Below are 72,089 nucleotides of genomic sequence, written 5' to 3'. Positions count from 1 at the left end.
CAACCAGGGTCCTTGTATTTTGGGGCAATCTGTTGTTGAATAAGAGATGAGGCTTGTGCCGCCATCACAGCTTGCCTAGGAATACTGGTTTTTCTTTTCGCCGTGGTTAGGTCTTTTAAGAATTTTGTATAGGAGGGGATCTGTCTGATGGCATCTAGGAAGGGTAAATTTATTTGAACATTTTTAAAGACTTCCATGATTTCATCGTACTGAGATTTTTTCTTTGAGTCTTGTAGTCTACTAGGAAAGGGAGCCTTAGGTGTGTAAGTTTCTATTGGTTTCTCCTCTATTCCTTGTGTTCCCTATTCTTGTGCCTTTTTCTGGGTGGGGTTTGGGTCATGTTTTTCTTCTTTTTCTTGCACAGGAAGTTGGACTTTGTTGTCCACTTGCTTGCCAGACCGTAAAGTGGTAATTGCCTGGACTTCATGGGTAGGGTTTCCATTAGAATCAATCTGAAACTGGCCTCTCGGCCCTTGATTCTGTTGCCTACCAGGGTTAGGTACTGGCTGACTTGGCAATTCACCTCTCTTCCTATCCCCTAAAGAGTTAGCTATTTGGCTCAGACTAACCTCAAGTTTTGCAATCGCTTGCGCATGGAATTGATTAGTCTGGGTTTGAGCTATGTTGGTCTGTTGTTGCTGTTGGATGAAGTCTTGTTGCTGCTTCATCATCTGAGCCATCATGGCTTCTAATGATGTAGTTTGCTGAGGGATAGGGGCACTATAAGTAGGAATAGGTGGAGCCAATGATTGGTTTATTTGTGATGGACCTATCTTGGAAAAAATCTTCTGAAAACCTGGTGGACCACCTTGATGCTGAATAGGTTCATTTTGCTTGTATGAAAATTTTGGGTGGAACCTATTATCAGGGTGGTAGACTGGGCTGAATGAATTGGGAGTGGGCTTCTTGAAGGCACTATATGAGTTAAGAGCATTTGCCTGTTCAGCCTTAATGTTGGGTAAACTAGGACAACACTCCACTAGATGCTCAGAACTATTACACAAGATACATAAACTATGTGACTCGTGATCCACTTTTATGATGTGATTTAACTCTTTATATGAACTGGAACTAGTGGAAAAAGTGAAAGCATCAAACTTTTTGCTTAAGTTGTTCATGCCAGTCACCAGATTGGACATGACATTTTTGAGTTCTGGGTCTACTTTCATTTCATAATTACCCGGTTTTCTACACCCGAACTCATCTCTATTTACTTCCTCACCATAGCTACTCCAATTTTGGGCGTTCTCGGCTAAGTCAACAAGAAATTCATAGGCTTGATCTGGGGTTTGGTCCATGAACCTACCTTTGTGCATGGACTCGATCATGTTTCTATGTGCCGGAGGTAGTCCTTTGTAAAAGAAATGTACTAGATCAGCCTTGTCAAGCCCATGGTGGGGGCACTTGACCAAAAGATCATGGAATCTTTCCCATAGTTGGGAAAATTCCTCCTCAGATTTTCCTCTAAAAGTTCTGATTGCATCCTTAATTTTTTCAATTTTTACCATGGGATAGAACTTAGCCATGAACTTCCTGGATAGTTGTTCCCATGATGTGATGGAATTTGAAGCTAGGGAATACAGCCATGCAGCAGCACGATCCTCTAAAGTCATGAGAAATAACCTTAATTTAATACCCTCTTCATCTAAATTTTGATTTCTAAATGTTTGACAGATTGTCAAAAATTTGTTTAGATGAATGTAGGGTTGTTCACTCTCGAACCCATGAAACTTGAGTAACATGTTTATTGTTGCAGCCCGAATCTCGAATTGGGCTGCATTATTAATTGGTAATACTATGCAAGTAGGGGGACTAGCGGATGCGGGTGCAAATAATTCATTTAGGGTTCTAATATGTTCACCCATTGTAGAGATCGACGGTTGGTTTATAGTTCGTAGGTTGTGATGAAAAATTCTTTCAATCTCAGGATCAAATGGGGTTAACTTATCCCTTAATGACCTTCTACCATGCATACATTTTCCACAACTTAATTAGATTCGACTCCTATAATGAACGAAATCCTAAAAGAAGAGAAGGGCTAGACACAGATGACCACAACCAACACCACACAATAAATTGACCCTATTAGTCTTAGAACTAAGTGAGGTTTAGTAGCTTCTTACATCTAGTTGCACAGAGATGTATCAGGTTAAAAAGTTCCTGAAATTCTCTCCTAGATTAGACAGCTCCTAATCTCCCTTTCAGATTAAGCTTGAGCTTACCAGTTAAGCAATCCAGTAATCAGTGACCAGAAAAGTCCCGGGGTGTGTGGTGGTGCCAGAAGGGATACACCGATACCACAATACCCGTAACAGTTCTCACTGTTGTAAAACTTTCCTAGACATCACCAATTACTAAATTCTCACTGGAGTGGCTTTCAGCCGCTTCTTTCCAAGAGCCTAATTGAGCTCGAAAACCTTAAGGCCAATGTCTAATTTGATTTTAATTTAATTTGGCTTAGGATAAGTATGCAAGGTGGTGATTTTTGGGCTAAGGACAGGTAATGACTTTCCGACCTTATCTTTTTAATGGGTTTTGCCCTTAATTACTTTATGCAAATGCTTAATACTAAATGCAGCAAATAATCAATATTTTTTTTTTTAAGGTTTATGCAATGACATTAGGTTGTATTGATTAAATGAGCAATCAATAAAAAAATTTTATATTTTTATTTTTTTATATAATTTTTTATTTTTATATATATATATAGCAATAAGTTGAATATAAACTAAACACAATTCTTATGCATTAGTCAATCTCTGAATGCCCGTTGAATAAGCTCTGGAGATTACTCCATGAGGAGTCCCAATATAGGTATGATAACCTCGGAGGATTGCACCCTATCAATTACTAGCAAAAATAATAATAATTTATATATATATATATATATATTTTTGTATTTTATATTTTTTTCTTTTTAAACTTCAAATTTCGAATCTCAAAATTCAAATCTTGAATTTAAAAAAAAATTTGAATTTTTGAAATTTTTTTTAATTTTAATTTTTTTTTTTGAATTTTAAATTTCAAATTTCAAATTTCAGAATTTAATAACTACGAAATTATTAACTAGAAATTATCAAAATAAGAAAAATTAATAAAAATAAAAATAAAAACTTACTACCGGAGTACGTTCACTCCGTGCATCCAAAATTTGATTTGATCTTCGTGATCGTTCTTGCTTCTCGATTTGCCTCCCCGGCAACGGCGCCAAAATTTTGTTCGTCCTTTTTCTGTCTAACTAAAAATATGCTAGACCGATCGTTGTTAGAACCGACGAACAAAAGTTAAATTTAATTCTACTCTTACCTGTTCTACTCGAAGAATAGCGGTTGTAAGAGGTCGATCCACAGGGAGGCGATTGGAGTTGCATAAAAATTAGAACATTCACTCGGATTCAAAATCGACTTTTGAATGATGGAAGAAAAAAACATTATGTCGGGGATATTGACTGATTTCCTGGTCTACCAGAGAATTATTTTTTATTGAAATCAACTAGAGGACATATACTTAGATTTAAAAAAATATTTATATATTTAATAAAAAAAAGAAAACTCTGAACTAAAATGGATGAAAACAGTGCTAGGAATATTGAAGACTAGAACATCGATTTCATGAAAGAAATTTTAATGTATTAAAGAAAGATTACAGAATCTGAGGAACGGAAATTAAAAACAACATAAATTAAAAACTTTAGCATAAATAAAACTCTTTATTAAACTAAATCTAAAAACCCCAAAACAACATGTTTCAAAACAAAACTCTTACTAAAAAATTAAAACATTGCTCTCAATTAAACTAAAGAAATAGGAACAACATAATACCCAAAATCACTAATACACAAATTAAAAACATAACTTCTAAAAAATAAACAACAAAAACAATAATTAAAAAAACTAAGGAAGCGTGATGCTCTGTTTTCAAATCTGAAAACAGAGCATTACTCTTCCCCTCTTTCTTCTCTCACAAACAGAAGGTTCCGTTCCCTTGTTTCTTCTTCTCCCTTGGACCAGCCGGCCACCCCCCTTCAGCCGAGAGCTTTGGCCCAACCGAGCTCTTCCTCCTTCTCTAGTTCTTGGCCTCAACCCCCAACCGAGCACACCCACCTTCCCTCTTCCTCCTTCTCCTCTTATAGCCGTGGACGGACTCCTGATGCAGAAGGGAGATGGCAGACGCAGTGAGGACGCGGGGAGGAGTCGATCACGGACGAGATCCGGGCGCTGGGAGCAGGCTGGATCGCTGATCACGGGCGGAAGCTTCGTGGACGGCTGCTGGGAGGAGCTGGATGCGGTGAGATGGACGGCTGCGAGGTGGAGGAGGAGCGATCTTGGCGTGATCCGTGGAGGAGATTGACCACAGATGCAGTGGATGCTGATTCGGGAAGCGGTGAGATGCAGTTCCTTGATCACAAACGGAAGGAGATGCGATGAAGACGCGGTGGGGGATCGTCGGGATTGGAAGCGGAAGAGGAAAGATGCTAGGAGCTGAAACGGAAGGTGGGAACGCGGTGTGGGATCGCCGGAGATTGGATCACGGCTGGGGCTTCCTTCTTCGGGTGCTGGGATTTCGGGATGATGGGATTCCGGGCGTTGCTGGCACGGTGGCTGGCACGCGGAAGGACTTCCTTCTTTGGTTGCTGGGAAGGAGCGGAAGGTGTGGCTGGCTGGCGGGCTGAGGCGTTGAAGATGGGAGAGGAAAATGGATGCGTGATGCTGGGGATCTAACGGGAGCTAGCACGCAGAATCAAGATGCGCGTGATTGGGAGCTGGAATCAAAGTTGGGCTGAGACAACGGTGGGTGGCAGCCGGTAGTGACTCGACTCCATCAGGGTGATGCCCGTGGGAATTAAGACAAGTCAGATGCAGTTGGGCTCGGTTGAACCTGGACATGGAATGTGGGATGCTTGCACAAATAAAACATTAGTTAGTTAATTTTATTTTAAATGATTAGCTAAAATACTAATTAGAATGGCCTGACGATTGCACTTTTGTGCTCTCATCATCATCAACATAGATGGAAGGAATATGTGGTCCATTGATTATGATGTTCCAAAGATTATAATCTTGGGCTTGGATGAATATTCTCATTCTAGCCTTCCAATAGGTATAATTAGTTCCATTAAACAATGGAGGCCTATGAGTAGATTGCCCCTCACTATAGAAAGATCCAAAACGGGTTGTCATTTTGATCTTTTGACTCTATTTAAAGATTGGAACACCAATCGATATGAGAGAACCTGCTCTGATACCACTTGTTGCCCAAGGAGACAACCCAAGAGGGGGGTGATTGGGTTTGGATTAATTATTGACAAATTAAAACTTGATTAGTAAATAATTAAATCTAATGCAAGCAGGTTAATTAAGCTACTTGATGAGGAGATTGGAAGAGACATATAGCCAATGCAAACACAAGGAAATTTTATAGTGGTTCGGAGCCAACCTTTGCTCCTATGTCCACTCCCCAAGCTTCACTTGGGAGTTCACTATAATCCCTTGGATTACAGCCGGTTGTTTTACCAGATCACAACCCAACTTGTTGTTTTCGCAAGATCACAACGAACTCGGTCGGTTTTCACAGGCTCACCGACTAGAACCACCCGATTATTTTTCCGGGATTACAATCAAACCCTTACACCGTTGGTTTTTCCTTTGGCTCACCAACAAACCTTACAACCCTTGATTCAATCCTCTGATTGAATCAAGTAAGAAAAATAGTTTGAAAAAAGATACAAGAAAAGCTTCAATAAAAGCAAATATGAATCAATATGAATAGAGTAAAGTTAGAAGCCCTCAAACAGATTTTGAAAGAGGAAGAAAGGGCTTCTCGAACTCTGAGTCTCCTCTTTGAGTGCACTGAAGATTTGATGTCAGAAGAAGAGCCTTGAATGCGAAGGAAAAACTTCTAGGAATGAATTGAATGCGTTTCTTTCTTCTTTTGCTTGTCTTTTCTCTCAATGGACTCTTGGTAGTTGGAAATGCCTTAATGCACAGATGGAGTAACTCTCTTGTTGTCTACTATTGTTTACTCTGGCTATTTAAATAGTCCCTTTTGAAAAATAGCCGTTGACACTGATTTGTAGCCGTTCTGCACAGTCTGCACCTCCTGACAATGTATCCGTTGGGGTCGGAGTCGACTCGTTCGATCTGGAGTCGACTCGACTGTTGCTGGAGTCGACTCATGCTTTACTGGAGATGACTCGCCACTGTTCAGGATTTGAATTAAAGTGCTGTCCCGATCTAGAGTCGACTCGGTCCAATCCTGGAGTCGACTCGCCAAGATCTGGAGATGACTCGGCATTTTGGAGACGGCTCGTTCTCAGGATTCCAGAGATCTATTTTTCTGCATTTCTCTCTCGAGTCGACTCGAATTCTCTTGGAATCGACTCGGCTCTCAGAGCCCAAAAAACCGATCCACTGTCTGTTGATCTGAGCTGCCTCGGAGTCGACTCGCACTTTGTTGGGGTCGACTCGGCTGACTTGGGGTCGACTCTGGAATTCTCGGAGTCGACTTGTTCACAGGGTCACTGAGTTTGGTTCTCTGCCTTTCAGTCCGCTTTCCTCTGAGAGTCGACTCTGGCATGATTAGGAGTCGACTCGCCAAACGTTGGAGTTGACTCGCATCCTTCTGGAGTCGACTCGATAACAAGATCTAGAAAACACCTCTCTGTCTTTCTGTCTGTTACTCCTTGGAGTCGACTCGGATCTGTAGAGAGTCGATTTGTCAAGCATCGGAGTCGACTCGAAGCCTTCCAGAGTTGACTCGCTGACAGGGTCTGAAAACCATCTTTCTGTCTTTCTTTCTGTTCTCAGTCGAAGTCGACTCGTAGAGTATCAGAGTCGACTCGAGCTGGTGCCAGAAACTCTGAACCATTTGGAGTCGACTCATAATCTTCCAGAGTCGACTCGAGAATCAGCCCTTGGTTCAAATAGGGTTCAATACTTGTCCAACTTATTTTGAACCAAAGCTTGAGGCACTTAATTGAAAATATACAAATATATGCCTGAAATACTAGATTGAATTTATTAGTATAACATAAGATATACTCAAATGCTTTGAGCTCATCAAAATTAAATAGATTTTTAATCAATCACTCCACAGATTCCATCTAGATGCATCCATACTCATACAATGAACCTACTGCAGCCAATCTGCACCATAGGAACCCAAATGGATAGGGCCCATGTTTATGTGCTCGTCAAACTACAGCAACTTCATTGTGAATAGCCGAGGCATCACAGGTCAAAGGACCAGTCATACAACTGCAGCATCAAGTATGTTATTGATGAGTGGATAGACATCCAAGTGACTACTTGCTATGGTCACGCTCAGTACCCTTGTTCTCTAACAAGCACTTGCACAATTGCTCCAATGTCGCCACATAGTGGACTCAAGACTCGTCCATCAAAGAAAGCAATCTGTGCACTAATCTCAGCGGATCGATCACCGTCCTCGTGACGATCCATCGATCAGAAGCAATTCAGGAATTAATCACTAATGACACATGCCTCAAATTCTCAACTCTTGAGAATATGCGTCATCATCTTATTAATTCTTTGGGTGATTCATGGACACATAAGAACATGAATGATAAGAATGCCAAACTTAATAAATTTATAATTAGGTCAAGTACAAATTTATGTCCCAGAACAAAATAATGTGTCAGCCAAATTGGCTTCTAGGGCATACTTTTAACAATCTACCAATTGCACTAAAGCCAATCAGCCATAAATCTATGCCCCATCTTCTCAAGATGTGCTTCAATTTTCTGCTGACTTAGCTGCTTAGTGAATGGGTCTACCACGTTGCCTGTGGAGTCTACTCTTTGTTCCTCTACTCATATCTTTTCGAGGTAGTCGCGTATCAGGTTAAACCTTCGCTCTACGTGCTTAAACTTCTAGTGAGACCTTGGCTCCTTATGGTGCCATTGTTATTGCAGTAGAGTGTTATGGCATCTAATGACATCACACCTAACTTTGCAATAAACATCTTGAACCAGAAGGTTTCCACTGCACCCTTAGAGGCGGCAATACATTCAGCTTCCAAGGTAGAATCTATAATGGTCAGTTGTTTGGAACTTTTCAAATTTACTGAAACATCATTGCACATATTCTGATGTAGACTTTCTATCATCAATATGTGTGTATCCTTCTACCTTTAACTCTGATCTTCCCCTAAAGACCAAGAACATGTCCTTAGTTCTTCTCAAGTACTTAAGACTGTTCTTCACAGCTATCTAGTACTCCTTGCCTGGATTTGACTGATATATGCTCGTGATACTCACAGCATGTGCTATATCAGGTCGTATACATAGCATGGTATACATGAGGCTCCCTATAACCGAAGCATAAGGGATCTTGCTCATCCATCAAATCTCTTCAGATGTGTTGGGGCACATCTTCTTGAAGAGATTTATTTCATGCCTAAGGGGTAATAATCTCCTTTTAGAGGCTTCCATGCTGAACCTCTTTAGCACTTCCTCTATGTACGTATTCTGTGACAGGACAAGCATCCTTTTAGATCTATCTCTATAGACCTTAATTTCCAAAATATAGGATGCTTTTCCAAGGACTTTCATGAAGAATTCCTTAGACAACCATACCTTGACCTAAGTTAGTATGGGAACATCATTCCCAATTGGAAGGATATCATCCACGTACAATACGAGGAATACAATAGCCCTCCCACTAACTTTTTTATAAACATATGGTTTCTCTTCGTTCTTGATGAAATTAAACGATTTGATTACATCGTTGAAACGAGTGTTCCAACTCTGAGATGCTTGCTTTAGTCTGTAGATGGACCTTTGCAACTTGCAGACCTTGTGATCTCCATCATTGGAAGTGAAACCCAAAGGCTACTCTATATAGATATCTTCATCAAGATATCTATTTAGAAAAGCAGTTTTCACATCCATCTGTCAGATTTCATAATCATGAAATGCTGCAATGGCTAGCATTATTCGAATGGACTTCAGCATGGCTATAGGTGAAAAGGTATTACCAATAGGTACTATACCTTTTGATGGATCTACTAAGGTCCAGACTTAGTTGGAATGCATGGAGTCCATCTCTGACTTCATCGCTTCCAGCCATCTCTCAGAATCGATGTCTAACATCGCCTCGTTGTAGGTATTGGAATCCTTACCTTGATCCCTATCTCCCATGAGGAACACTTCCTCTACATCCTCTGTAATCATACCTAAGTACCTTTCAGGCGGACGGGAGATCCTACTAGACTTACGAGGTGGAGGAGATACAACATGTACTGGCTCAATACGAATAGGTTCTATAGGCACAATGACTCGTTGCTCTTCAGAGACTTTCTCTTCGAGTTCAATTTTCCTCCCACTGTCTCTATCAAGGATAAACTATTTTTCAATGTAGATAGCATGTCGGCTCACAAATACTTTGTGATCCTTTGGGATGGAAAAATGGTATCCTAATGACTCTTTAGGATATGTAATAAAACGAGTATTGATTATCCTATCCTCTAACTTGTCCGCCTGTTGTCACTTGACGTGGGCCGGACATCCCCAAATCTTGAGATAACTAAGACTCGGCTTCTTACCATATCATATCTCATACGGTGTGGTAGGAACAGACTTAGAGAAAACTCTATTCAATAAATAAATAGCTGAGAATAGGGCATCTCTCTAAAGAAACAAAGATAAATTAGTGAAGCTCATCATGGACCTGACCATATACAATAGGGTTTGATTCCTTCTCTCAGACACCCTGTTGAACTAAGGTATACCAGGAGGGGTCCATTGTGAAACTATACCATTCTTCTTGAGATAATCACGGAGCTCTCCATTAAGGTGTTTACCTCCTCGATCCGATCGAAGAACCTTAATAAGGTTTTCTGTTTGTTTTTCTACTTTATATTTGAACTCTTTGAACTTTTCAAAAGCTTCATATTTGTGTCTCATACACATATCTATACCGTGAGTAATCATCGATAAATGAAGTAAAAATTACAACCCTTAGCCTGCACAACGAATGGGCCACACACGTAAGTGTGTACTAGGGTAAGTATTTTAGTGGACCTCTCCCCATGTCCTACAAAGGGTAATTTGGCCATCTTTCCTTGAAGGCAGGTGTTCGTCCCTTTCCTGTCTACCTAAAAATATGCTAGACAGATCGTTGTTAGAACCGACAAACAAAGTTTAAATTTAATTCTACTCTTACCTTTCCTACTCGAAGAATAGTGGTTGTAAGAGGTCGATCCACAGGGAGGCGATTGGAGTTGCATAAAAATTAAAACGTTCACTTGGATTCGAAATTGATTTTGGAATGATGGGAGAAAAATATTATTTTGAGGATGTTAAATGATTCTCCAGTTTATTAGAGAATGTTTTCTATTTGAAAATAAACAAAGAAAAGAAAGAAAACTTGTAATTGAAATTTGATGCAGAGTAGGAGTCGATTTCTAAAGACAGAATATAAATTAAAATCGTCAATCGAACTGCAAAGATTCATTCCAAGGTTATCTTAAAATTAAGAATTCTAGAATGCATATAATAAATTATAGAATATTAAATTAAAACTTAAACATGTATTGCATAAAAGAAAAATTAAAAGATTGCATTAAAAAAAAATAGAAATTAACTTGAATCTAGAATAGGGATTGCATGAAAGAAAATTGATGGATTTCATAAAAAGAAAAACTGATTACAAATAAAAATGGAGATTAGAGGCCTAATACTCCTTCTACTTTGCAAATAAAATAAAGAAAATAAAACAAAAACAAATCTCTTCTCTCTCTCTCCCACGGTGGAAAATACTAATTCTATCTTCTTCCCAAAATAGAGCTTCCTCTGTTTTTCTTTCTCTCTTCTCTATCCCTTCTTGGATTCCACCGAGCACCCACCTCCTTTGGTTCCCACCCCAACCAGGCACCTCCCTCCTTCTCTTCCTCCTTCTCCTTTTATAGCCGCGGACGGATGCCTGATGCGGAAGGTGGGTGGCAGACGCGGTGAGGACGCAGGGAGGAGTCGATCACGGACGCAATCCGGGCTGCCGGCACGGGATCTTCAAATGGAGAAGGAAGATGGCGACGCGGTGCAGGATCGTCGGGAGGATGCGGCTTGCTGATTTGGGAAGCTTGCAGACGTGGATGAGGCGGACGGAAGAAGATGGGATGAAGATGGAAGATGCCACGGGATGCCGTGGGCTGGGATCACGGGAAGGAGCTGGAATCGCCGGTGATTGCGGGGGATTTGGAGACGGGCGAGCTGGGAGGAGGGGCTGATCCGAGGGTGCACAGAAGAAGGAGGCACGGATGGAGGGATCGGCTGGGATTTGTTAGCATCCCACATATGCCATGAAAATTTCGAAATAATTTTCAGATTGCAGCGGAAAAACATATGCGGGATCCGTTCATCGCATGAACGTGTTTTAAAACCTTTCGTTTGTAGATAGATTAGAATTAAATTATTTTAAATCATTTTAAAATCATTAAGAAGATCAGATCTTCACCTTGTGCGGGTAGATGGTCTCCGCAAATCTGATTTACGTGGTATTGTAGAAGGTTCGATGGAAGCCGCACACTTGTCCGGCCTCTACGGATATCCACACAAAGTACTGACTCGATCGAAGCCTTTGGATCTCACCGGGGTGCTAGCTCCCTTGCAGAGATGGCTATGGATGGCTGAAGTCCTCTTCTTTGAATCAACCTTTGATTGGCTTGAGAGGAAGAAGAAGAAGGATGGATTTAGGAAGAAGAAAACAAGACCCGCAGCCTTTCTCTTTTTCTTCCTTTTGGAACCAAGATGAAGAAGGAAGAGGGCATCCCAAGCTTTTCTTTTTCTTCTCTTGATTGTGGCTCAAAGGAGGAAGATGGAGGAGGGTGCTCACGGCTGGAATGAGGAGAAAAAACCTCCATTTTTTTCGAAATTCTATGCTCCCTTTTAATTAGTTAAGAGATAAGGATGAGTTCCTATTTTTTAGGAACTCATCTTTATCTCTTCTTTTGGCTAACAAGGAGGGGCGTGCGCCCCTCCTCTTTCTCCCACGCACACCCCAAGGGGAGGGGCGTGGGCCCCTCCCTCAAGTTCATTTAAATCTGCTATTTAAATAAATTAAAGGGGGTTTTAATTTGGGTCCATTGCATGAGTACAATCCTAGTCAAAATAGGATTTTTATGAACCCATTTCAATTTCCTCCAATTCCTAATCCAATTAGAATTTAATTGAGCCATGACTCTATTGAACTCTTCAATCCTAATCCAATTAGGAGTCATGAAATTAATTAAATTTAATTTAAAATTAATTAGGACTTAAGAAAATCCTAATCTAATCAGGACTTGTTCAATTTTCAGCCCTAAGACAATTTGGACTTTAGAAATCCTATTCCAAATAGGATTCTAATTTAATTTGAAATCCTAATCCAATTAGGACTCCAAAGATCCTACTCCAAGTAGGACTCATGATCAAGTCCAATTAATTAAATCCAATTAATTAAATTAAATTACAATCCGATTGCAATTATTTCTTCTTCTAGCCACTAACTCTTAGCGGGTTTACCATTTATCAATCTAATTGATCATGTGTGATTCTTAATCACAATTCAACCATTGGATCGATCAATACTTCTAATGTGTGTGACCCCATAGGTTCTATTCTGACTGGTAGTGAGATATATTGCGATCTCTATCACAATATCATTGAAAACTCCTTTCAATGGGTTGAAACAATTCCAACTCAACTCACCAGGTATTATCGACCATCAAGATGATCCCTGTGAGTCTCACCATCCACCAGTGACACCTAGCAGTATGTAGTGGCCACCCAGCAGAATAGAATGATGAACCTCTAGGTGCAGTTATCGTATGATACAGTCCTTCTATCGTGGATCCCTACAGACCGGAGGTCATGGATAACTCGTCAAACCCCGTCGTCTGTCATATGTCTAGATTTATTCGACTTGAGTTCGATAGTGGAAAACTCTTTCTCCACTTTATATTACTGCCCTGGCCAAGGTCTTAGAACTCAGTCTAATAAATCACATAGGATCACTCCTCTTCTATCAAGGTCGATAGATTCCATGTAAGTGCATACCCTACTCCTACAGTGAACTTACTGCAGCCAATCTACACTACAAGGACCCATATGGCTAGAGACCATGTATACGTGTAGTCAAACTACAATAACCTCACTGTGAGTAGCCGAAGCACCGCAGGTCAAAGGACCAGTCATACTACTGCAACATCAAGCAAGTCACTGACGAGTGGATAGACATCCAAGTGACTTCTTGTCTTGGTCACGCTCAGTACCCTTGTTCTCTAACAAGCACCTGCACATCACTTCAGTGTCCCTACACTGTGGACTCGAGTCTCGTCCATCCATAAGGAAAGCGATCTGTGCACTGATCGGATCGATCACCGTCCTCGTGATGATCCATTGATCATGAGCATTTAGAAATTAATCACCAATGATACATGGCTCAAATTCTCAACTCTTGAGAATATGTATCATCATCTTATTAATTCCTTGGACGATTCATAGACACATAAATAATATGAATGAAAAGATGCCCATTTATTATTCAATAATAATAAAGTCAAGTACAAATTTATGTCCCAGAATTAATAATGTGTCCGCCAGATTGGCTTCTAGGGCATACATCTAACAATCTCCCACTTGCACTAAGGCCAATCAGTCATATATCTAAGTCCCATCTTCTCAAGGTGGGCTTCTGTCTTCTGCTGATTTAACTGCTTAGTGAAAGGGTCTGCCACGTTGTCCGTGGAGTCTACTCTCTGCACCTCGATATATTTCTTCTCGAGATAGTCGCGTATGAGGTGGAAACGCCGCTCTATGTGCTTAGACTTCTGATGAGACCTTGGCTCCTTAGCAAGAGCTATGGCGCCATTATTATCGCAGTAGAGTGTGATGGCATCTGATGGCATTACATCTAGCTCTGCAATGAATTTCTTAAACCAGAAGGCTTCCTTTGCAGCTTCATAGGCGGCGATATACTCAGCTTCCATGGTAGAATCAGCAATGATCGGTTGTTTGGAACTCTTCCAATTTACCGTACCACCATTGCACAAGAACACATATCCAGATGTAGACTTTCTATCATCAATATCAGTCATAAAATCTGAATTTGTGTATCCTTCTACCTTTAACTCCGATGCTCCTCCAAAGACCAAGAACAAATCTTTAGTTCTTCTTAAGTACTTAAGAATGTTCTTCATAGCTGTCCAGTGCTCTTCACCTGGATTCGACTGATATCTGCTAGTGACACTCACAGCAAGTGCTATATCAGGTCGTGTACACAGCATGGCATACATGAGGCTTCCTATTGCAGAAGCATAAGGAATCCTGCTCATGCGTTGAATCTCTTCAGATGTGTTGGGGCACATCTTTTTGGAGAGATGAATCCCATGCCTAAGGGGTAATAGACCCCTCTTGGAGTTTTCCATACTGAACCTCTTCAGTACCTCCTCTATGTACATCTTTTGTGATAGGCCAAGCATCCTTTTAGATCTATCCCTATAGACCTTTATCCCCAAAATGTAGGATGCTTCCCCAAGGTCTTTCATGGAGAACTCTTTTGATAACCAGACCTTGACCGAGGTTAGCATAGGAATATCATTTCCTATCAGGAGGATGTCATCCACGTACAGTACGAGGAACACGACAGCACTCCCACTAACCTTCTTGTAAACACACGGTTCCTCTTCGTTCTTGATGAACTCAAACGATTTGATCGCATCATTAAAACGAGTGTTCCAACTCCGAGATGCTTGCTTTAGTCCATAGATGGACCTTTGCAGCTTGCAGACCTTGTGATCACCATCACTGGAAGTGAAACCCAAAGGCTGCTCCATATAGATATCTTCATCAAGATATCCATTCAGAAAAGCAGTTTTCACATCCATCTGCCATATTTCATAATCATGAAATGCTGCAATAGCAAGCAATGTTCGAATGGATTTCAGCATGGCTACAGGTGAAAAGGTCTCGTGATAGTCAATGCCTTCGCGCTGACTATACCCTTTCGCTACTAGCCTTGCCTTATAGGTCTCTACCTTTCCATCCGAACCTATCTTCCTTTTATAGATCCATTTACATCCAATAGGTACTATACCTTCTAGTGGATCTACTAAGGTCCAGACTTGGTTGGAATACATGGAGTCTATCTCTGACTTCATGGCTTCCAGCCATTTCTCGGAATCGATATCAGATATCGCCTCGTCGTAGGTATTGGGATCCTGTACATGTTCCCTATCTCCCATGAGGAACATTTCCTCGGTGTCCTCTACTAGTATACCTAAGTATCTATCGGGAGGATGGGAGACCCTACTAGATCTACGAGGTGGAGGAGGTACTACGTGTACTGGCTCTGTATGAATAGGTTCTATAGGATCCATGACTCGTTGCTTTTCAGAGACTCTCTCTTCAAGCTCAATTTTTCTCCCACTGCCTCTATCAAGGATAAACTGTTTTTCCAGAAAGACGGCATGTCGGCTCACAAACACATTGTGATCCTCTGAGATGTAAAAATTGTATCCTAATGACTCTTTAGGATATCCAATGAAACGAGCACTTATGGTCCTAGGCTCTAACTTGTCCGCCTGTAGTCGCTTGACGTGGGCCGGACATCCCCAAATCTTGAGATGACCAAGACTCGGCTTCTTACCATGCCATATCTAATACGGTGTGGTAGGAACGGATTTAGAGGGAACTCTATTCAATAAATAAATTGCGGATAATAAAGCATCTCCCCAAAGAAACATAGGTAGATCAATGAAGCTCATCATGGATCGGACCATATCCAATAGAGTCCGATTCCTCCTTTCTGACACCTCATTGAGTTGAGGTGTACCCGGAGGTGTCCATTGCGAGACTATGCCATTTTTATTGAGATAATCCCAGAATTTCCCACTAAGGTATTCTCCTCCTCGATCTGATCGAAGAACCTTAAGGGTTTTTCCAGTCTGTTTTTCTACTTCATTTCTGAACTCTTTGAACTTTTCAAAAGACTCAGATTTGTATCTCATAAGATACACATACCCATATCGTGAATAGTCATCGGTAAAGGTAATGAAGTATGAATAACGACCCCTGGCTAGCACATCGAATGGGCCACACACATCAGTGTGTACCAGGGTAAGTATTTCAGTGGTCCTCTCCCCATGTCCTACAAAGGATAATCTAGCCATTTTTCCTTGAAGACAGGACTCACAAACTGGATATGACTCGGAAGTCAATGGGCCAAGAAGCCCATCTTTCTCCATTTTGTTCATTCTGTCCTCTCCAATATGGCCAAGCCTGAGGTGCCACAAATACTTTTGGTTTATCTCATCTCTCGATCTTTTAGATCCTATGGCATCCACTACTTGCTCAGACACATTCACAGACACATCAATATGCAAGTGATAGAGACTGTCAATCATGAAACCACGTGCAACTAATTTATTTCTAAAATAAATAGAACAGCAGTCTTTGTCAAAAGTCAAAACATGACCATCCTGTGCTAAACACGAAACAGAAATCAAATTTCTGCTAGCAGCAGGGACATGATAACAGTCTCTAAGCAATAAACTAAATCCAGACGGTAATCGCAGAGGGTAGGTGCCCACAGTTACAGCAGCAACTCTTGCCCCGTTGCCAACCCGAAGGGTCACTGCACCTTCCGCCAGCCTCCTACTTTCCTTTAGACCCTGCATAGTAGTGCACAAATGAGCACTAGAACCAGAATCTATAACCCAACTAGAAGTAGAAGAAACCGTAAGATTAGTTTCAATTACGAGCAAATCTAACATACCTTCAGAAGGTGTGTCTGCCTTTTTGTTCTTCAGGCTCTCGAGGTATGAAGGGCAGTTCCTTTTTCAGTGGCCGTCGACATTGCAGTGGAAACATTTTCCTTTGTCATCAGCCCTTTTCTTATGAACTTCCTTCTTAAGCTTTATGTCTTTCTTGTGCTTCTTTGCAGGCTTCTTTTTCTTCCAAGTAGACTTTCTCTTGGAACCAGAAGTCAGCTCAGCAGCCAGAACAGAGCCCCTTGAACCTTTCAAGGCCCCTTCAACAGTTACCAACATATTCAACAATTCGGTCTTTGTGCATTCAATTTTATTCATATGGTAGTTTACTATAAACTGACCAAATGAATCAGGAAGGGATTGCAGGATCAGATCTATCTGCAGTTCCTTATGCATGGACATACCGAGCTTCTCAAGTTTCTCGAGGTCCTTGATCATAGTCAAACAGTGATCGTGGACAGACTGCCCCTCACGCATCTTTGCCTTGAAGAGCCTCTTGGACACTTCAAAGCGTGCAGTGCGGCTCTGCTCACCATACAACTCTTGCAGATGAGCCAGTATTTCCCTAGCAGTCTTTATGTTCTCATGCTGACATTAAAGTTCGTTAGTCATGGATGCCATGATGTAGCACTTGACCCTAATGTCGTCATCAGTCCACTTCTGATGCGTCTCACGCTGATCATCAGTAGGACGTGCTGGTAGCCTAGGGATATCATTCTCGAGCACATACCCTATTTTCTCACAATTCAGAACAATTTTCAGGTTCCTAAGCCAGTCTTTATAGTTGGTTCCGGTCAGTCTGTTGGTCTCAAGGATTCGGGTCAAAGGGTTTGAAGCTAACATTGTGATCTGTAGAGAGTAAAGATTCTAGTTAGACTTTGTACTTGAACTTAATTTGTTCTAAGGACTTTTAAAACAAATATGCTCCCACTATTTTCTCGAATCCCTCATACTCCCCTGATGGAGAAACGAAAATCCTACGCGACTAGGATTTCTAGTGGGTACTGCGGTCTCACCGATTTACATGCCGCCTCACCTAACAGTTATTGGTGACATATAAATGGATGAGTGTACAACTCTTGTACAATGCTTCTCAAGCATATTGCAGTGGTACTTGGTCTCTAAGTAATGAAGACCTCACCTAACAGTTATTGGTCCCATTACTTAGTTAAGTCAGACCCACCGTATAACCGCGAAAATAAAGTCGTCATTGGGTCCTCACCTAACAGTTATTGGTGCCCAACCCCACCTTTACCCTACAACATCTCATGTCTAATAGAGAGGTCCAGTCTCCCGATGCAACTTGCCCACTGTGTCCAGCCGAGACAAATCAACGCCGGAAAGACCTTAGCAACTCTACTACGGTGGAAGACCTATGGACTTAATATTGCATAATCAAGTCTTAGTATTTGCAACTTGAGTTCTTCATAAGAGATAATCGAACAATTGGCCAGGTAAGCAGGTGGGAGGCTCCCCTTACTCAGAGAGTAAGGTCCTAATTAAGTAACCACCTTATAGGCTTGCCTAGACACCAATTAGATCAATTAATCTAATATGACTAACTCATGTTGGTTCACCCTCGACTGATTAGGGAGGTTTCGATTTAGGTCTCACTCGATCGCGTATTCACATCTCATGCAAATATAAGTCTACCCGCATAGACATAAGCATTAAACATCCAGGCATTTATCAAAAATAAAATTAAATGGTGATGATCATGGATCCAAGATGGGATCATTTTACAAGCACATGCACGTCAATTGGTTTGATCGTCTTCAACTCTTGACTCGATCTTGATCCTATAGGTCCAATTGTGATCAACTCCTTGATCTATCTTCAATCAACCCTTGATCTTGATCCGCGCATGTTGAGCTTGTTGATGTACATATCGATCAACCATCGACGTGCAACACACATCACAGTTTACATCTCAGATTGCTTTAAAAATTAAATAAAAATAAAAATAAAATTACAACCCTTTTCATTGAGACACGCAGGTCTCTAATACATGAATTTAAGATGCACGCAGGCATCTGAAAATTAAAATTACATGCATCACAGAACATCGCAGAATATTTCAGCACATTCAAAGGGTCTATCCATGATCATCACCATACGCATCACATGCATAAAAAATTATTTTCAGATCTGTAATTTAACTGATTATATCATCTCATAACTTGCTGATCATGCATGATTTGATTCTAAACATTTGTAATCACATTATTAATGCATTAGAATCATTAATCTAAGCATCCATTAATTAGTATGCAGAAAAAAACAGCAAGCTGAAAATTCTGCATACTTAATTTTCAGCAAGCATAATCCCTTAAATTTCAGATCTAAAATGCCTTGAAAAATTTAATTCTAATCTTAATCTACATAACCATGGCTCTGATACCACTGTTAAGATCTCACATATGCCATGAAAATTTCGAAATAATTTTCAGATTGCAGCGGAAAAACATATGCGGGATCCGTTCATCGCATGAACGTGTTTTAAAACCTTTCGTTTGTAGATAGATTAGAATTAAATTATTTTAAATCATTTTAAAATCATTAAGAAGATCAGATCTTCACCTTGTGCGGGTAGATGGTCTCCGCAAATCTGATTTACGTGGTATTGTAGAAGGTTCGATGGAAGCCGCACACTTGTCCGGCCTCTACGGGTATCCACACGAAGTACTGACTCGATCGAAGCCTTTGGATCTCACCGGGGTGTTAGCTCCCTTGCAGAGATGGCTATGGATGGCTGAAGTCCTCTCCTTTGAATCAACCTTTGATTGGCTTGAGAGGAAGAAGAAGAAGGATGGATTTAGGAAGAAGAAAACAAGACCCGCAGCCTTTCTCTTTTTCTTCCTTTTGGAACCAAGATAAAGAAGGAAGAGGGCGTCCCAAGCTTTTCTTTTTCTTCTCTTGATTGTGGCTCAAAGGAGGAAGATGGAGGAGGGTGCTCACGGCTGGAATGAGGAGAAAAAACCTCCATTTTTTTCGAAATTCCATGCTCCCTTTTAATTAGTTAAGAGATAAGGATGAGTTCCTATTTTTTAGGAACTCATCTTTATCTCTTCTTTTGGCTAACAAGGAGGGGCGTGCGCCCCTCCTCTTTCTCCCACGCACACCCCAAGGGGAGGGGCGTGGGCCCCTCCCTCAAGTTCATTTAAATCTGCTATTTAAATAAATTAAAGGGGGTTTTAATTTGGGTCTATTGCATGAGTCCAATCCTAGTCAAAATAGGATTTTTATAAACCCATTTCAATTTCCTCCAATTCCTAATCCAATTAGAATTTAATTGAGCCATGACTCTATTGAACTCTTCAATCCTAATCCAATTAGGAGTCATAAAATTAATTAGATTAAATTTAAAATTAATTAGGACTTAAGAAAATCCTAATCTAATCAGGACTTGTTCAATTTTCAGCCCTAAGACAATTTGGACTTTAGAAATCCTATTCCAAATAGGATTCTAATTTAATTTGAAATCCTAATCCAATTAGGACTCCAAAGATCCTACTCCAAGTAGGACTCATGATCAAGTCCAATTAATTAAATCCAATTAATTAAATTAAATTACAATCCGATTGCAATTATTTCTTCTTCTAGCCACTAACTCTTAGCGGGTTTACCATTTATCAATCTAATTGATCATGTGTGATTCTTAATCACAATTCAACCATTGGATCAATCAATACTTCTAATGTGTGTGATCCCATAGGTTCTATTCTGACTGGTAGTGAGATATATTGCGATCTCTATCACAATATCATTGAAAACTCCTTTCAATGGGTTGAAACAATTCCAACTCAACTCACCAGGTATTATCGACCATCGAGATGATCCCTGTGAGTCTCACCATCCACCAGTGACACCTAGCAGTATGTAGTGGCCACCCAGCAGAATAGAATGATGAACCTCTAGGTGCAGTTATTGTATGATACAGTCCTTCTATCGTGGATCCCTACAGACCGGAGGTCATGGATAACTCGTCAAACCCCGTCGTCTGTCATATGTCTAGATTTATTCGACTTGAGTTCGATAGTGGAAAACTCTTTCTCCACTTTATATTACTGCCCTGGCCAAGGTCTTAGAACTCAGTCTAATAAATCACATAGGATCACTCCTCTTCTATCAAGGTCGATAGATTCCATGTAAGTGCATACCCTACTCCTACAGTGAACTTACTGCAGCCAATCTACACTACAAGGACCCATATGGCTAGAGACCATGTATACGTGTAGTCAAACTACAATAACCTCACTGTGAGTAGCCAAAGCACCGCAGGTCAAAGGACCAGTCATACTACTGCAACATCAAGCAAGTCACTGACGAGTGGATAGACATCCAAGTGACTTCTTGTCTTGGTCACGCTCAGTACCCTTGTTCTCTAACAAGCACCTGCACTATCACTTCAGTGTCCCTACACTGTGGACTCGAGTCTCGTCCATCCATAAGGAAAGCGATCTGTGCACTGATCGGATCGATCACCGTCCTCGTGATGATCCATTGATCATGAGCATTTAGAAATTAATCACCAATGATACATGGCTCAAATTCTCAACTCTTGAGAATATGTATCATCATCTTATTAATTCCTTGGACGATTCATAGACACATAAATAATATGAATGAAAAGATGCCCATTTATTATTCAATAATAATAAAGTCAAGTACAAATTTATGTCCCAGAATTAATAATGTGTCCGCCAGATTGGCTTCTAGGGCATACATCTAACAGGATTTTCCTTGCTGGGAGAGACGTGGATCCGGGCGCTGGGAGGAGCTGGAGCCTGGCACAGTGGCTGGCACGATGCGGATGGAAGGTTGCCAGCTTGTACGCTCGGAAGGCAGGGACGCGGTTGGGACGCTGGCAGCGATGCGGAAGGTGGGGACGCGCTGGCAGTGACGGCTCCGAGATGGCTGGGCTCACGGAAGAGGGTTTTCCTTCTTTGGGTGGGCGTTCATGGCATGGGAATCACTGGGGTGCTGGAGTTTCCTTCACGGACGCGGGATCTCACTTGACTGAATATGGGTAATGTGCCGGTTTCTGCAATGGAATTGGATTTGGAAGAAGGTCCGGGTCCTTCTCTTCCCTTCTGAGAGGGGAGCTGGGAGACACCAAGTTCCGTCCAATTAGTCATATAGATAAAAAATAGTGTGATATGAAATTTGGGAAATTCGTCACAGGTCATCTGTTCTGACTGGAGGTCAATTGCAAGTCTTTCAAGTCATGGGTCAGCCAGCACCTCATAGTTATGATATGGTCAAATTAGATTTGTCCAAAATTCTCTCCCAAAAACACAAAGAAATTGGACCCGATTCGGACCCGAACCCGACTCGGACCCGAACCCAACTCGGACCCGAACCCGATCCCGATCTTCAACCGAGTCGGATCTGGGAAGGGATCCTTCTTTAGTCAAATTTGTACTTAATGTGCATTTTATCTCTAATTTATTAAAATCTGTGCCAAACCCAAATATAATATTAATCCAGTGAATTTATCATTATCAGTTAGCAATAATACTAATTTAGGTGACATGTAGGTCGCACTTTTGTGCTCTCATCACACCCCCCAACTAGCTTATTGCTAGTCTCTAGCAATTTAGTGTGAAAATGATAAAATGAGAGTGCAAAAGTGTAATTTATTATTAAAAAAAATAGTAAGATAAATACTCATTTTCGTAGAGCATTACGATTGCACTTAGCACGTGCAATAAGCCTTTAAACCCCTAGGTTACCCTAGTGGACGAGTGTTGTCTCATGAGGGTTTGCAGTGAAGTTACCCACAAACTTCCATCCCAAAATGAAATTTATTTTATGAAATGAAAGTCTAATTTCAAGTACATAACTGATAAGAATTTCAAAAGCACACAAGGTTTTAATTACTAAGTAGCCCAAATTCTAGGTTAGTATGCAATTTAAGTTGAAGTCATTTAGTTTTCTGTTAGGGAGTTGTAGAACTTATTTATACTTGAGTGCTCAGTGAAGTTTGGACCATGCACAAGCTAAGGTTTTGGATCTCCAAAATATCGCTAATATCAGTATTTTTCAAGAATTGGTCGGACAAGACCTATTTGCTGATTCAAAATCATCTTTTCTGCAGGATTTCGAGAGCTGTGGATGTTTACTTTAATACCTCATGGGCTTTATCTGTAATATTCCAGTTTACTCGAATTTTTACAACGACGGCTTTCACACTATTGTCTTTCTTAAGGTCAGTATACATTTTTTTTTCATTTTTTTTTTGTTTTGTTTTTTTTTGCATTAAAGAGAAATGATAATGTATATATTGTGCACTTTTACTCCTGTGATGATTCCTCCATGTAGCGAGCAATTAGTCGACAATTCTCACACCAGTTGGCATGAGGTGTCGGGCATCAAGACTCCCCTACGGACCTATGCTCGGGTTCCTCATCACAAGCCCGCTGACCTTTGACAATAGGTAGCCCTTTTCGATGTACCTGACTAAATCCACCATTTTTTTTTTTGAACTTTTTTTTTTTGGATCAGAAAAAGATGGTTCATCAGGATTCGGGGTTGCTACCATATTCTCAATACAATGTCGATCCTATACCTTAGAAAATGCAGGCCAGATGTGTTGTGAAATTCAAAGCACTAATTAGCTTACAACTCACTAAAAGGAACTTAATAAAAAGAACTCACTTAGCACTACTTCCAACTAGTCATTGGGCTCTTAGATTTTATATACCTTGTGTGTTGTAGTTTTTTTTAAAAAAAAAAATTTTAAGTTTTTTTTATAAAATTTCAAATGCTTAAAAATACTCCCAAACCTAAATCTAACATTGTCCTCAATGTTAAAGAAAATTTAAAGCAGTAAGAGGACAAAGGAGAAGTTACCTGATATGGGTGGGTAAATTGAAAGTTGGGGCAAAATCCCCCAAACCTGCATGTTAGTAATTTTTTAAACTTTTTTTTTTTAAATAAAAGATATTTACATGTTGAGTTGCCTCCCAAGAGCGCTAAGTTTTATGTCTTCAGCCAGACAAAATGTAAATCTCCTTTTTTTTTCAACCATTATCTAAGAATGGTTTTGGAAAAGTCCGATGAAGAACAGTCGGCTGATGACGATCTATGCTCATAAGGGGAACAGAATTAAGAGGCGCATGCTTGATCCCTTCCTCGGAATGGGCAAGGTAAGCTTCTAAAGGGTCCTTATTATAAGTTTGTAAGAAAGTCTCCTGAACCAAACTTTCAATCATGTCAACTTCATTGATTTCTTTGTCGTCTGGTGGTTGTTTACTTATGTTGAAGACATTAAGCTCGACTTTCATGTTGCCAAAAGATAACTTCAGCATCCCATTTCGACAGTTGATCACAGCATTTGCTGTGGCTAAGAAAGGTCTACCTAAAATTATAGGTGTGTGACTGTCTGGATGTATTGCAGGTTCAGTCTCAAGGATAACGAAGTCCACAGGATAGTAAAACTCATTTACTTTTACTATTACATCCTCTACAATTCCCTTGGGGTACTTCACTGTCCTATCTGCTAAGGAAAGGGTAATATTTGTAGGCTTTAATTCCCCCAAACCTAATTTTTGGTACACATAGTAGGGAAGTAGGTTTACACTGGCTCCTAAATCTAATAGAGCTCTTTGGATGATCGTCTCTCCTATTTTTATTTCAATAGTTGGGCAACTAGGATCTTTGAATTTCAGGGCAATCTGTTATTGAATGAGAGATGAGGCTTGTGCAGCCATAACAGCTTGCCTAGGAATGCTGGTTTTTCTTTTAACCGTGGTAAGATCTTTCAAGAATTTTGTATAGGAGGGAATTTGTCTTATGGCATCGAGAAAAGGTATATTTATTTGAACAGTTTTAAAGACTTCCATTATTTCATCAAAGTTAGATTGTTTTTTTGAGTCCTGAAGTCTACTGGGAAAGGGAGCCTTGGGTGTGTATGTCTCTATTGGTTTCTCCTCTATTCCTTGTGTTTTCTGTTCTTGTGCCTTTTTCTGAGTGGGATTCGGTTCATGCTTTTCTTCTTTTTCTTGCATAGGAAGTTGAACCTTATTGTCCACTTGCTTGCCAGACCGTAAAGTAGTAATTGCTTGGACTTCATGGTTCTGGTTTCCATTAGAATCAATCTGAAACTGGCCTCTCAGCCCTTGATTCTGTTGCCTACTAGGGTTAGGTACTGGCTGACTTGGCAGTTCACCTCTCTTCCTATCCCCTAGAGAGTTAGCTATTTGGCTCAGACTAACCTCAAGTTTTGCAATCGCTTGCGCATGAAATTGGTTAGTCTGGGCTTGGGCTGTATTGGTCTGTTGTTGTTGCTTGATAAAATCTTGTTGTTGTTTCATCATATTAGCCATCATGGTTTCTAATGGTGAAGGTTGCTGTGGGATAGGGGCATTATACGGAGGTACAGATGGAACCAAGGGTTGGTTCATTTGTGATGGACCTATCCTGGGGTAGTTGTTCTGAAAACCTGGTGGACCACCTTGATGCTGAATAGGTTCATTTTGCTTGTATGAGAAATTTGGATGGAACCTATTATCAGGGTGGTAGACTGGGCTGAATGAATTGGGAGTGGACTTCTTGAAGGCACTATATGAGTTTAGAGCATTTGCCTGCTCAGCCTTAATGTTAGGTAAACTAGGACAACACTCCACTAGATGCTCAGAACTGCTATACAAGATACATAAACTTTGTAACTCGTGATCCACTTTCATGATGGGATTTAACTCTTTGTATGAACTTGAGCTAGTGGAAACAGTGAAAGCATCAAACTTTTTGCTTAAGTTGTTCATTCCAATCACCAGATTGGACATGACATTTTTAAGATCTGGATCTGCTTTTATTTCATAATTGCTTGATTTTCTAGACCCGAACTCATCTCTATTTATTTCCTTACCATAGCTACTCCAATTTTGGGCATTTTCAGCTAAGTCAACAAGAAATTCATAGGCCTGATCTGGGGTTTGGTTCATGAACCTACCCTTGTGCATGGATTTAATCATATTTCTATGTGCCGGAGTTAGTCCTTTATAAAAGAAGTGGACCAGATCAGCCTTATCAAGCCCATGGTGTGGGCATTTGACCAACAAGTCATGGAACCGTTCCTAAGTTTGGAAAAATTCCTCCTCAGATTTTCCTCTAAAAGTTCTGATGGCATCCTTAATTTTTTCAGTTTTTACCATAGGATAGAACTTAGCCATGGACTTCCTAGATAGTTGTTCCCATGATGTGATGGAATTCGAAGCTAGGGAATACAGCCATGCAGCAGCACGATCCTCTAAAGTCATGGGAAACAACCTTAATTTAATACCCTCTTCATCTAAATTTTGATTTCTAAATGTTTGACAGATTGTCAAAAATTTGTTTAAATGAATGTAGGGTTGTTTACTCTCGAACCCATGAAACTTGGGTAACATGTTTATTGTTGCAGCCCGAATCTCGAATTAGGCTGCATTATTAATTGGTAATACTATGCAAGTAGGGGGACTAGCGGATGCGGGTGCGAACAATTCATTCAGGGTTCTAATATGATCGCCCATTGTAGAGATTGACGGTTGGTTTACAGTTCGCAGGTTGTGATGAAAAGTTCTGTCAATCTCAGGATCGAATGGGGTTAGCTTATCCCTTAATGACCTTCTACCATGCATACATTATCAACACTTCATTATATTTGACTCCTAAAATGAACGAAATCCTAAGAGAAGAGAAGGGCTAGACACAGATGACCACAACCAACACCACACAACAATTTGACCCTATTTGTCTTAGAACTAAGTGAGGTTTAGCAGCTTCTTAAATCTAGTTGCACAGAGATGTATCAGGTTAAAAAGTTCCTGAAATTCTCTCCTAGATTAGACAGCTCCTAATCTTCCTTTCAGATTAAGCTTGAGCTTACCAGTTAAGCAATCCAGTAATCAGTGACCAGGAAAGTCCCGGGGTGTGTGGTGGTGCCAGAAGGGATACACCGATACCACAATACCCGTAACAGTTCTCACTGTTGTAAAACTTTCCTAGACATCACCAATTACTAAATTCTCACTGGAGTGGCTTTCAGCCGCTTCTTTCTAAGAGCCTAATTGAGCTCGAAAATCCTAAGGCCAACGTCTAATTTGATTTTAATTTAATTTGGCTTAGGATAAGTATGCAAGGTGGTGATTTTTGGGCTAAGGACAGGTAATGACTTTCCGACCTTATCTTTTTAATGGGTTTTGCCCTTAATTACTTTATGCAAATGCTTAATACTAAATGCAACAAATAATCAATGGTTTTTTTAAAGTTTATGCAATGTCATTAGGTTGTACTGATTAAATGAGCAAGTAATTTTTTTTTATTTTTCTTAAATTTTTTTTTAAAAATTTATGTTGTTTTTTTTTAATTTCTAATATAGGAATAACTTGAATGTAAACTAAAACTAATCCTTATGCGTCAATCAATCTCCGAATGCCCATTGAATAAGCTCTGGAGATTACTCCGTGAGGAGTCCCAATAGAGGTATGATCACCTCGGAGGATTGCACCCTATCAATTACTAGCAAAAATAATATTTTTTTTGAAATTTTTTTTAATTTAATTAACTTTTTTTTTAATTTTTTTTTAAATTTCAAATTTCGAATCACAGAATTCAAATTTTGAATTTAAATTTTTTGATTTTTTTTTTGAATTTTGGAAATTTTTTCAATTTTTTTTTTTTACTTTTTTAGAAAACTTTAAATTTCGAATTTCAAATTTCAGAATAACTAATAAAAAAACTTATAATAACTAATAATAACTACGAAATTACTAACTAAAAATAATCAAAATAAGAAAAATTAATAAAAATAAAAACTTACTACCGGAGTGCGTTCACTCCGGGTATCCAAAATCTGATTTGATCTTCGTGATCGTTCTTGCTTCTCGATTTGCCTCCCCGGCAACGGCGCCAAAATTCTGTTCGTCCCTTTCCTGTCTACCTAAAAATATGCTAGACAGATCGTTGTTAGAACCGACAAACAAAGTTTAAATTTAATTCTACTCTTACCTTTCCTACTCGAAGAATAGTGGTTGTAAGAGGTCGATCCACAGGGAGGCGATTGGAGTTGCATAAAAATTAAAACGTTCACTTGGATTCGAAATTGATTTTGGAATGATGGGAGAAAAACATTATTTTGAGGATGTTAAATGATTCTCCAGTTTATTAGAGAATGTTTTCTATTTGAAAATAAACAAAGAAAAGAAAGAAAACTTGTAATTGAAATTTGATGCAGAGTAGGAGTCGATTTCTAAAGACAGAATATAAATTAAAATCGTCAATCGAACTGCAAAGATTCATTCCAAGGTTATCTTAAAATTAAGAATTCTAGAATGCATATAATAAATTATAGAATATTAAATTAAAACTTAAACATGTATTGCATAAAAGAAAAATTAAAAGATTGCATTAAAAAAAAATAGAAATTAACTTGAATCTAGAATAGGGATTGCATGAAAGAAAATTGATGGATTTCATAAAAAGAAAAATTGATTACAAATAAAAATGGAGATTAGAGGCCTAATACTCCTTCTACTTTGCAAATAAAATAAAGAAAATAAAACAAAAACAAATCTCTTCTCTCTCTCTCCCACGGTGGAAAATACTAATTCTCTCTTCTTCCCAAAACAGAGCTTCCTCTGTTTTTCTTTCTCTCTTCTCTATCCCTTCTTGGATTCCACCGAGCACCCACCTCCTTTGGTTCCCACCCCAACCAGGCACCTCCCTCCTTCTCTTCCTCCTTCTCCTTTTATAGCCGCGGACGGACGCCTGATGCGGAAGGTGGGTGGCAGACGCGGTGAGGACGCAGGGAGGAGTCGATCACGGACGCAATCCGGGCTGCCGGCACGGGATCTTCAAATGGAGAAGGAAGATGGCGACGCGGTGCGGGATCGCCGGGAGGATGCGGCTTGCTGATTTGGGAAGCTTGCAGACGTGGATGAGGCGGACGGAAGAAGATGGGATGAAGATGGAAGATGCCACGGGATGCCGTGGGCTGGGATCACGGGAAGGAGCTGGACTCGCCGGTGATTGCGGGGGATTTGGAGACGGGCGAGCTGGGAGGAGGGGCTGATCCGAGGGTGCACAGAAGAAGGAGGCACGGATGGAGGGATCGGCTGGGATTTTCCTTGCTGGGAGAGACGTGGATCCGGGCGCTGGGAGGAGCTGGAGCCTGGCACAGTGGCTGGCACGATGCGGATGGAAGGTTGCCAGCTTGTACGCTCGGAAGGCAGGGACGCGGTTGGGACGCTGGCAGCGATGCGGAAGGTGGGGACGCGCTGGCAGTGACGGCTCCGAGATGGCTGGGCTCACGGAAGAGGGGTTTCCTTCTTTGGGTGGGCGTTCATGGCATGGGAATCACTGGGGTGCTGGAGTTTCCTTCACGGACGCGGGATCTCACTTGACTGAATATGGGTCATGTGCCGGTTTCTGCAATGGAATTGGATTTGGAAGAAGGTCCGGGTCCTTCTCTTCCCTTCTGAGAGGGGAGCTGGGAGACACCAAGTTCCGTCCAATTAGTCATATAGATAAAAAATAGTGTGATATGAAATTTGGGAAATTCGTCACAGGTCATCTATTCTGACTGGAGGTCAATTGCAAGTCTTTCAAGTCATGGGTCAGCCAGCACCTCATAGTTATGATATGGTCAAATTAGATTTGTCCAAAATTCTCTCCCAAAAACACAAAGAAATTGGACCCGATTCGGACCCGAACCCGACTCGGACCCGAACCCGATCTTCAACCGGGTCGGATCTGGGAAGGGATCCTTCTTTAGTCAAATTTGTACTTAATGTGCATTTTATCTCTAATTTATTAAAATCTGTGCCAAACCCAAATATAATATTAATCCAGTGAATTTATCATTATCAGTTAGCAATAATACTAATTTAGGTGACATGTAGGTCGCACTTTTGTGCTCTCATCAGCAGGATTCACAAATCGGATATGACTCGAAAGTCAATGAGCCTAAAAGCCCATATTTTCTCTAATTTGTTTATTCTGTCTTCTCCTATATGGCCAAGCCTGAGGTGCCACAAATACTTTAAATTTATCTCATCTCTAGATCTTTTAGATACTATGGTACTCACTATATGCTCAAATAATTTCACAGATACATCCAAATATAAGTGATAGAGACTCTCAATCATAAAATCATGTGGAACCAATTTATTTCTCAAATAAATGGAACAACAGTCTTATAAAAATCTTCCTGTGCTAAATAAGATACAGAAATCAAATTTCTGCTAGCAACAGGTAACAGTCCCTAAGTATCGTGAGCATATCTGACATACCTTCTGAAAGTATGTCATCCTTCTTGCTCTTTACGCTTTCCATGTATATAGGACAGTTCCTCTTTTAATGACCGTCCATGATGCAATGGAAATACTTTCACTTGCAATCGGCCTTTTTTTTGGAATTTCCTTACTTGGCATTTTCTCGATCTTCTGCTTCTTCGCAGGCTTCTTCTTCTAGGTAGACTCTCTCTTGAGAGTAGAAGCCAACTCGACAGCGAAAACAATGCCCCTTGAACTCTTCAAGATCCCTAGATAATTACCAATTTATTTAACAATTCTATTTTGATGCATACAATCTTGTTCATATGGTAGTTTACTATAAACTATTCATATGAAGCTAGAAGGGATTGCGGGATCAAATCCATTTTTCATTCCTTATGCATGGTCATGCCGAGCTTCTCAAGCTCCTTGAAGTCCTTTATCATGGTCAAACCATGATCACGAATAGACTGCCCATCGCGCATCTTCGCCTTGAAGAGCCTCTTGAATACTTCAAACCGAGCTGCGCAACTCTGATCACCATACAACTCTTGCAGGTGATTTAACATGTCCCTGGCAGACTTCATGTTCTCATGCTGGCATTTTAATTTATTAGACATGGATGCCATTATGTAGCACCTAACTTTATTGTCATCGTCCGTCCATTTAGCATGCATCTTACGCTGATCAGTGATCGGATGGACTGGTAACACAGAAATTTCATGGTTTAGCACATACCCTAATTTCTCACAATACAAAACTATTTTTAAAATTACAGAGCCAGTCTTTATAATTGGATTTGGTCAAACGGTTGTTCTCTAGGATATCAGTTAATAGTTTGGAAGCTAACTTTATAATCCTCAGAGAGTAAAGATTCTAGTTAAAATTTTGCACTTGAATTTCTATTTGTTTTAGGAACTTTTAAAACAAACACCTCCCACTATTTCTTCCAATCTCTCACACTCCTCAGGTAAAGAAACAAAAATCCTTCGCGACTAGGATTTCTAGTAGGGCGCTACGGTCCCACCAATTTACATGTCACCTCACCTAACAGTTATTGGTGACACATAAATGATGAGTGTACAACTCTTATACAATGCTTCTCAAGCAAGTTGTAGCGCTATCTGGTCTCTAAGTAATGAAGACCTCACCTAACAGTTATTGGCCCTATTCCTTAATTAAGTCGGACCCACCGTATAACTGCAGAAGCAAAGCCGTCATTAGGTCTCTCATCTAACAGTTATTGGGCCCAACCCCATCTTTACCTCCACAACATCTCATGTCTATAGAGAGATCCGGTCCCCCGATGCAACTTGCCCACTGTATCCAGCCGAGACAAATCAACGCCGGAAAAACCTTAGCAGCTCTACTACGGTGGAAGACCGCTAGACTTAATATTTTTCGAAAAGATTTAATTTAGGTCTCTTTAATCATTTTAATTACTTACATCTCATGCAAATAATTATCTACCCGCTATGCATAAACAAAAACCTAAACAGTAAGGCATAATCATAGAATAGCTGGTGATGATCATGGATCCAGGATGAGGGTCATAGTACAAGCACATGCACGTCAATTGGTTAGATCGTCTTCAACTCTTGATTCGATCTTGAGCACCTTAGGTCCAATTGCAATCAACTCCTTGATCCATCTCTAATCAACCCTTGATCTCGATTTGCGCAAATCATGCTTGTAGAGGCATGCACCGATCAACCATCGACGTGCAAACACATCACAGATTACAACCCAGATAACTATAAAAATTAAATAATAGTTACATCCATTTTTCATGAGACACGCAGGTCTCTAATACATCGATTTAAGATGTACGTAGGTATCTGAATTTCTGATTTACATGTCATCACATCACATCACAGAACATTTCAGCATATGTAAAAGGGTCCATCCATGATCATCACCACATGTATCTCATGCATTAATTATAATTATAGATCTGAATATTTAACAGATTATGTCATCATATGAGTTGCTGATCATGCAAGACATGATTCTAAATACTTGTAATCACATTAACAAAGCAATAGAATCATTAATCTAAACACACAAAAATCAGCATGCAGAAAAATCAGCAATCTGAAAAATCTGCATGCAGAAAAATCAAGCAAGCATAATCTTTAAATTTTCAGATCTATCATGCCTTTAATGATTAATCCTAATATTAATCTACGCAACCTAGCTCTGATATCACTGTTGGGATCCCTTGCACGCCTCAAAATAAACAGAACGAACGCAGCGGAAGGAGCATGCACGAGATCTACATCGCTCATCGCATGAACGTATTTTAAAACTAACGTTCGTAGATAGATTAGGATTAAAAGTTTTATATAAGATTAGGAAGATCAGATCTTTACCTTGTACGGGTAGATATTCACCACAATCTGATGATCATAGTATTTGTTGAAAAGTTCGCTTGAAGCCGCACACGTGTCCGGCCTCTACGCGTATCCATACGAGGCAGAGGACCAATCGAAGCCTTTGAATCTCCCCGAGGTGCTAGCTCCCTTGCAAAGATAACTTTTGATGGCTGAAATCCTCCCTTTGAATCAACTCTTGATTTCCTTAGGGAGGAGGAAGAAGAAGGATGGATGAAAAAGAAGAAGGCCAAAAATTCTTTGCAACCTTTTCTTTTCTTTGTTTTTGGAACCAAAAACCAGCAACGGAGGAAGGGCTGCACCCTCTTTCTTCTTCTTCTTTTTTTTTTTTGTTGGTTGCTGGCGGCTGAAAACCCATGGGAGAGAGGGAACTTACGGCTGACAAAACCCAAGAGGGAGGAAGCTATCACACGGCTCAAAAAAAGGGTTGAGAAGAGGATCTCACGGCTGAATGGAAATAGCCTTTTATTCCCTTGTGGGGTCCGCCCCTTATTCTTTCTTTTAAGGCGTGTGGAGCTCCTAAACGGCTGAATGAAGATAGCCTTTAATTCCCTTGCCGTATCTTGCATGGGATGAGAGGAGGGGGCTACATGCTCCCCTTTTTGAACCCTTGGTATGCTCCTAATTTGCTCCTACAAATTAGGAGCTCACGTCTATCTCCTTCTTCTTTTTTTTTTTCTTCTCACGTAAAAACCAAGAGGAGGGGCACGCCCCTCCCTTTTATCCTCTCATGCCCCACGCCCAAGCCTCATCTCATGAGGTGCGTGGGCTCCACTTTCAGCCCCTTTAGTCCCCTCATGTTTATCCATAAGATTAAATCAATTATGACTCTTGGAGTCCTAATCTAATTACGACCCAATTGAATCATGACTCAATTGAACTCTTCAATCCTAATCCAATTAGGAGTCATCTTAATTTATTAAATCAAAATTAGTTAGGACTTTAGGAATCTCAATCTAATTAGAACTCATATAATTTTAGTCCTAATCCAATTAGGACTTTAGGAATCCTACTCCAAGTAGGACTCTAATTTAATTTGAAGTCTTAATCTAATTAGGACTCTAGGAGTCCTACTGCAAGTAGGACTCTTATTAAATAAGATCAAGCCCAACTAATTAAGTTCAATTGATTTAATTAAATTGCAATCCAATTGTAATTATTCCTTCTTCTACTCACTAACTCTTAGTGAGTTAAAACAATTATCAATCAAATTGATAATTATAAATTATTTGTGATTCCAAATCACAATTCAACCATCGGATCGGTCAATATCTCTAATGTGTGTGACCCCATAGGTTCTATTCTGTCTGGTAGTGAGATATATTGTGATCCCTATCACAATATCATTGAAACTCCTTTCAATAGGTTGGAACAATTTCCACTCTTCTCATTCGGGTTCACTGATCATTAAGTGAATGCCTTTGAGTCTCAAAATCCACCAGTGACACCTAGAAGCATGTAGTGACAACCCAGCAGAATGGAATAGATGAACCTCTAGGTGCAGTTATCGTATGATACAGTCCCTCTATCGTAGATCCCGATAGGATGGAGGTCATTGATAACTCGTCAAACCCCTTCATCTGTCATATGTAAAATTTATTTGACTTTAGTTCGAGATTGGAAAGCTCTTTTTCCAAAAACTACCTTGGCCAAAGATTTACGAACTCAGTCTCATAAATCACATAGGATCTCTCCTAATCTATCAAGGTCGATAGATTCCATCTAGATGCATCCCTACTCCTACAATGAACCTACTGCAGCCAATCTGCACCACAGGAACCCAAATGGATGGGGCCCATGTTTATGTGCTCGTAAAACTACAGCAACCTCATTGTGAATAGCCGAGGCATCGCAGGTTAAAGAACCAGTCATAAAACTGCAGCATCAAGTATGTCATTGACGAGTGGATAGACATCCAAGTGATTACTTGCTATGGTCACGCTTAGTACCTTTGTTCTCTAACAAGCACTTGCACAATTGCTCCAGTGTCGCCACACTGTGGACTTAAGACTCGTCCATCAAAGAAAGCAATCTGTGCACTAATCTCAGTGGATCAATCACCATCCTCGTGATGATCCATCGATCAGAAGCAATTTAGGAATTAATCACCAATGATACATACCTCAAATTCTCAACTCTTGAGAATATGCATCATCATCTTATTAATTCTTTGGCCGATTCATGGACACATAAGAATATGAATGATAAGAATGCCCAACTTAATAAATTTATAATTAGGTCAAGTACAAATTTATGTCCCAGAACAAAATAATGTGTCAGCCAAATTGGCTTTTAGGGCATACTTCTAACAACCTATCCATACTATAAACTATTAAGTCTAAATATTTGATTTTGCATCATTCAAAAATCAAATCTAGAGCATCTAGTTATAACTACAGATAGACATAACCATTTAGATTAATTCCAATTAACCAATTAACATGCGCTAATTTCTACTTGGATCTAACTTTTAGTAGCATGTTCAGAAAAACCTAATCTACCAACCAATGAGTTTACAAATGGTACAGCATATGCAGGGGGAAATATAATATTATTATACAGTTGGTGAATCTTTTTCTTCATAAATAAAACAAAAATACATATCTTATTTATTCGAGGGAAGATTGGAAATACTCCAAAATACATAGAGTTACACGATAATTTACTTTAAGAAAATAAAGAAATTGGAAAAAAAAGAAGTTATGAGAGTTCTCCTGACCTTGCAAGACCCGAGCTAGCTCATCATCTTATCTTAGAACCATCTATCATTGCCGATGTGGTTTTGAACAATAATCTCCATCAGGTCATTCTCACTTTTAAATTTTCTTTATCTCGTGAATCCTGAGCCGACAATTTTATCTTAGACACTTTTATTAAGGCCATCAATATTGTTTAAGCTATCATTTCTACTAGAATATTCCTTCTTCCTTTGCTTCTTTGGTCGCATTCTGGTGGTGTTGTATAGGATCTTTTGTCCTGTCAAAAAATACTTCCTCAATCTCAACCCACGTTGTCTCGGTATCTTAGCAAGCATGGGTTGAGTTGTTATCTTCTGCCTCACTATTTATCCTTAATCCTGTAACAATGAAAGAAAAAGGTTCACTTTCTAGTACACGGTAAAATTTCATCAAATCCTTATTACTACCGTATGTAAGGCTTCAAGTGTGGTTACAAAATACCTTGATGCCATTCAATATATAAATGTCCACAATAACCAGATTATTAAACTATATGATCAAACAATCTAGATCTAGAGGTCGTGTGAGGTCCTTTGATGAAATATTAAGTCAACCTTCTAATTCTTAACTCAAAGGATGAACTTTCTCACGTTGTCATATTGAAATTTTCAAACATAAACCAAGTATAGGAACATTTCCTAAAGAAGATTAAACATCAAAAGAAGAGTACATAATCTTTGGAAAAGCAGCTTGGAGGGCTCTTCGTCATTCCTCTTGCAGGTCCCACTCACCAATCCAATCCTCTCTTTGCTACAAACCTAGGATGGGGGCTCTGCCACCTCCTTGATGGTGGCTCTACCGCCTCCCTGGTGGCTCTACCGCCTCACATTCATATTTGAACCTCACCAATCTGTTTTGTTGGTTTGGTGCACCCAAGAAATCGAGGATTTCTATGATGGAGCCTGCTCACCAGTGAAGCGGCCTTCTTGAATTCGCCGCGGCCCAATAAAGCTTCAGGACTCCATGAGCGCTGCATATTGGAGCAAGAATATTAGTTCTGGATGTGACACATTGGCTTGTCCCCTTGGACCCTTTTATAGATAGGATGTATAATGTAACGACTGAACATGGAAGGCGTTTAACGACTATATTCTGCAGGATTTGGACTGTAGACAGGATCATAAACTCAGATTGAGAGCTAGCATATTTTGGATGACGTATTTTGGAAGTTAAAATTTAAAGAATCTGTCGCCAGGTCCATGAACGTGGTAGGACGTTTTAGGAGCATATCATGGAGCATCAAGAAGGTGGCTCATGGATTGAATCTTATGAGATCACAGTACCAGATTTGGTACTTATGGCATTGGTTGCTACCACATTTGGGTATAGATATTGGAAAAGAAACGAACAAGATTTGGAGTCTGCGGGCAAGTTCATGAACTTCACAAGTGTATCATGGACCATACTTTTTCAGGACTTGACTGCAGATTATAGTCTATTTGGATGAGTGCATGGACAAACGGAATCATGAATTAGAATAAAAGGGATTCTTTATTTTGATGTGAGCATGTAAGGGCAAAATTCTCTCAATTCATTCTGGAATTCTGCAATGTTTTTTCTGAAGTAAATTAATGCTCCAACACTGTCTATATCAAAAATTTGATAATATTGTTTGTATATCACCATAATAAATAATCCTACAATGGTGGCTAGATGACGGAGGATGTGGGGAGTATCTGCGGGGAGCTTCTGCAGTTTTTCAAGTTGAGGTTGGTGTCCTAGCTAGAGAGTGGTAGTCCTACATTTGGACCTACCCCTGAGGTGAGAGTCTTGGAGTCCGAGAACGGTGATCTTATCAGGCCGATCACGACCATAGACATTCAGAAGGCTGTTTGGTCACTCGCGGAGGATAAGGCTCCTAGGTCGGATGGTTTATCTCTCCTCTTCTTTAGAAGGTACTGGCCTATTGTCCAACATGAGGTGGTGGCTTTTTTTCAGTAGTTCTTCTATGCATCCTTGATGCCTTAGGAATAGAAAAAAAAACCTTTGTTACTTTGATTTCCAAGAGGCTAGATGCTACTAAGCCGGGCCGTTATAGGTCCATTAGCTTTTGCTCCACTCCATACAAGGTCATTACGATGGTTATGGTTGCTAGACTTAGGAAGATTCTTCCCAAACTCATTAGGCTGAAGTAGGGGGCCTTTGTGGGAGGCTAGAGCATTTCTGACAACATCCTAGTTGCTCAAGGTTTCATGCGTGATCTTTAGAGAGCCCTGTTGACAGAGTCTTATGGCGATCAAGCTAGATATGGAGCGGGCCTAGAATTAGATGAGTTGGAGTTTTGTCTCCTCCTCCCTGGGGAGAGCTTTGAGTTCTATGAGGTGTCACTACAAGAAACTTGGACGTTAGCGACGCTTGTTTTGGCTATTAGCGACGCTTTTAAGCGTCGGTAGAAACCATCCCGACGCTTTTCAAAGCGTCGGTAAAGCGTCGCCTATGCTACAGTGGAAAAAACATTTTCCGACGCTTTGAAAAGCGTCGCTAATTCTAATTTAGCGACGTCTTTACCGACGCTTTAAAGCGTCGTGAATTACCATTTGCCAAGAAAGTTACCATTTGCGGTCTGCATCTTCTCCTCAATTTAGAAATACAAACAATCTTACCGATCGGTAACTTCATTTCATCCGTGCGAAGTGGTTGGGTTTGGCTATATAAACAGTTATTTTTTTTTTTAGACCGTCAACGTGGGACTAAAATGAGGTGGTTTTTTGGCTTCCGACAACGCCTTTAACGACGCTTTTAAGCGTTGTTATTTAACAACGCTAAAAAGCGTTATTAAAAGTGTCGTCAATTACATATTAACTTCAACGACGCTTTTAAGCGGCGTCATTAGCCGACGCTTTTAAGCGGCGTCATTAGCCGACGCTTTTAAAAAGCATCGGCAAATGTTGACGGGGAAAAATTTTTGCCGACGCATGGAATAAGCGTCGGCAAATAAGAGTCGGTAATTGTCTTTTTTTTGTGTAGTGTGTGGATTTGGTGAATCATGGGGTGCATTCAAGATCCATCATTTACCATTCTTGTGAACAACACTCCTAACATAGCAAAAACTGACTTCCATAAGGCTTAGGAAGGGGATGGGAGAGAGGAGGGGAGGGCGCGGGTAGGGGGATGGTTTATTTAATATTTGTGTTTCACATCTCTAATGATGAAAGTGCAATCAAAATTTTCATTATAAAGATGCAAATAAAATTATGATCTTAAAGGTCACATCCTTCTTTTTTCTGGTAGTTTTTTGCAGAGTTACTATTAGGATAAGATCATACATTTTAAATTTTGGCAATTGCAGAATTCATATTTAAAGAAATTAAAAAAAAATAGAGATAAAATCTCTCAATTTAGAGAAAGTTGGGTTTCTGGAAATTTATTGAACTATGATCGATCTGTTAGGTATAAGTATGATGAGTTTTCTCCCAAAAAGTTTCTAGTGGCGGATAATAGAGGAAGAGAGATAAGTGGAGATACGTGGGAACACTTAATTTTATTCCTTGAACTTACATATCATGGTCTTCTAAATATACGACTCTTCAGCTTTCAAAGTACGGTTAATAAATAGAACCCTTCACAAGTAACTTAGAATCACTCTTGGACCTTGCTAGGCAGGACAATATGTTGGATTACCATATAGAGCGTGAAGTTACTTTTCAGAATTCACATCTATGGTGTAGGACAAGAAGTATGAGGGATACCATGTAAATACAGCTCCAATCTCCTTCTAGCAGTCGCTCCAAAGGACTCGGCCATGTCGAGATCATTGGGTTCCATCCCATTTGGAAGTTTCCAGTCAAAATAGTAGAGAAGACAAGCAAGGGCAAGCTCCACGTTCGCTAGCCCAAATGACATCCCGGGACATATCCTCCTTCCAGCGCCGAAAGGTATGAACTCGAAATCGGTTCCCTTGAAGTCAATGTCAGTACCTGCAAATCTCTCAGGCTTGAATTCCTCGGCGTCGCCCCAGTGTTGTGGATCTCTCCCAATTGCCCATGCATTCACAACCACTCTTGTCTTCGCAGGAATCTCGTATCCAAGCACTTCACATGTCTCTCGACACTCTCGAGGAAGTAGCAGTGGCACTGGAACGTGCAGTCTAAGAGCCTCTTTGATGACTAGTTTTAAGTAGTGTAATTCCTTGATCTTTGCTTCAGTCACCTTTGCCCTTTCTCCAAATATGTCCCTTACCTCTGACTGTGCGTGCTTCATCACTCTTGGATGCCTAATGAGCTCCGACATGGCCCATTCCAGAGTGGTGGCTGATGTCTCGCTTCCGGCTCCAATAATGTCCTACCGAAAAATAAACTAGTAAAGTGTTGTATCGTGGCAGCTAGAAATTAAAACACAAAGCTAGAGCTTTTTTTTTTTTTTGAAGAGATGTTTTTCTTTGAGAAGAACTTACAAAGATAACAGCTTTAACGGCATCCATTGTGAGAGGTAATTCAAGGCCACCTTCCTCCTGAATTATTAGGAGGATGTCAAGCAAATCCTCCTCCGTGGATTCAGTCTTTGTCCTCTCTTTGTGTTCTCGGATGATGCCATCCAAGATCTGATCAACCTTTTCGCGGCACCTCTGCACCTTGAGCGTCATCCCGCTGACGAAACTCACGATGGATGATGACGGGAACAAGTCGGCTAGATTGAAGCCCCCTGCTGCCTCTATCGAATCGGTCAATGCTGCTAAAAATGCACTTTGATCCTTGCACTTGTTTCCGATGACAGCCCTCGTCGTAATGTTATTTGTCATCGTAAAAAGTTGATCGCTAAGGTTCACCGGCGAGGCATTATTTGTCGACGAAATGGACTGGATGAGGTTCATCACTTCCTCCTCCCGAATGGATTGAAATGATTGTACGCGCTTGGGGCTTAGCAGCTCCAAGATGCAGATCTTTCGCAACTGCCTCCAGTAGTCGCCGTAGGGGGCAAAAATAAGGTCCTTGCCGCCGTATGTAAGTATCTTGAGAGCTACGGTCAGGGGTCTGCTGCAGAAGGCGATGTCATGGCTCTTCATGATCTCTTTGGCTGCTTCTGGGGAGGAGACGACGAGGGTTGGGACCTCACCAAGCTTTACAAGCATGAGCGGTCCATGTTTCCTTGCCAAGTCTCGGAAGGACCGGTGCGGCAGAGAGCCAATGAGGTGGTGGATGCTGCCGATGATGGGGAGCTCCCATGGTCCTGGGGGCAGTTTGGAATGGGGCCTGCCACCAGAACTTCGGAACTTTAGGAACAAGAGAAGGAAGATGAGGAAGAGGGAGCAGTAGAAAAGTTCCATGGTGGACTGGAAGCGAGGGGGGTGGAGAGAGACCTTATAATGGTAGAGTTATTTGTTAGACTAGGTGGGGGAAGAGAGACTTATAAGGGGTGCAGAAGATCCGATCGAATCATTATGTGTGGGGCGTTGAGTTTCTCGGTCATGTTACGACAAACAATTTTGTTTTGGTTCCATTTCAGGAAAACGTGGAAACTTTTTTAAAAACTTTTAAAAAATAATAGCTTATCAATCCTCTGCATCATTAGCAAAAGCAACAGGCCTGATAGCAAAAGCAACAATTTATATCTAGCCAGCTGTTGACAATGTGACAGCCCATGTGAGGAGTGGCGGGGCATCTCTAAATGCTCCAGGGAATGCAATTCATTAAAATGCTGAGCTCTAAGTAATATAAATTGAATTGCCGTTCGTTGTGGGCCCAACAAAACCTGCTAACCTACAACAATAATACACCATGCTTTTTGGATACGTGAGGTCCGGCCAGCAGTGTGCGGGCTGACTACGTCCGAAGGCCATGCTAAGGTTTCATGCACCCCTCTTTTGGAGCGTTTGGTATGGGGTCATCATCTCAGGATCAAGGATGATGTGGATGGAGGTGATAAAATCATCGCATTTGATTGCACCACGGTGATCCTACGTGGCAGTGATCCTAAATCACCTCCACTTCTTAAATCATCGCCCAACCCGGTGATGGAATATCCGTCCTTGAGGTCGGAAATCTAAGATCACCCCATGGCAGTGATCTTGGATTGAAAGTTAAAGACAAAAATACCCCTCAATTTAGCAGAAAAATTAATATATCAATATACCATCAATATATTATGTCAATGTTATATATATATATATATAATGTCAATATTATATATATATATAATATTATGTTGATATTATATATTATATTAATGATATATATTATATTATAATATATTACTAATCATATTATTATTGAAGGATAATTTTAAATTATAGTAGAAATATATTATTATATTATTATATTTATATAATGAAAATATTTAATATATTACTCCTATTTACCTTATTTTTTAATCAAAATAATTATTAGTATTAAAAAATCTATTATAAGTATAAATAAAAATATTAATTCTATAATAAAAATAACATATTTTTATAATATTAATAATTTATAGGAGTAATAAATATATTTTTATAGAATATATTAATAATTAATATATTGATAAATATATTAATATTTTATTATAATATATTTTATATGATTAATAAATATATGATAAGGGATACTAAAAGTAGAATATGTGACAAAATTATGAAACTATTATAGGAATTAGCAAATTGACTTATATTTTTGATTCATGAGAATTAAAAACACATAAAAAATCCATCTAAGATACATCAGGGGTATTTGTGGTATTATGTGGTCGGTGATCTTGAATCTCCGTACCATACCAAACAAGTTACTCATGGATATCTGGAGATTTTTAATCACTGGACCATAACCTACCAAACACATTGATCTTAAATTATTGGAGATCAAATCACTCTAATATTCGAATCACCAAAGATCTTAGATCACGGTGGTGATCCTGTTGGGGTTACTAAATGCCCCCTTCATGGCAGAGGGAAGGGAGGCTCAAAGGGGTGATCGCGCCTTTCCTCCACCTGACAAGATCCCGAGAATGCGCCTGGTGAGATCAAAATGCCTAGGAAGGCGGTTGGAGGAGATTGGTCCGTCGACAAAGGGCAATGTGGGTCAAGGTGCACCCAGCGAGGTCAGATGGAGTAAGGCAAACGGCAATTCAGATGGGAGATGCGGGGGAAATAGCCACCTTGCAGTAGCATATGTAGTTGGTGGCTTTTTTCCGACGAAGAAGTTGAAGAAACTTGGCATCGGTGGAGTACTAGTTTAATTGTTAAGTCTATGGGCGAAGGATTTCTTTGGACATCATTCAAAGGGAAATGAAGGTTTGATGCGGGATTGATGGAGAGCTTCAAGTTCTCCCTCTCTCAAATAGGGTAATTGTTCAAATTCTCTTCTAAAGAGGAGAAGGCAAATGTCCTAATGAAGGGGCTATGATCCCTGGCAGAACAAGTATTTGCCTTGGAGAACTGGTGACGTTGGCATGCCTAGCACATGTGGCCGCATGGGTCATAGATCCCATAGGCACAAATCTCAAAATCCAACATGAGTTTTGCCTTATTAGAAAATTTTAGTATTAGTTAATTTTGGGGGTTTGATTTTTATGAACTTTCTTCATGGCCTGCGTGAGTCGTATCAAACTTGCTTTTTTGTTTTTTTACCGCACCATCTTTCATTTTTGGCACTTATGGAGTCGACTCTCTCAGTTCAGGAGTCAACTTCTCAAATGATTGGGGTCAACTCATTGCTTTTAGGGATCAACTCTTCAATGAAATAAGTTTCACTGCTTTCTGTCTTTCCACTATAGTCGTTCTGGGATCGACTTTAGTCAGCTCGTGAATTCTATGGGTGAACTCACCCATCCGATAATTTTTCCAGCTCTCTGTCTTTTCTTTGTGGCTATTTAGGGGTTGGCTTGTTTTTGTTTGATGTCAACTCTTGCTAAGTTGGAGTTGGCTCGTGTATTCATGGGTCGACTTGGCACTTAGTTGAATTTTATGGCTTTTTGTCTATCTTCTGAGACAGATCTAGGGTCGACTCACAATCTGTTGGAGTTGACTCATAAAGGCGCAAGGAGTAGATCGGCTGCAACAAGGAAGTTCATGTCGATGACATGCTAGTGAAGAGCAGGCAAAACAAGCACCATGTTGCCAACTTGGATGAGACCTTCCAGACCCTAAGAAGATACTACATTAAACTTAACCCAAGACTTCTCCAAACCGATCCCTAGCAAGATACTCTATGTTACCCTAAGTGACAAGCCAAGAGGGGGGGATGAATTGGATTTTCTAAATTTTTAATCCCTTAATCAAATTAATAGATGAATGGGTAGTTTAGCTAATATTAATTAAGTGTGTGTAGTAAAATTAGAAAAGCACATAATACAGACACACAAGACATATAGTGGTTCGATGCTCTCCTAAGCACCTACGTCCACTCCCCAAGCATCTCCTTGGAAATTTACTATAATCTCGCGGATTATAGTTGGATTGTTATCCGGGCTCACAATCCAAAAACCTTTATACTTTGGTTTTCCGGGATCACCAATAACCTACTTTGGTTTTGCGGGCTCACCAACAACCTACAATGTTGGTTTTATGGGCTTACCAACTAACCTTACAACAAGATTAATAAGTAACAAAAGAGAGCTCTTAAGAGAGCAAATAAAACAATTATAAACTACAAAGAAGAGTTTAGAGAATGTTTATCGCTTTGGAGGAGCTATTCTCTTCTTTGTCAAGCTTGCTTCGCTTCATAAGGATTGGTGGAGTTATTGATGACTCTTTGAGACTGCTCAACAACTTTCTTTTGGCCCTTTTGATGAAATAATTGAATGAGGCTTTTTTTTCTAGGGTTTACTCTTGAATATTCTTCTTTAATGTCAAAAGATATTTTCCTCTGATGAATAGTGTCTCTTAAATACCTCCCCAACCTCTATTGGTCACTCTCCAACTGTTTGAATTGAAAAACTAGCCATTTCTAGCCGTTGGAAGCTCAAAAAGTACTTCTGCAGAACTAGTCGTTGGGCTGTCACTCGTGCTGGGGTCGACCCAAGCTTTTCCGAGGTCGACTTAAGTTACTGTTCATCAGCCTTGGGGTCGACTCAAACTTCTCTGGAGTCGGCCCCTGCTACAGTGGGGTCGGCCTTCTCAGGAACTACAAAACCTTATTTTTCTGACTGTTTTCACTGAGGTCGACTCATGCTTTCTTGGGGTCGACCTAAGCTCTATTGGGGTCGGCCCTCTCAGGAATTCCAGAGACATGTTTTTTGAACACTCATCCTAGGGTCGGCTCATGTTCTCTTGGGGTCGGCTCCACTAGGGTCGGCTCAAGTCTTCCTGGGGTCGTTTCAAGAAAATTTGGGGTCGACCCTCTCAGTAAATTCCAAAGAGTTGTTTTCTTTGAGGTTGCAAGTTGGGGTCGGCTCAAGGATACTTGGGGTCGGCCCCAGTTACTGTTCATCTATGCCATTTTTGCAAGTAAGTGCCAGATTGTTCCAAAACGTGCCGGGGTCGACTCCACTTCTTCTGGGGTCGACTCCTACTCTGTGCCAAGTGTGTCACTCCGTGCTAGTGCGTGCCATATGTTTCAGGATCGACTCCAAACCTCTTTGGGGTCGCTCAACTCATAATTTCCTGCATCTTAAGGTTAGACTAATTCATAGGATCAATAGAACATATTTCAAATAATTTTGAGTGTATGGCATGATAGAGCTTCATACCCTTAACAATAAAATTACAGTTTTGCCCTTAAGGGTATTCTTCACTTGAAACTTTGCGAAAGTAGATTTTAAAAGCTCTCTATCATTTTCTACTACATATTTTATCTTTTTGTTAATCATTGTGAGTCGTTTTGATCTCAATCTCTCAATGTATCGTGAGTGTATCGAGGGTGTGGTATGTATTAGTGATGTATCAAGTTAAATTGTATTATTAATTTGATATTCCCTCAATTGTTGTGTTAATCATCGAAATAACATTATCATCCTCACTCTACCTTTAACTTATGGTTTCCTTGATGGCCATGAGCATGGTTCTTGATGGCCAGAATCTAAAAGCCTATATACTATGCGAGCTAGGTCCTCCAAGATGCAAAAATCAGGTATGCCAAGCTGGAGAAGGTAGCATATGCCCTGGTCATCTTAGCGAGGAAACTCTGCCCGTACTTTCAGACTCGTTCAATCACTGCCCTATCCGATCAACCACTGAGACAAGTACTGCAAAGGTTAAATTCATTGGGAAGATTGGAAAAGTGGGCATTAGAGCTTGGCGAATTTGATATCCACTACCATCTCCGACATGCTATCAAGGCATAGACATTGGTAGACTTCATTGTGGAATGCTCAATCTCCAAGCACTTGGAGGACAACACGCCGCCAGTGTAGCATGAGCCGGAGGATTTGTGGACGCCCCACATGGATGGATCCTCCAATACAAATAAAAGTAGTGCTAAATTGATCTTAACAAGCCCTAAGGGATTCATAGCCAAATATGCATTGTGTTTGGGTTTTCAGGCCTTAAACAACGAGACAGAATATGAGGCCCTCCTAATTGGATTGAAGCTTGCCTAAGAGCTTAAGGTTCCACGCCGGAAGGTCTTCACCAATTCTCAATTGGTGGAGGGGCAGGTTCAAGGAGACTTGGCAAGGGCCCCGATGATGGTGTGGTACCTGCTAAAAGTTAAGAAAGCCTCCTCAGCCTTTGAAAAGTTTGAGATCCTGCAAGTCCAGAGGCTGGAGAATTCCATAGCCGACCTATTGTCGAAACTGGCTACCTCAGATTACCTTGACCTTCATAAGACGACCTACGTCCAGGTGCTTGATCAACCATTCCTTTTGTTCTGGGGATCCACGGGATCTTCGACGGAATTAGGGTTGACAGGGCAGAGGTCGGTTCAGCCTTTGGTGGGGTCTGAGGTCTGCCTGGCCTCTGGCCGAGGTCGGCTCGGCCTTAGGCAGGGTCCAAGGTCAGCCTGGCTCTTAGTAGGACCGAGGTCTGGCTTGCTCGGCTGGAATTGGGTGGCTCCACGCTAGAGTAGGACGATCCATTTTGCCTCCCATCGATAAATATTGATTTGTTGTTTAATTTTTAGGCGAGAATTTTGTAAAAACAATATGATTCATTCTATAAGATTTGATATTAACATGAGATCATATGACATGATAATATTAAATTTTTTTGCCATATTTTTTATTATGAACAACTGAATTATCTTTATTAAATTTTGATCATTTTTTATTAGATTTTTTTAAGTGTATATCCTCCTAAATTTGCATAATTATATGAGTATCCTTGTAAAGTTACAATTTGCATCTGTATCCTTATCAAGTTTTTTATTTGCGTGTCTACCTGTAAGAATATATATATATATATATATATATATAATATATATATATATATATATATATATATATATATTGCTTAAACGGGTGCTTCATACAGTGCGTGTACGAATACACCCAATAAAATCGAAATACAACAGCTCGTGGAGTGCCAGTGGCAGCTCCCTCTCCCCTGACCAAAGGGTGTACCCTGAGTGGTAGGCTGCATAGGTAGCCACCCAGTCGGCCGCCTTATTGGCTTTTCTGAATACATATTTAAACTGGAAGGCCCCCCATCTCTCATCATCATTCCTATGTCCCGGATCAAGGGGTGGTCCGTGCTCTCACCCCTCGACCCCTCCTCCCCCGAATCTATCCGATAACCGTGGCCGAGTCGCCCTCCAGAATGATTGAACTGGCCTACAGCATTACTCGCGCATGTCGAAGATCCGCCTAGGCAGCTTGCAACTCAGTCTCCGGAACCAACGTGTCAAACAGTTGGTAGCACCTGTTGCCACCACCCTGGAGTGCTTTCCTGAGACACCAAGCTGACCACGGAGACCGTGCCGATCACCCTCCCCTAGGTGCATGCTTGCCCTTCGGGATTTCCTACTGGCCGGCCCGATGTGTTCCCCTTCGCCTCGACCCTCGACGACCACGCCGGCGGAAACCAGCCGTTGATGAACACAGATCACACAGAGTCACGAAAACAGTGCCTTTTTCACCATCACGGCTGTTGTGAGCTTCCCATGCGGCCGCCCATGCATCCCCCTGCCGTCCGGAGACTACCCGTTAGACTACGAATCACCTCGGAGACTAGCCATTGGCTTCTCTCTCTGGAACCAGAGCTTCTCTCTCTAAACTCAACCAAACGAAAACGAGTTTTTTCACTAGCGACCATTGCAACCCAAAAATTGGGAGAAGATTTGGAAGATCTCTATAAGATTGTCACCATCCTTTGGAAAAATATTTTTAGTCATTTCAAATTTAAATTATTTATTTTTAATAGTATTAGATGATATGAGTATATAAATAAAAAAAGAATAATTTACATGTAAAATAAATATTTTATAAAGATATGCATATAAATAGTAATTTTTTATATTTTAAAATCAGGCAAATTTTTTTTAATATTTTAACGGTGGAGAAATTAGACAGACAGCAGTGATTAACGTTGGAAATGACCGACGGCTGATGGAGCACGTCCGTATGCGAGCGTTCTGGCACGACATTACTGCTCCGTTTGTGAATTGTGATGGATGTTGTCGACCGTCCGATGTATGATTTTATTTTTTTCTTGTTGGTCGATTTCAGCCTTCAATCTATATCTAGTTGCATGAATCGAATGGACTTGGCAACTTTTGCCTCACCGAGAAAAGCCTCAGGGAAGGAGAGCGGTCCGTCTAATGAATCCCATGGTGTGGCATAAGGTCGCTGCAGTTTCTGGTACCCTCTCCCCCACTCCTCCAGCGACCACACCCCCCCCGCCCCCCCCCCCCGCCCCCTTCTTTCTCTTACTCTATCTCTCTCTGTATGAGAAAGAAATCAATTGCTTCATTTTTGAAGCTATCTTTTAATTTTTTTTTCTTGCTTAGAAGTAACTTTAGACTAGCTTAATTTGATTTTGCGAGGGGAAGAGTTCATTTTTTTCCCCTTCGTTTTTTTGAGTTTTCTAATCTTGTTTTTCAAGAAATTATTTGCTCTGATTTATGCGATTTGAGACAGGGGTTGCTGCGCTTGGTCTCGGGACTTATGGGGCCCATGGCTTCAGGCCCCAAAACCCTTCTTACAAAGAGGTAACTAGCTTCTTAGGGCTTTTTTATTTCTTGTATGTAAGATTTTGAGGAGAAAAAGAGAAACCTAGCAAGTGTTCAGAAATAGCCGGGGATCTTGTAGTTTTCCTTCCTTTTAGTTTGCAAATTTTTGTTTATTTTTCTTTTTCTTTTTGAAACTGGCAGGTCTGGCAGACTGCGTCTCTGTATCATTTGGTTCACACGGCAGCGTTAGTTGGAGCTCCCATAACCAAACACCCCCAAATTGTGGGTACCATAGTGCATTACTTATTTCATTATCTTACAATCCACTTTTTGCCCCTTTCGCTCCTGTTGTTGATTTGTTTGCTGAATTGCGATCTTTGTACCGAACTTCTGTCCTCTGTGCAGTTTGGAGGCCTATTGACTGCTGGGATTTTGGCATTCTCTGGAACGTGAGTGCATTCCATTTATATTTTCATCTATTATCTGTTTTAGGCTTTTCTGTATTATCGAAAAAACCATGCAGTAGCCCACTTAAGAGTATTCTTGAGCATACCAAATAAATTGAAGTCATTCATCCAAACACTGGAATTTAAATATGCCAATCCAGTTGATCACCATCATAATAATCAACGCACAGTGGTACAACTTGTAGGTACGGGAAAAAGATTATGTCAAAGAACTTTATGAATTGATGTCGGGTGGATACACCACCTGATGGTAGAAACCAGAGGTCTGAAGACAAAAGATTGTGCTTTAGTCAATGGCAAGAGATTATTTCTATAGAGTCAAGGTTTTAAGTTCCGGCCATCCCGTCCCATTTCTGTAAGAAAATGGGAGCGGTATAGGGTTGGAACTTCGAAACCCATCCATGCAAGAGAAAAAGAAAGAGGAAAGAAAGAAGGAAGGAAAGATGAAGAAAAAAAGTGAAAGGAAAGAAGAAGAAGAAAAAAGACATAAAGAAAGAGAGAAGAAAAGAAAGAAAGGAGGGAAAGAAGGAAGAAAGGAAAGAGAAAGAAGTAGAATGAGGGAAAAATAAGAAAGGAAGGGGTGAGAAAAAGAAAGAAAATGGAAGGGAAAGAGAGGAAAGTAGAGGAAAAAGAAAGAAAAGAAGGAAAGAAAGAAGAAAAAGAAAGAAAGAAAGGAAGGAAGAAAGGAAAGAAAAAGGGGAGAGAGATGGGGACCGTAGCTGGGATGGGGCGGGACAGTGGGGCGTCTCGTTTCATTGAGAAACAAGGATGCTCCTGTCCTATGAGATGTAAAACCTTGTGTAGAGTATTTTAGAGAAAGAGTATTTTAGAGAAAAGTGGAATTCAAAATTTGTGGTTTGCTTAAGTGTTTTGGAATTAGAGATGAAAAATATTGTTGTCTACAAACTAGCACAGATGTGTCTTGGTAATATCAAGAATTCAGACCATTTTGAACGCATAAAGAACTTAGATGATGAGGTCCTAATAGATGTTATTTTGTGTATTTGGAAAATCGAAAGAAAAGTGTAACCATACCTGATTTCTAAATTAATGCAAAAAAACAAAAGCGTAATCTAAAATTTAATTTATATTTTGATGCCTGAAAAAACATAATCATACAAAGATTTACCCGAGGAATAACAATCTTTAAAATGAAATAATTTCATGCTATGAAGGTCAAGCATTGGGGAAATTATTCTTACTTGGCAATTGTTTAATATGTCCAAAATACCAAGGAACTTACATGGTGGGGAACTTGAAGGAAGAAGGCACATTGAGTTTGTAGGCAAGGCATGTATGAGGGAACGATAATGATTAGAAAAATTACTCATGGATAATCTGGAGAGTTGTTCAATGGCAATAGGCCTTCAACGAGAAACAACTTAAATCCCTTTAACTTTATATATTTGCTCATACTTTGGAGAAATTGTCTTACTTATAGATGGTATAACAATCGTTGATGATGCCAAAGAAGGCCAGTGTGGGTGCAAGTTTTCAGGTAATTTAGGGAGTCAAGGTTGCTGCATTACCCAAACTAATTGTTTTACTTCAATAACAGTGGATTCATTTTTCGAAGGTTAGTTGGATGAAGTTGTATCAAATAGAACTGAAGCTGGATAGGTGATATTAATGCTAGGCCTTAAGGCTCTGGTTAGTGGGACTCTTGTACAAGTATGACTACATATCTAGCATTGTAACTGTATTATGGAAGTTCCTTATGGAACATCAGGTTGATTACAAGTCTGCTTTCGGGTCAAAATATGTTTTAGGAAGTCCTAAGTTGATTTTCAGCCGATTCAGAAACAAATACCTTGGACTTTTTAAAATACTTTTAGGTATCTATGAATCTCATTGTTTTAAAAATTGACTGCTATAGCATTTTCAGTTGAAAACCACTATGCTAAGTGTGTTAGGGGTGCTGTACGGCACTTGGGTATGAAGCACCTGGTATATCGGGTGAAAACCTACCACAGTGGCTGCTAGTGTACTCTTAGTCACCTCTAGTTTTGATGCTTAAGAAGTAGAGCTCTTAGAAGTAGATTGGTCATTAAGATGGTCATTTTTTAATTTGTCATTTGACTTTTTGGTCTAGAGTCTAGAAAAGTCTATTATCTATTGATGGTGATATTCTCTTTGGGGAATTATGTTATATGATTATGAACATCTTTCATGGTTGACGATATGCGATTGACATCTTTGTTTTATGATTAATATTATATGATTGTGGATATTTTTATCTCATAAGTGATACTATTATGTTTGGTGGATGATGATATTAGTCATTAGATTATGGACCTTGACACTATATGAAAGTTGACATGATATTGTGATGATAAGTGATGATGTTTTATAGATTTGCCGTTAATGCTTGTTTTTCATTGCTTTTTGCATGAAATTGATGGAACATATTAATTTTTGATACTTAGAAAAATACTGATATATTTTAGCAGTCTGTTTCGGGTTCATGGTGCTTGCTATCTATTATGAAAGCACTCGGCCACTACGTGCCCATTGTCTGCTTTTTAATACATTGATCAATCTAGGGCATGAGTATTTATTTAGGAGCAGGTTTTGAGTGATTTTATTTTAATTATTATTTTTCATCCATGATGGCCTCTACTATCACCTATGTTATTGTTTTATAACAAAGGATATTCTGCTTACTACCCTCTTTCTTCCCTCTCCACTGTCTTTTAACATTTATCTTTTTTATCTCTTGCATCCATACCTACAATACCTTGTGTAGATCAGCACTATATTGAAAGGTGCTGTCAAGAGAAATGCAGAAAAACTCTTGCCATTGCCATTTATGTTACAAAGTGTTATTTTTTAATTATAAATAGGAGAACGATACCCCTATGTTGATAACCTTACAAAAGGACAAAAGCAATTTGTTGAAGCTAGCATAAAAGAAATTGATAGGTAGTTGGTAGATCATTCAGTTTGTCGATGTATGATGACCTCCTATCTTGATTTACTTGGGTTGCCTAGAGATGATATTTAAGTATATGAAGTAGTCTGTAGTGGGGATGATATTTAAGTACATGATATCAAGTTCATACCTCGCATCATTAACCTAAAGATTGATATCTGCATAGAAAGTTCTGTTGGTTGAACTATACAGGTGAACTGGTTTTATTCACCAAGGTTTGAGGGTGTTTGCTTTTGTTGCCTATAAATTACAGACTTCCGTCTTTCTTGTTCATAACATTCTTCTTCTAGAAGTATCTAGTAGCTCATTAACCTATGAGAATGGATAGGTCATACATCAACTATAAGTGTATTTGCATAGCTCCTGTCCGTAGATAATACTGATGTGCAGATTATGTTCTAGTTGCTGTCAATTCTTTCCATTCTTTTAATAGAATTATGATATTTTTACAAAAGAAGCTCAAAGGAAATTATTGTAATTTCCTCAGGTGCTATACTGTGGCTTACCTTGAAGACAGAAGGTACTCTTCACTAGCACCATTTGGTGGCTTTGCATTTATTGCTGCTTGGGCCAGCCTGCTCTTCTGATGGCAAATATTTCTTCGGCAGTGCATCTCTAAATTATATGCTTGTGATGCTTAGCTTTATATGGTTTAGTCCTGGGGCATGATGTTTACACTTGGAGCATTCTGGGAATAATTTCCACTGAATGTTACATTCTTCTAAATGTTGGACATTGGATATGTGCTTATGCAAATCCATGTGAATCGAATTTACCATATTTATCTCCTGAAACCCAATATTTTGGCTGTTCATTTTACCAATGTGGTGATGCTTTTTCTGTTTATCAAGAGTTTTATCTTGTGTGTTAGAATGTTAAGAGTACATTTCATTTGAAGCAGTCATCAGCATTCTGGCAAGACCAGTTGATTAGAAAACATGTAGTGTAATTCACCTCAAGTTCCATATTTCCAAAGAAAAGTTTATTTGCCCCCAGCAGCTTGATATTCATATGGGGTTTATTTGTAAAGGACGTTTTGTCACATTTGTGTGAAAAATGGTTTTCATAATTGGTAATGTTTGCCCGTAAATAAACTAGGAAACATGATGTAGAAATTACAAACTATGTGGTTATTCATATGAATATTAAATTCTGATCAATGGTACACAGGAAACTACAGAAAACTGGCACTTTGTTGATTATCCTTGTTGCTTAGATCACAGAAAACAGCATAAACTGATATCTGAACTTCCATAATGATAATGAGACAAATGCAAGGAATTTAAATTCCAAAATTTAGAAAAGGAAATATCATAATCTGTTGCCTGTCCTTGTTCTTTGGACCAAGGGAGAGATTTGACCCACAAGATGATCAGCTCAAGCATCATGACGGGAAAAGCTTGAAATCTTTATGATGACACAACTTCGTAGCATCAGGGGAGTGATTCAAAGTGGCATGAACCATGATCTGCAAGCAATTATAAGGGAAAAGATCATGACATTCATTAACAGACAAGTTTGTATATGACATATAACACGCGTGAGAAAATGTGATTATGTGTATGGCCTTGTTTGTCTGCTCTCAGTCAACAGTTGTGAGAGAACGATGAGATGGGTGCCTGCCAATGCTTCAGGCTTGTCAATTGGACTGCAGAAATTGTTCTTTAGTTGACAAAACATCGTACTTTTGAAACATGACTTCCATGTTCCCTTGTTTGCACGAAGTAAACTCTAATAACTTAATAATAATGGTGGAAACAAAATGTATATATTATTGCAGACTAGAATTATATTCACAGTCAGTTCTATATATTAAACATACCATTATGGTTTCCTGAAATTGATGTGTAATGGTTAATTGTTCTAACAACTCTAGAAAAACTTACACTTTTTTTTGTCCCCTCTCTCTCTCTTTTGTATAAATCTTTTAGCAAATGAACATCCTAACCAAAAAAATTCCTTACAAAATTGTTCCCAATATGCCAAGTTTCATACAAGTATTCCAACTTTTTATATGACACTGACCTATTGCATTATGAGTATTATTTCTCACTTTTCAATATTGGTGCAAAATGTTTATTATCCTTTTACCATATGTTTCTCTTTAGCTCTCATTATGTGGCAAGTGATTGGATCTAGATGAAATGCATGGAGAGTAGTAGAAATAACATTTGCAATCCATTCACCTTGCTAACTATCCACTTTACTCGGTGTATGCACCAACCTGATATGGAACGTGGATGGAATGCATTTGCTGTTTGTCACGCCGCCGACCCGAGATCGCGAACCAAGAGTTGTGGCAACCGCCGCATACTCGTAAGGAACTCGTTCTGCAAGTATGCAAGGCATCTCAATATTATATCATAAATAAACGACGGAATAAATTTAGATAATAACACTCAAACTTTATCCTAAATAACTAATTCAAAATTAAATATCACATAAAATTAAATAATATTCTAAAGTTTTGTATCAATTTTAATAAAAGCCTAATCTAAATTTAGAAGTCAAAATTTTGTCTCTAGTTGCTTTCTCATGATAAATCAGAGTCAAGCTAGTTTTTTGAATCTGTAAAAAATAGTAAGAAATTATGTAATGAGCTAGATAATCCAATAAGCAATGAACATTTTAACCAGATAAATCAAGCAATAAAATAACAATAGTATGCTGAAATTAAGCATGCAGAGTTCATCATTTTAAAACCAAATTTAAACACTATCCAGTTATTTCAAAATTCAAATTTCGTTCATGAACAATTTCTTTCATAACATCAAGTTCATTTCGACAACCATGAATTATGATCATATAAAAGTGCCATTGCATAACTTTCAATAGCAGAGTATCAAAGTGCCAAAGTATAGCCTTCACTAGTAAGGCATCGAAGGGCCAATGTATAATCTCCACTAGTAAGGTATTAAAATATAGTCTGGCTATGAGTCCAAATTTGTTTCGAATCAAAACTCTTTTAGTTAAAAGCATGTTTAATATTCTAAATGGTAAGATATATAAAATCACACGACATCGAAATCGATCGAGCATAGTCAATACGTTCGATCAAGAATCATATGATATTCCAGAAAAGGCATATATAATAATAAAACATTATGCATCAAGTTCGTAAATCAAGAATAATTTGATTCAAAAAATATTTATAATTTGCTGATAAATCTAGAAAAGGGTTACATTACTTACCTAATTAATTTTGAAAGTCTCTCTAAGAGCCTAATATTCAAAAATTATATTTTTCATTAATTTTTTTTCATAATTTTTTTAAAAATAAAATTCTAAATTTTAATACTCTTATAGAGCCGATCAAGTGGGGTGCCTGACACCTCAGTCGGTCCAATTAAGGCGAAATTTATTTGATCATTGTTAGACTAGAGTATAGATGGTTCAATAGAGATCAAGGTGACCTAATCTAATAGTGTTCGACAAAGGCTAAGGTGGGGTTGGCACGTCGCCCGATGATCTTGGGTCAGGATTATTCACCATGGTCGATCAAAAAATCACTGAGAGGCATCCTTACCGGGTCCGACTATCTGAGAGAGAGTAGAGAGAGAAATAAGGAAGAGAGGATTAGGGGTGCAAATGGGACGGGACAGGTCGGGTCTTGGGTGACCCCGATCCGACCCGATATTTTGTTCGGGTCCTAATTTTGGACCCAGACCCGATCCGATTGAAGATCGGGTCGGGTCCGGTCCGGATCTGAGTCGGGTCGGGTTCGGGTCCGGATCGGATCTCTTTTTTTGTGCTTTTGGAAAAAAATTTGGACAAATCTAATTTGGTCATATCATAATTATGAGGTGCTGGGTGACCCATGACTTGAAAGACTTGCATTTGCAATTAACCTCCAGTCAGAACAGATGACCCATGACTTACTAACTAAGTCGGTCTACAAGCCAAATTTCATATCACACTATTTTTTGTCTATATGGCTGATTGGACGGAACCTCGTGTCTCCCAGCTCCCCTCTTACGAGGACAAAAAAAATCCGAGACCTTCTTCCAAAATCCAATTCCAATGCAGAAAACTGGCACATGACCCATATCCGGTGCAGTGTTCCCTCACTTCCTCCCTGCAAAAGTTAAAAAAAACAAAAACCAAAAAACAGAAGGAAAAAAAAAAAGCCAGCTACCGAGACACCAGAGGTATCAATAATAATAGATCGAGAGAGAATCCTAGCGGACCAATAGTGCCACGACTCACACACAAAAAAAAAAGAAAGAAGAAAAAAACTCCCTTTTGCTTTTCCCTCTCTCTCTCTCTCTCTCTCTTCGGGTCCATTCGGGTCGGATCGGGTTTGTTCGGTAAATGCAGACCCGACCCAGAAAATGATTCGGATCCAATTTTAGGACCCGACCCGGACCCGCGGGTCCTAAAATTCGGATCAGGTCGGGTCCATGCGGGTCGGGCCGAGTCGAATCTCGGGTCGACCCGATCCATTTGTAGCCTTAGAGAGGATGAAATAGAGAGAAAAGAGAAAGAAAGAAATAGAAAAAGCTTTTTTTTCTAAGGAAGAGCAAGAAAGAGGGTGGCTGCAAGTGGTGCTTGGGGTCAAGGATCCATGGCGGGCCAACAGGCGGTTGGCGGTGCAAAACTCACCTAAAACAAGAATTTCAACCTCTTAAATCATGGAACCAAGACATCCCGGCGATCGAGACTCCGACCAAGGCCACAAGCTACTGCAAGGGATTAGGAGAAGACCCCAGCGACAAGCACCATCGGCGGAACCTATTGAAAACAAGAAGAAACAAGGGTCGGCCTACCGAAATAGAGAAAACAAGGCATCGTCCTTTTTCACCAAAACTCTAGCGATCGTGGGTCGGAATTGGGGCTCAAAGGAGTCCGAAAGAAAGAGAAGAAGGGTAGATCGAAGGAGGCTGGGTCTTGGGTTTTCGGCGACAATTGGCCGGGTGCAAATGGAGATCGGCGTTCGGAGAGGGATTCAAAGAAATCCTCCGATGGTGAGCTCTGATCGAGGCTAGATCTCTAGTGGGGTGATAGAGGGATCAGAGAGGGGCTCTTAAATAGGCTCGGTCGCGACTGGAATCCGGCTTAGAGTCAGATTTTGTTCGGGGTGGAAGAATACTCCCATTAGGAATCCTCTTCCCTCCTCGCATGCGCTGCACGTGTGCAATTCTTTTTTTCTTTCTTTTTTCTGGGCCAAGTAGGTCGGTTAAGTAGATCGGGCCTAGTTTACTGGGTATTACAACTTGATATGGAAATTGGACAGAATGCAAAAAATGGATAGAATTTATTTGCTATAAAACAAAGAAAGAAAAGAAATATGACAAAAAACATGGACAGGGAAGATCATTTTGAGTGGGCAAGTGGATGGCCGATGAGGTACATGCAATCAAGCTATGAGCTCTTTCTATTATCACATTAAAGAACAAATTGAAAATTTTTTCTCTTCTAATAACATTTGACACACACACACACACACACACAGAGAGAAAGAGAGAGAGTGAGAGACTCCAAGCCTTGTTGTACAAATGGAGGATGAAATTATGCCCAGTAGTATGCGTGATATTTGTGGAAAAATATCGTTCTGATACTTAATATGAATATCAAAAGGTAGAGTATGTCTTGATGTGGATCCAACTTGGTTCTTCAATAAAATTAATTATTAGAGATAGTTTTTTAAGGTTCATTTTCATGTTTTCAGGCAACTCTAGGAAATGAATTTAAATGAGATGAGATGACTTGGACCTCTTAGTCATCATAGTGGAGATATAGAGCTCATACTTGGGTTCAAGTCAGTGACCATGGCAGCAGCATTGAAGTAACAAGAACCTCCATGGTTTTTAAATTTCTGCCAGTAGCTGTTGAAGGCATAGGATGCATGGTCCCTGACAGTATTGGGAAGGTTGCAGGGCTTGTTTGGTCGGATCATCCTGCAGTCTGCAGCCCCAATACCACATGCCCAATCCATAGCCTGCTGCAGAACATCATCTGGTGTTTGTTCATCCGCTACACACCACTGCTGCACCGGATATGCCTCATCCATCATACAATTTATACACTGAATTATTAGTATAAAGTTTAATCGGTATTATCTTATCATTCATGTTCATCATGTCTCGACATAGAGCTTCGTGATTATTTATGCCATTTTTTTATAATTCTTACATTAGTTGAAGGATAGTGGCTTTTCAGCCTGAGTCTGTAAGGATAAAAATTAACTGACTGCAATTTCCAAAGATGAAAGTAATTGAAAGAACAAGTGTGGAAAGAAAATGTCAATGTCTGTTCTTTTATGATCAACGTATTTGTTGTTAGTCAGATTATGTAATATTTGAATGAAGTTTAGTCAGTAGGCCCCTTCCATTCTATTTGAAGTTTGTTGTGTTCTGATATTAAGGAGGTCAAGTCAATTTTTTTCCCCTGATCCATGACCTTTCTCACACAATGTTTAGGATTCTGTTGTGCACCTCGTACTTTCTTAGTACGTGAGTTCTTTTGAACTTTACAGTGTGATTCTTGTGAATGGCAAATGTTCTTAGCTATGGATTTATAGACCACTTTCTTAGTACCGTCAAGGGCTTTTAACTGCCCATTTTCTGTTGCCGTCACTCTATAGACCACTCCAAAGGCCTCCTAGTGCTACTGATCATACAGTTGGAAAACTCATCCTGTCAGTACCTGAATATAAGTGATAATTTTGTTGGATTATCTAAATTGATTTCATTAATTTGAGTGCCTTAAGGGAGATGACATTAATTTGCACTATCTGGTGGAGCAGTTTCACAAAACTTATGCACCAGAGAATTTGTTAACTAATTCTCATCTACCAGGATTCACTGAACTATCCCAAACGTCCAGTTCTGGGCATGTTCCGCCCTGTTCCGACCAGTTAGTTCCACCTGTTCCGAGCAGGCCCAACTGGGATTCTTTTGTCCTATAATCACCGAGAAAGGATAATATTTCTTCCTCCTCTCTTTTTCTACTATCTGGACCCCGTCATACCTTCCCTTGCCGATTGCAAAGCTTACAGGGCCCTTGCCATCATTTCTCCTCCGCTCCTCCAACCTCAATTTCCTCTGCCTTCGCCACATCTCAGCCTATTGGATCATCAAATGTTAACTAGGCCCTCAACTGTCTCAACATCGGGTGCCCTCTCTCTCTCTCTTCCCCGATCCTCAGAGCTCTCGATCATGAGAAGAATAGGAGGGCCTTTGGATGGTTCAATGCCTGAGTGATGAGGTGAAGCATAACATGTGTCAGCACGATACACACAAATACCATATTGACACAGGGCATGGATTTTGGCACCAGTTTGGCTAACCTTACCATCTATTATAGCTTTATTATTTTGCTTGAGTTGTCTGATTACAAATGTATTGCTGTTGAATTGGCAGAACTGAGAATCCTCTTGGTTGAAATATTCACATTGAAAAGAAATGTTAAATGCGTCACGAGTTATGCTCAAAATGTGTGTTTTCCCTGTGGCAAAATCAAGTGTTTTTACATGAAATGCTAAAGGAAACGGTAACATAGTTCACATGCCATCATTAAAGTTCTCTATCATCATTATCATGTAGGCTTCATTCTTTCTAGATTTCTCCTATATTCTCTAGTTAGACAATCCCCAGAATACAGAAAAAAACGCTTAAAAGTGTGGTGAAATTTTCAGATCTAAAATCATGGTAAATCATGAAGGCAGAATGTTAAATTCTCAAAAGAAAGGATATTTTTAGTCAACGAGTGCTGTGCGACTTCCATAAATTTATCTATATAACTTAATGCGTCATATTTTTCCAAGACACGAGTTTATGATTATAAATAGAATCATGTAAGAAAGATCAGAAGAAACAATTCAAATGGGTCTTAGTCGCCATACCTGATCTTGACGTTGATAGCACAAAAAAGAACAAACAGATTAGCATCACGGTGAGACTGGATGTCATCTTGTTCCTTTTCTTCATCTCTTCCTCCTGGTTCTCTATCGGGGGATTAGTATGGGATGAGCACACCTTCAAGATGATATATTCCTAAGGTCTGCTGCTCTTCTAAAAGTTGGTGGTTGGTTATTCTTCAATGTACTAAATACAGTTGAGATTCATTCCTTCATGCTTGAGGTATGGGAGGCTCTTCTTCACGTTATTTCTTCAGCTGAAAGTGTGGATCAGTCGCGGCCAAGATTTTTCCCAGACCCGTGATCATTGTGGTTCCCTAGTCATTATGGTTTAAATTTAAATATATAGATTTGGATCTGGAAGAATATTTTATTGTTTTCTTGTAATTAGGGAATCAGGATAGGTAAACCTTGTGATGAAGAAAGTCAAAAAGAGTCTTATTCTTGATATTAAGCAACTATTTTTTCTTGGTCGCAGTACTTCCTCTCTAGCATGCATCGTATTATTTATGATGTTTAAGTTTTCTTTCCACGGCTTTAGCATCCTCACCTAAGGAAAGGGATCGGGTTGTATCGTGCATGCAAAAGAATGAATTTTCTTCTTTGACGACATCAATCATTGAATCGCACAATAACTACTTTGAGATCCGTGTAAGTAGATGAGGGAAAAAAATTAAAGTGCTTTCGAAGCTGTGCAATATGTGATCCAACGGGAAGATCAATTATTGTTTCCTGCGAAAGATACAATGTGTACCGGTGAAGAAATCATTGATTGCCGTTCGGGCTAATGCTGTTGCTTGGCACGGAACTAGAAGGAATGTGTCTGAATGCAGCAACCTCGTGTAATCTATTTTCATGACACAATTTTAAATTTCAAATTTGTCATGGATCAATGGGATTGTAGATCAATCACATTCTTATCATTTGCCAGATCGTAATATCTGTGAAGCTGCACTTGTCTTGGAATCTAATCCATCATGTGGCTCTGCTTTCTTCTCCTTCGTGGATAATACACAGTTATACTCATCAGAGTTGGAAAGATGGATAACACCATAGGGAGAAGGAAACTACAGAGAGTCAAGTGATGTACCGAAAGCTTCAAAGCGACTGTTGTTACAACATGACGAAGGTTCTTAAAAATCTTAGATCACATGTCTCTCTCCTTTTGAAGCTAGAGAGAGAAGCTCTTGGAATTCCGCTTGGTAGCATGTTACAGTCAGGGAGCCCTCTCCTTGAATGTCTCTCTCACTAAGATTTCTAAATCTCAATATATTAGTTAACTAAGATGAACTGCGGTCTTGATTTTTCTCGGCTAATATGATAAGTGACAAAATTATGAGAGAATCAAGATGTTCCGATATCTTAGTTTATAGTTTTAGGACAAGATATTAAAATCCTGGCTGATACCGTAAATTTGAGGTTAAAAATTACATTTAAGTATTGATTTTGAAATTTATTAGTTAAGAATGCCTATTTATGGGAGTATAAGGCGATATTGAAAAATATCGACCAATATAAATATATAGAAAAATTACCTTTTGACCTCTCAATTTTGCCCATTTGCACGTAAACTCCCTGCTGTTTAAAATTTTCGAGCAGATCCTCAAGTATATTTTTATTCAATTTACCTTTCCATTTAGTTTCTTAGGATGTTGTTAATGACCATCCTCAAATAACCAAAATACCCCTACCCTCTCAGGCTAGCATTTGGATACTTCTCAATTTGTTTCCGCATGTAGTGTCACCCGAACCACCATGCATCACAAACCGCAAATCCCTCCTCGCACTCGTAACCTCCAAGACACCAATTAACAAGCCAAAATCCAGCCAAAATCTCTTCCTTGGGCAAAACTACCTTTATTTCTTTTCGATTATAACTCCTAGATTATTTCTTGTTTATAAGCATCATCAGTGACAAGAGTACTTCTTGTTCTCCACAACAATTTCGAGATATCTCTCTCCCTCATCTTTCCTAACCACCTCTCGAACTCCTTCCAGCATTCTTCTATCGTCCAAGAAACTGAATCTCATCACCATAAAAAATCCATCTTTCGTCACCTGCCTCCCACCATGTGAGCGGAAAATAAAAAGATTGCTGTAAAGAGATGCCCACCATCTCTTTTTAGCACTCGTTCTAAAAACTTCCAGAGAGAGAGAGAGAGAGTAATATCAAAGAGAAGTCAACTGTTGTTTGTGGCAAAGGAAGGCTATTGGCATGAACCTTTACATGGTCTATAGCTATATCCGAGCACGTCTCAAATGTAGACCTGTCAATGGGTTGGGTATGACCCAACCCAAATCTTAATCCTAGCCAACCCAATCCGGCGGCCCAACACGATATCGAAACACCAAACATGTGACCCAATGCAGATAGGGAGAGACACCATAGCATCTCATCTTCCTCTCATCGATGCTTAGCGACTGGCCTAGCCGCTCTACCAAGCTCCTTGCCATCCTCAGTCCCTTCAGCAAGCTCCTCACCATCCTCATCCCTTCCGACTCTGACAAAACTACCCTCCTCTTTGCCGTCACCACCTGCCTCCCCCTTCACTGGCATAGCCAGTGCTGCTTTGGCTTCATCACCTATAATGACTGCCGAGCTCGAACTCCCCCCCCCTCGATGCAGCCAACGACACGACCTCTGTCGAGAGCGGTGGCAAGCGAGCATCAAGGTGGATCTAGCAATTAGGCTTGCATTGTTACTACTCATGTTGGAAATTGTATCCTAAATGTCAATCGTCAGCATGTTGATGATTGAATTTTGTAAATGAATTGACAAATCAATAAAGTCTTTTTTTTGGCATTATTCATCATTTTACATCTTCAAATGAACTCTTATATGATGAAGTCCTTAGGACTTATTAATGATAAATAAGGATTTATCTTCGAGTCCTTAAACTAGTTTGCGACCAAATGATATGTTGTTACAAGGACGACAATATCGAGATTAGGTCGTTGTGTGACATATACGTTGGTTGTCCTCTTAACCAAGGAGTGTAGAGACACTGGTATGCCACACAGGTGAAGTGTAGGAGTACATTTCACTGAACGTGACCAATTCTGAAGCGCTCTACTGTCAAGAGATGTTCCGAGTGGATATGGGTATAAGTTTAGCCCTCTGACCTGAGACCGCAACCTGTGACTAGCAAGCAACTTATTGTACTTTGGTACCGGACTACTTGGATTTCTAATTCAGTGACGGAAGGTCACTGGGTGCAGTCAAGTACTTGCGTAGTCAGTTGTGAGTCGAGATGGAATTGATCCCTCCTGTAAACAGGAGATAATGTCTTGTGATTAATTTAGCAAAACCTTACCCAGGGTAATCCCAGTGAGGAGTCATGGGATATCTAAAGTTAATCACATAATGGATGTACTAATTATAGGGTTGACAGTGAGCTCTAAGTCATCTTGGCATTAGGAGTCAAAGAGATTGAATTATACAGTAACCATAGTTCAGGATTCCAGAATGATGACCCAAAGATTGAGTTAAAGATTGATTTTGATGATCACAAAACCTTGAAGTATAATTACTAATGTTTGTGTTGCAAGAAGAAAGATAATTTATTTTGCAAGGAACATAGCAAGTTGGAAAAATACAAGAAGGCCTCAAAAGCTCTCAAAAAGTTGGAAGAAAGCTTCACTTCATTGGCCCAAGTTTCAAGTTCAAAGGATTCAAGTTGAAGGAGTAAATTCAAAGAAAGATTCAAAAGAATAGTCCTCGAGTCGACTCCTGGAAGTTTAGAGTCGACTCTGGCACTCTAGAGTTTCAAGAAACAGTTCTCGAGTCGACTCCGATACTCTACGAGTCGACTCCGACTGAGAACAAACAAAAAGACAGAGAGTTGATTTTCAGCGCTACAGTGATCTCGAGTCGACTCCAACTTCAGCGCTACAGTGCGGAGTCGACTCCCAGCTACAGTGCCGGCAGACTACTATTCACAGGTCGACTTCTGTTTCAGCCGAGTCGACTCCTACTTCAGCCGAGTCGACTCGAGCACGCTGGGAGGCATAACGGCTAGTTTTTTCTTGATTCCAACGGCTCTATTTTTGTCTCTAACGGCTAGATTTTTGTTTCCACTCCCTCTAAAGCTATAAAATCAAGAGGAGAGCTAGGGGAGAAGGTATGGAAGTGGGAGAGAACATTTAGGGAAGAGATTTCAAAGAGATTACAAGGAAAATCTCCCATAAGCACAAAAGGGCCATTCAAAGTAAAATAGAGAGAAGAAGAGCATCCAAGTGAATCCCAAAGCTTCCTCTCCATCCGTGTGCTGCCTCGGTGATCCTCTACTTCGTGCAAAATCAGAAGAGGGTCAAGTAAAGAAGAAGCCGAGTTCCTCTATCTACAAATTTGTTTGAGGGCTTCATCTCTTTACTTTACTTATTTATATTTGCTATATTTGCTTATTTGAGAAGCTTGTATTTGATTTAAACTCTTGCTCTATTATCTTGTAACTTGATTCAATTAAGGGATTGAATCAAGGGGTTAAGGTTTGTTGGTGAGCCAAAGGAAAAACCAACTTTGTAAGGTTGTGGTTGGTGAGCCTTTGGAAAAACCAACTGGGTTGATTGTGAACCCGGAAAACAATCGTTGTAAGGTTGTGGTTGGTGAGCCTTTGGAAAAACCAACTGGGTTGGATTGTGAGCCCGTGAAAACAATCGGTTGGTTCTAGTTGGTGAGCCTGTGAAAACCGACCGAGTTCGTTGTGATCTCGCAAAACAACAAGTTGGGTTGTGAGCTTGTAAAACAACCGACTGTAATCTGAGGGATTATAGTGAAATTCCCAAGAGGTCTTGGGGCGTGGATGTAGGTGCTGGGGTGCACCGAACCACTATACATCTTTGTGTTTGTGATGCCTTATCTCTTGTATTTCATGCCTTACATTCATGCTTGATTGTGTAATATCTCTAGCTTTGTTTTCTATAGAGTTATAAGTGATTGTTTAGAATTTGCTTAGCTTCCACTCCATTCTTACCATACACATAGATTTAAATTGATTATACAACTATAAGTTAATTTTAGATCAATTGCACCCTAAAGCCGTAGTATAATTGCTCTAGCTTAATTTTCCACTGCTTTACTTGTAATTGCCTAGAGCTTAAGTAAATAACATCTTATTATTCCGCTGCATTCTATTCAAAGTAAAAATTAGGGAACATAATTTTTAGAAAACCCAATTCACCCCCCCTCTTGGGTTGTCACCTTGGGCAACAAGTGGTATCAGAGCAGGTGCTCTTCTATTAATTATAGTCTTAACCGACTAGAGCTAAAGATTATGACAACCTCACATAACATATTATTTGCCGAGGGACTTTCCATAAACAGACCTCCACTGTTTGATGGAACTTACTATATTCAATGGAAAGCTAGAATGAAAATTTTTGTTCAATCACAAAACTATAAAATATGGAATATCATTATAAATGGACCTCACACACTCTCTCAAAATGTCAATGAAAAAGACTTAGCACAATTGAATGCTAATGCTATGAACTTTCTATATTGTGCTATCCATGAATCTATATTTCATAAGATTTCTGCATGCTTATCTGCTAAAGAAATCTGGGATACTTTAAGAAACATTTATGATAAATCTCAGATTAGCTCACATGTGCTTCAATTGCATACTAATAATGAGACTGCAGAATCTTCCACATTAGCCGAGTCGACTCCCAGTTTGTCCGAGTCGACTCCTAGAGAAGAACAGTCTGAAAGGCAGAGACTTAGTCTTGAAGATCCTGTGAACGAGTCGACTCCAAGTATTTCAGAGTCGACTCCCAAGTTAGCCGAGTCGACTCCAACAAGGCCCGAGTCGACTCCGAGGCAGAACAGTTCAAAAGACAGAGAATCATCTTTTAGGCCTCTGAGAACGAGACGTCTCCCGAAGATCTCGAGTCGACTCGCAAGTCAGTCGAGTCGACTCCAAGTAAACCCGAGTCGACTTGAGGAAGAAAGAACAACAAAAAAATTCAAAAGCTTCCTAAAGACAAAGAAGAAGAAGAAGCAAGAAGAAAGAAAGAAAGAGATAAAAAGGAAGAAAGTTTTGACCAAGGAAGAGTCAAGCAAGAAAATGAAAGCTAGGAGCAACAATGATGATATTAGCTCCAAAGAACTACAAAAGGTAACTAACTTTTGCTTTATGGCACAAGAAGATAAGGTAAAATCTGAATCTACTTTTACATCAAATGATTTTCAAGAAGAATTTTCTTATGATGAACTTTTAAATGCTTTTCATGATTTGTATGGTGAATGTAGAAAATTAGCTATGAAAAATAAAAATCTTAAAAAGCTAAATTTGGAAATTTCAAAAGAAAGAAATTCTATTGCTGAAATACAAGACAAACTAAATTCTGAAAATAAAAGCTTAAGGTTAAATTCAGAAGAATTGATTCAGAAAAATCATAGCTTAATCAAAACAAACCAAAACTTGAGTGAAGAAGTTGACCAACTGAAATCTCTTATTAACAAGTTCACTGTAAGTTCAGAAAGATTAAAAATGATGTTTGAAAATCAACATATTGTTTTTGATAAATCCAAACTTGGGTTAACTCCTTTGGTTAACAATAAATCTCTAGAGAAAAATGTTATCAATGCATCAAGCAAACCATTAAATAAGATAACTTATTTCAAACATGAAAAGAATGGGCATAACAACTTTACCTATCGTTCTAACACAATTAAATCAAATGGTAAAGTTATTACTATTAAACAGATTTGGGTTCCAAAAGGAACCATATGTCCTAACTCTCAAGGACCCAAGCAAACTTGGGTACCCAAAATAAAAATATAAGGATGTAGATGTAGGTGTGCCAAGATACCCATGGAACAAATAGAACTTTCATACAAATGGGTGTTCTAGACACACGTTAAAGAGTGAAACTTAAAATATAATCAAGAAAAGTAATTAAAATAGAAGAAATAAATTCAAAGTCCTTCATCTTTCTATACTTTTCTATATTGAGGGATACTTTGTTAATGATTAATCAATTTCCTTAAATTATCTTTTTGAGTCCTCTATATGCTTGATTGTGAGTTCGTATCCAAGGCATTATCTTCTATTGATCATAGACATAAGAATATGTACTTAATATGCTCTTAAAAAATTATGCATTATAAATACTAATATTAAAGAATTTTTTTTTTGGGCATATAAAATTAACTTATGCTAGTATGGACTTAATTTCAAAAGACCTTGCCATTGGCTTACTTAGATTATCTTCTGAAAGGTCAAAGTTTGCTGTGCATGTTAACTAAGGAAACAAACAAAAATCAATCTCTAAATCTAAAGATGTTGTTTCCAACACTAAGTTTTCAAAAGCTTACATTGGCTTTGTTCTTGGCACGTAAATTGAAATATTTTCTGCATTGGCACAAACTCACAAAAAGGGATCAAATGAAAAAGGTTTGCAAACTAATGAAAGTAAAAGAAGTATCATGGCATAGTCTTGAAAATCAATTTCTTATTAAGTTGTGCACAGAAAATAATATTGAATACAATTGTTTCTGCACCAAGAACACCATAAGTAAAATAGGATTAATAGAATCCTTGAAGAAATGTAAAAAGCAATGTTGTATGATAGTTATCTACTTAAATGATTTTTTTTTCGTTAAAAGCTATCATCATTGCTTGTCATATATATGGTTTCTATTAGATCTATTTTTGATGAAAACTCCATTTGATCTTCTGAAAAATAGAAAATGATCTATTGCATATCTTTCATATTTTTCAGTAGTATATGTTATGCTTGATATGGTCTTTTGAAAATAATGCCAAATCTGATAAAGATATTTCTATTTTTGGATATCATTCATCAAGCAATGCATATGGAACATTTAATGAAAAGATTATAGTTGTAGAAATATCAATTCATTTTATTCTTTATGAGACTAATGATTTATTATCAAGATACTAAAATCAAATTATATATGTATATAGTTAATCTTTTATATATAACAATCTGAAAACTTGTTAATAATTAGAACCAAATTGAGTTTTTCAGAAATGCACTTAATGAAGAAAAATTGATGACTACTAAAAGACTAAATTAAGAAAAGATGAAATAGATCTTGATGAGATTCTTGCATGATTAGAAGTAAAGATCACCATTATCATTTGCTTGCTTTATTAGCTTTATATTCTGCCAAATGAATGTGTAGAATGCACTCCTATGTGGTTATTTCATTAGAAAAGATCTATGTAAAATAACCACCTTATTTAAAAACACTCATTACATATATGATAAAGCAATATGTGATTTGGAACAAGCATCAAAAGCATGATATATAAAAGCTTGAGTAACTTTTTGATAAAAAGTAATAATGATAAATCTATACATTAAAAATATGAATCTGTGATATCTTGCTTGCTCAAAGCATACATTGATGGCATCATTTTTGTTCTACTGATGAAGATTTATATGGAGATTTTACTAAGCTCATGCAAAGTGAGTTTGAAATATGTATAATGAATGAATTAACATTTTTTTCTCGAACTCCAAATTAAGACAAACAAGAAAGGGAATCTTCATTGACCAAAGTCAGTCCACAAGAAAACTCTTATAGAAGATTGGCATGAAGAAGGTATGTTTATGACCCCATCCTGTAGAATTTGAAAAGGATGAGCAAAGTAGATCTATTGTTTTAAAGCTGTATTGAAGCATGATAGAATAATTATTTTATCATACAGCTAGTAGACCAGATTGTATGCTCATTATGTGCCCTTGTGCAAGACTTCAATCTAACTCTAATGATTCATAATCTGAATTTTGATAGAAACAACTGTTTAAGATAAATTGATTAAAACTTAGCTAACATGTCTTATTGATAATTATCTTAAGCAAATAGAATCTAAGCTAAATTGATTCTGAAAATAAAAAAATTAATTTGACCTTAATAAATCTTCCTATTGCTTCACATGCTTGTCCTTGAACCTTCTCGGTTAATGAAACAATCTCTTAAGTTCAAGTGATATGTGTTTGCTTATATTTAGGCAATCTCTTGAGTAAAGTGACTCAACATTCAATTGTTGTCATATCTTATGATTGAGTCACCCAGTTAAGAAATATGCTATATGAATGTTTTGTATCTTGAAGAAACTAATGACTTTCTTTCAAGAAAGAAAAGAATTTTGTTAATAATGCAGGATCCTTGAGCAAGAAATGAGAGATTTCAACTTGAAGGATATCTCCATGTAAGATATAATAAACATTCACATGCAAACAAGAGAGAGGACCTTCTTCAGCCAAAAGTTCATACATAAGAAATCTAGTAGGTATTTGACTTGAAGAATGCAGAATGAATCAGTAATTTTAGATACCTCTCTCATAAATTAGCTAAGCAAAGTCAATAACTTAAATCTTATTGTGGCATGATTAAAATCTTTAAATATTAATTTCTAGATATCATGTCTATATATGCATTAATTGACTTATGCTTTTAGAAATTGTTTCATGGTTTGCTCAAACTAAAATATTTCTTTGCTGCCTATATCATAACCATGAAATACACAAGTATATGCTTAAAATTTTGATTTAAAATAACTTGTGAGAAGTTATGAATCCTTGAGCACAATGAAAATGTTGTTTGCATGATATACATCTATATGATACATAAGATTATTTCTTTATTCTGCTCTTTCATGTAAATTATTTGAGAATAACAAAAAGAGAGAGAGATAAAGAAAAGAAAATGGATATCATTCAAGAGAAGTAAAATCTAAGTAAAGGCAAATACTCCAATCTTAAGGAAAAGCAAAACAAGCATAATATATTCGGCACATTTGTGAGACTTGTGTGAGCATTCTTTTGGAAGGGATAAAATCCGTAATTAATTACACTTAAACAGGGAGAGTTTGAAGTAAATATTTTAACATTTCTATATTGCTCATCATAGGGATGGTGCCAATGGGGAGGCTAGTGGTAGTACCCGGCACTATTTGACCCAACTATTCGGTGTAGGGTATATTAGGGACGGCACAAGAGGGAGGCTAGTGGTAGTACCTCGTGCCCCTTCCAACTCCACCGGATAGGGAGCAAATAGAGTATAGAGCATAAGAAAGTAAAAACAAAAAACAATATCAAAATGTTCGTTAATTGGTTAAGAAAAGAAATTCAAAAAAATGAGGAAATGAATGACAAAGTAAATGAAAGTATATAAGAAGAATCAAGTCAAGTTGGTAACACATCTTAAGGATGAAATTATTGGAAGATTATATTTAAATAGGGAGAGTTTATTTGAAAAGAATTGATTTTGATCCTTGACATGCTTGTTCTTAATATTTTAATGCATGACTTAACACATAATATATTTTGCATGTGGCATGATGTTTTGAATTATGGGTTCTCAATATTTTGTAATACTCTATGCTTGGATAAGTTGATTGAAATATGTTTTATCAACAACAAATTGATATTCATAACTTGGAATGTGTCTTAACTTTGCTCACAAGTCTTTGCTTCACCCTTGCCTCAAACTAACTTGTGTTCCAATGCTTGAATGTTTGAAATTCCATAAAGTTTTTTTTTTTAAGTAATATTAAAAAGAAATTTCAGTTTTATCATTCACGATTATCTTTGAAAGTTAAATAGATTTACAAAAAGAAGAAGAGAAGGATATTTCTACTTAGGCAAAATGAATTGATCTTGATCTATCTTTCTACTTGCCTAACTTTGATACATAATGTCCTAATACTTGTTAAAATATCTTCCATTTTGTATCGAAACTCAATATTAAATACAAAGATTCTGAAAGTGCTTTAATGTTATTGAAATATGTGTTTTCCATCTTAGTGATTTAAGATGAGCTACAATGTAGAAGATACATATCTCAAATTATAATTTTGAAAGCTTTCTTGGAAATTCTTATGAAAATTCAGAATCTGATTTTGTATAAAAGCTTAAACTTAACTTAAAAATGCTTATATCGTCACATCTTTGTAACCTTAGTTATATGCTTCAATGATCGCGTCATTCAGGAGAATAACTCAATATAATTTCTAAATGAAAATTTTAACATAAGAAAAATAGAATTAATTTTGACGCTTTGGTTGATTGTCTCGATACGCATCCGAAACATATCTTTTCTTATCCTTAAAGTGTACTAAAATTGGTCTAAATGATGTATTTTCAATAATCTTGATTCCAAAGAAATGTTTCTAAACATATGATTTTATTTTGATATTAAAAAATTATTATGTTTCATATATATACATTGCTGTAAAATCATTGAATTCTATAAATATATATACTTGAATGATCTTCTATATGTTTTAGTCTTGTGCTTCTATCATTAAAGGAAAAAGCTATTTTTAAAAGGTAGAAAAAATGCTCCTAAAGCTAGAAATATTTTAACTCACTCAAATGACTCTTAAAAGAAAGAAAATATAATTGCTTTTAAAAGAAATTGAGCTTCAAAAGAATTATTTTTTGATTAATATTTCAGTACATTTTCTCAAAGATTAAGAGGAAGTATAACTTGTTCTTGAAAGATTAAAAAGAGTGATTGCTATAAATTTTGAATAATTCTAGATCACTCTACATTCTTGATATCATAAAGTTTCAGTTTTATTCACGCTTATCATCAAAATCTGAAATTCAACAAAGAAAAGAATGATTAAAGAAGAATGCATCTTTTGAGGGGGAGCTTTGGATATTCAATCTAAATGCAAAATATCACGTCCATTTGATAAATATCTTCTATACGTTATGAATTGATTTTGATGAACCTCCTTATATTGCAAGACTTGCTTTAATTATATAATAAGTTTATACCTTGAGATGAGTTCTATAAAGGTTGTCTTATCTCAAACCTTGAGTCTTATGAAAATAAGCTGAAACTTATAGAAAATATATTTTCGAGATTGACAATTTTATTGAACATTATCTTCAAATTCTAAACTCTTAAATGGAATGATCAATTGAGGGGGAGAAAGAAAATTTCAGAAGGAGAGATCTAATGGAACTTAATCGCATAAATCTATAACTAAAGGAGAGAGAAAGAATACTAAATGAAAAGTGATCCTAATACTCTCCAATATGTATCATCTGAAATTTAAAATCTGAAAATCTTTATGATACACCTTGAGGCTTGTTATTTGGTTAATATATCTTATACATAAATCATGAACCAAATTGCAATTCAAACAGTTGATCTTAAGAGCCTCTAACTTAATGAAAAAGGGGGAGAATAATGTGTTGAATTTTCTTGAGTATCTCTCAGAAAATCTATTTTGGAATTCACTAATGAGTCCTAATTGGCTTGCTCTTTAGAACTTCAATTTAGTGCCAATTCATATTTTTATGTATCCAATTGTGCTTATTTTTTTAAGGAATAAAAGAAAGTCTTTAAAAGAACTCTAAAAGAACTTTCAAAGCTTTGCATTTTATGTATGCTCTAAGATATATCATAAATTTCATGAATTCATATTTTGATATGTATGCCACAATATTTTTTTTGAAAGAACTTTGAAGCCATTAAAAATTAATGATCCAACATGATGTTATATATATTTTTTTTAAAATTTTTTTTTTCTTATATTCTGAAAATTAGTTCAATTGCTCTCATGTTGCTAAAATACTTAATATATTGGGCAAAAGATCTTAAATGAACAAGCTTTCATATTTATTATTAAAGAATGGTTAGATTTTCATTCGTGCTTTCTTTGAATATCATTCTTGGTACTTCTTGAATTAACTTGAGAAAGATTCCACCTACACTTGATTTGAAAACT

At 38.7% G+C, this 72,089-nt stretch overlaps 3 protein-coding genes across 5 annotated transcripts; 1 reads left to right on the top strand and 2 right to left on the bottom strand.

The window, feature by feature from the left end:
- Nucleotides 1-38,379: 38,379 nt before the first annotated feature.
- LOC103721933 (desmethyl-deoxy-podophyllotoxin synthase-like) lies at nt 38,380-40,468 on the bottom strand. The gene is made up of 2 exons (XM_008812321.5): nt 39,548-40,468; nt 38,380-39,435 (listed from the first exon to the last, which is right to left on the bottom strand). The coding sequence occupies exons 1-2, from the start codon at nt 40,415-40,417 to the stop codon at nt 38,812-38,814; spliced, it is 1,494 nt and encodes a 497-aa protein (XP_008810543.2). The 5' UTR covers nt 40,418-40,468; the 3' UTR covers nt 38,380-38,811.
- Nucleotides 40,469-47,666: 7,198 nt separating this feature from the next.
- LOC103721929 (uncharacterized) lies at nt 47,667-52,320 on the top strand. Its single transcript, XM_008812317.4, has 5 exons — nt 47,667-47,796; nt 48,076-48,146; nt 48,309-48,389; nt 48,513-48,556; nt 51,994-52,320. Exons 1-5 carry the CDS (start codon nt 47,757-47,759, stop codon nt 52,091-52,093), a joined length of 336 nt encoding a protein of 111 aa, XP_008810539.3. The 5' UTR covers nt 47,667-47,756; the 3' UTR covers nt 52,094-52,320.
- A 361-nt stretch (nt 52,321-52,681) lies between these two features.
- On the bottom strand, nt 52,682-59,999 carry LOC120106905 (glucan endo-1,3-beta-glucosidase 4-like). Of its 3 annotated transcripts, none has more exons than XM_088704218.2 (3): nt 57,255-57,654; nt 53,731-53,836; nt 52,682-52,974 (listed from the first exon to the last, which is right to left on the bottom strand). In XM_088704218.2, the coding sequence occupies exons 1-3, from the start codon at nt 57,517-57,519 to the stop codon at nt 52,953-52,955; spliced, it is 393 nt and encodes a 130-aa protein (XP_088560344.1). In that variant the 5' UTR covers nt 57,520-57,654; the 3' UTR covers nt 52,682-52,952. The 3 variants fall into 3 exon arrangements, 2 of the variants coding, with proteins under 2 accessions (XP_088560344.1, XP_088560343.1); XR_005508894.3 differs by lacking the exon at nt 57,255-57,654 and adding an exon at nt 59,350-59,999 and having other exon boundaries at nt 52,947-52,974; XM_088704217.2 differs by having other exon boundaries at nt 52,682-53,836.
- Nucleotides 60,000-72,089: the final 12,090 nt, after the last annotated feature.

Source organism: Phoenix dactylifera, chromosome 9 (genome assembly GCF_051530095.1).
Source record: "Phoenix dactylifera cultivar Ajwa chromosome 9, Ajwa_hap1_PhDact_Kaust_v1.1, whole genome shotgun sequence".
NCBI classification, from domain to species: domain Eukaryota; kingdom Viridiplantae; phylum Streptophyta; class Magnoliopsida; order Arecales; family Arecaceae; genus Phoenix; species Phoenix dactylifera.
The sequence above is the reverse complement of the archived record's forward strand: the minus strand, read 5'-3'. Positions and strand labels throughout refer to the sequence as shown.

Excerpts from the sequence above, each read along its gene's own strand:
- LOC103721933 (XM_008812321.5), bottom strand. The coding sequence starts at position 40,417 with ATGGAACTTTTCTACTGCTCCCTCTTCCTCATCTTCCTTCTCTTGTTC. Across the intron at positions 39,436-39,547 it reads CCGTTAAAGCTGTTATCTTT|GACATTATTGGAGCCGGAAG; the intron begins GTAAGTTCTTCT and ends ATTTTTCGGTAG.
- LOC103721929 (XM_008812317.4), top strand. The coding sequence starts at position 47,757 with ATGAATCCCATGGTGTGGCATAAGGTCGCTGCAGTTTCTG. Across the intron at positions 47,797-48,075 it reads TAAGGTCGCTGCAGTTTCTG|GGGTTGCTGCGCTTGGTCTC; the intron begins GTACCCTCTCCC and ends GATTTGAGACAG. Across the intron at positions 48,557-51,993 it reads ATTTTGGCATTCTCTGGAAC|GTGCTATACTGTGGCTTACC; the intron begins GTGAGTGCATTC and ends TAATTTCCTCAG.
- LOC120106905 (XM_088704217.2), bottom strand. The coding sequence starts at position 57,519 with ATGATGGATGAGGCATATCCGGTGCAGCAGTGGTGTGTAGCGGATGAA. Across the intron at positions 53,837-57,254 it reads GGTCACTGACTTGAACCCAA|AACGAGTTCCTTACGAGTAT; the intron begins GTATGAGCTCTA and ends GCATACTTGCAG.